Genomic DNA, 59,201 nt, shown 5'->3' with positions numbered 1-59,201 from the left:
TTAAAAGATTCTAAGATTTTAACCTCAATTAACCAATCAACCCACTACCAATATTATAATCAAATATGTGTTTGCATAATACCCCTCGTTAATTGTGATAAGTTTTGGATAGGAGTTCCCTTATTTAAAGTAAAAGTCTAAGGTATCATTTCGCTCCAAATATAAGAAATATGCTCTCCTTAGCAACGATCCTTAGGCCCCATTCACTTTTTAGGAAGTTACTTACTCAGGTAAATGCATTTATTTAATAAGACAATGATCGTTTTAACCATAAAAAACCATTATTCAAAGGGGCAATTTTGTCCAATCCAAGTGTTGGCAACTTTCCCCCTAGGTGGAAAAATTACTTATCCACCTGGGATATGGGTATGACTTAAACGAGTAAATGATACCAAGGAAAAATAAATTTTCCATGAACCCCACATAAATCTGAAAAAAGAACATGCATATATTGGACTTTCCCTCCTCTCAAAATCTAAAAAGTGAACAGGCCCTTAGCAGAAATTTTGATTAACCCTGATGATGGCAATTGGTTGGTAGTAGCCTTATATCATTGTGCCCCAAACTGCCAATATCAAGAGTATACAGTTATAGAGCTCAATTGTAGAAACAATTGATTAGTTGGTTTGGATGTCCATGCCCTCAAACATTTTTTCTTTCATGTACTTCAACTTATATGGTGTTGACTCATAATGAGGCATCTACCTTTACCCATTTTTCTTTTCCTAGAGTGATTTGGAAACAATTATGGAGAATCTAATTACCACCTTGAGTCCTTACCTTTTAGTGGCCATGTTTACAATTTGCAGTTCCTCTATTACATAATCTCACCAATATAGTCAATGTGTAAAAGATATCAACCCAATACAAACAAGATGGAGAAACTAGGGATGTTCATCAAACCAATGAAATTGACCAACCTGACCCAACTCTATCCAAGCTGGTTGGTTTTCTAGTATTTTCATTTGGATTTGGTTCATCCATTATGCTAACCTGAGAGGCCAGGGTCGGTTTTAGTTTGACCATGTGTAGATCAACCAAAACCAATATATCTATATATATCTGTGTGTGTGTGTGTGTGTGCATGCATAGTTGAGGCATAAGTTTCATGGCATTGCAAGGCATAAGCCTCAAAGTTTAAGGAAAAATTTAATTAAAGTTTGTAAATTAATGAAAATAACATATAATATGACAAATTAAAATGATAGAATAGTACAATATTCATAAACTAGAAACTTATAAGCAATAAGTTTCAGTATATGTTATTATTTCGTTTGTATAGGTTATTAACATAAAATTTTCCACCATCACTAAAAACGACCATTGGTACTATAATTCGACAATTTATTCCATCGCTATAGATTCAAAAAGCATCAATATATGTCCAAGATATAGGTAGCGATGGAAACACTGACATTTTTTTTTGTCTCCAGCTAAAGATATAACAATAATTATTTTCAGTTGACATACTTTCTGATTTATACCAACTGGTTATTGCTATCAAAATAGGTTATGTTATACCAATGGTTGAATTTGTTGGTATAGAGTGTGTTTTTTATTCATGATAACTTGAAATTCTTTGCAAAACCTGTTAATCCCTTAGGTATAACATAGACAAAAACTTACATATCAAAATCTAATATTTGATAAATCTGAGCGAAAAGTTGAACAGTTGTTGCATTGCAATTAATTCAAATGTAAACTTTCATAAAAAGAGGATCTATCGTGCCGAGGTCTCCCTTAGTAGTTGAGATGCCAAACTGAGGTGATAGGCTTGCGAGTCTCACGAGCCGAGCTTTATTAATCTCGAGCTCGACTCAATTAGCAAACGAGCCTATATATTAGGCTCAAGTTCGAGTCGAAGCTCGGTTTAGACCGAGCCGAGCTCGAACAGCTCGTGAGCAACTCAGCTCATGGCCACCCTTAACCCATCTATATAGGTGTTGTTTAAAGAGAATCAGATCAAGAGAACCAATAGATTAATATCCTCATTTGGATAACAAATGAAGTAATAAGAAAGAAAAGATTAATAGCAGAAACGAACTAAGATTTTCATATGTTGGAAAGCATATGGTCGTGAGTTGGAACAACAAAAACTTCAATTAAAACAAAGAAAAATATGGTTTGTATGAAGAAGAAGAAGAAGAAGGAGGAGGAGGAGGAGGAGGAAGAGGAAAATACTTTCTACATTGAAGAGTTGAGGGTAGGGGTGATCATGGGTCGGGCCGGGCCGAGCTTTGCACTTATGGTAAGGGCTATAGATTAGGCTCGGGCCTGGCTCAGCCTGGGGTTCCAGGCCTAAAACATAAGCCCTAGCTCAGGCCTATACAGGCCCAGGCAGGGCTGGGCCTAATTCCAAGCCAATGTCACTCATATATAAAACATTACATATCTATATATTAAATGACATAACATGCATATAAACTTATTTTATACATTATATATTATAAAATATTACATATAATATAAATTATACTTGTCATGTTATAATATTTATATATAAAATATATAATATAATGTAAAATAACATTTATACATATGTATATATTATACACAAAATGTGTAAGTCTACATATATGTGGGTCGGGTCGGGCCTGAACCGGGCTTGAAGTATTAAGCCCTAGCCCGGCCCTAAAATTTGCAGGCCTGATGCGGGCCCGGGCCCGGGCCGGATCTAAACACAAAACCCAGGCCCAAGCCCGGAATTTCCAGGCCAAGCTGTAATGATCACCCCTAGTTGAGGGTTTTACCATGCACATTGAGGAATGGAGTTCCTTATTAGTTTCGTAATCATGTGCTTCTTGGCACACGTGTGGCACAACTTAGAGAGGCCCGTGATTTGCATAATTTTGGGCTTGCATGAACATTTTGGGCGGCCCATCTTCTGGGTTTCTTGTCTTCTATTACCAAATGGAAAAAGCTCAAAAATTTGGCTTTCGGGCTTTGACAAGTCCATAAGACCCCACCGAAAAATATGGCAAACGTGACCTTTGGACTGTTAATGGGTTGGGTCTAACTCGATGGGCCCAATGGATTCAAACTGATTGAGCCTTTTCTAGTTCTAGGATCTGTGACGATGGATTGGTTATGGTTTTTAATATATTTTCCCAATTATTTCAACTAAAACCCGACCCAAGCCATATATATATAATTATATATTAAATAAATTAACACATACACACACCACACACACACACACACACACATTATATATATATATATATTGAATGTATAATATTTTCGGTAGGTTCTTATAATCGAGTCCATCAGATCAGAACCTATTGTCCTGAGAACCGATTGATTTGGTTCTAGGTCTAAAACTACAGAGCTATAGGGGTCCAATACAGTTCCAAGACCTTGGTATTTCTTATTGGGTCGGTTCCGGTTCCAACCTATCTCGACCCAAACCCAAAACGTTAACATCCCTACTCTATTGGTTACAACAAGAGAATTAGGATCAAATCACACGTTCACTCTAATTGGAAGGTCCAAGGGTGTGGCAATGTTTTCAAAATTGACCCAAATGCTAAACCAGTTTTGCTTGTAGGTCGAATGGTTAGACCATGACACATTAATAGGAATGGCAATGGGGCAAATTCAAGGCAAGGATCATATACTCCCCATCCTTGACCTTAACTTTGAAACAAATCCTTATCCCTAACCTTGATCCCAAGTAGGGATAAAAGTGACCCTACATCCTCAACCCTTAATGGAGATGGGTTCCCATTAGGAATCCAAATCCCTAAAATTTTAAATTAAATTTTTTGGAAAACATATTTACTTAAAATAAAGCTTTTTAAATGTAAATGATATTTTAAATGTATTTTGACATATAACTTTAATAATATTATGTATATATATATATATATATATATATATATATATATATATATATATAATATAATTGGGGTCAGGCCAGGATGAGGAATTCACTCCCCCCCATCCCCATCATTGTCTCTGTCCTTGCGAAGGCAATCTCCATCCTCGCCAGGGACCCAAATCCCTAAAATTTTTAAATTAAAAGTTCATTTAGAAAATATATTTACTTAAAATAAAGAAATTTAACCCAAAAAATATAAAGGAACTTTGCCCTCCCAACCTACACAGATAGGAGGCTTTTCCCTTAACCAATCACCAAATTGAAAATTAACATCAAACTTTGCCCCTTGTACTTCAAGATTGATCTAAGAAATGCAATGTTTTTCATCATGCCTAATATACAAACAAAAGTAACAAAATTGTGGAAATCGTTCATATTTGATCCGAGCACACAAAGGTGTACAATTAGGATGACTAAGTTGTACTTGTGCTTCAATGGGTGTTGAAGATCAACTTCATCTCTTATGGACACATGACTTGCCCAACACTCCTCACTGATACTCTTAATTCGGAAATCCATAGGTAAATCATGGATTTGGATTATAACTTTATTCTTCATAAAGTCAATTTCTTCCATTGGCATCCCTCCAGACATCCAACGTTTTCAGTAAAAAGATTTGTACTACAACCACCCAAGGTTCAATAACATGTCGAGAGTTTTAAACTTTTAATCAATGGATACTATTTTTTCTTTTAAGTTTTTTCTTATGATATCATACTTTATATTATTAGTAAGTGTGTATGTGCTTTTTACGTGGTAATTTTCATATTTCTATCTATAAAAATTGTTCTTATTTGTCACACTTTATTTTTGTTTAATATGATGAATATACAATATTAGAATTGGGCCCAAAATGTTTTTTACATTTTTTGTATTATTTATACTTTGTATGTTTTATCTTTTTAATTTATGTTATTATTTAATTATGGCAACAAGGGTTAACACATTTACAATGAAAAGTTGAATTGTTGATCTACCACCAAATAGGAAAACAACTCCATTTTTTGTTTAGTTTTAAATTTGTATTTTATTTATATCATCAATAAAAATAATTGTTCTTTGTCAAACTTATTTTTCCTCGATATAATTAATTTGTACAATAAAAAAATGGAGTTAATATCCTAAATATAAGACTTAATGAGAGGTATTTGAATGAGAAGAAATGCAGTACTTCAAATTACATTTTGTGCCCTTATAATTAGAGAGTAGTTAAATTCAAAAATAGAGGTATTTTAATCAATAATAGGATTCAATGACTATTAATGGGAGTTAATACCTTAAATATAAGACTTAATGAGAGGGATATTTGAATAAAGAAAATAGATGTTATTCAAATTACATTTATGTCCTTATAATAAGAAAGTGACCAAATTAAAAAATTGGGGTATATTAGTCAAACAAAAGTTTCACTGTCTCATTCACACTTTTAATAGTAGTATAGATTTAAAATAATTGAAATCACTACAATGCACTGGAAGCATATATTGTAGCATATCGATGAAGTAAAAAATTGATACATATGGTATGCATTGATATATTTCGATATTTTAAAACTTGGACTGAACTAGTGTAGACACTATCACAAGATCAACATCCCTAACTTCAACAACAAAAACTCAGTCCTCTTATCATATCATAGCATTGAACCATGTTTTAAAGGAACATCAAAATTTCCCATTTTACTTGCACGTGTGACTCCCTTTCCGGTGTAATGAGACAAGTGTCACAACTTGTTGGGAGGAGATTAGACTAGTTTTTTCTAGGTAGGGCAGCAAATGGTATTCAATTATCCAAATTCGATCCCATTAAGGATTATTTGAATTCAATCCAACTATAATTGGACCAAATATGGATCCACCAATATCTATTCTAATATATATATACTTAAATTTAATATTGTATCTATTTATATACTAAAGTAATGTAGGCCACATTAGATGGCCTCTTCTTGCTTCCTTACCCCAAGGTTCTTCATATTCATTGGTTTACGTGACCAAACCACAAACTCCTAAAGTGGTTTATAAGGCATCAACAAAAATGGGGTTGAAGCCGTTACATAAGTCATTGGTGATGGACACCCAACCCATGTGAAAGGAGATCCTTGGAATAGGTTGAATGGGTAAAACTGAATTATTAGATGACTTGGGAAAGCACTATCAATTTGTACCCCATTACAGATGCTGAACTAAGATAGCTCACTGCAAAAATGCAGAGGGTGAGTCTAATACTCTTAATCGGTTAAGAATAGTGTGTGTAGTGCATGCTAACTAACCAACCTAAGTGAGTGTGAAGTGTAGTCACTTCTATGAGAGCTCTAAGGGCTAGTGAGTTGAGTTGATAAATGAGAGCTTTAAGTGTAGTTGCCCTAAGTGTAGTCGCTTCTATGAGCGAGAACACTCATGATTCCAATAGGGGAATTATGCCAAAATGTTCCAAAACAAAGGACATCTGAGGATTGGTGAATTGAGTTGGTTGGCAAATTAACTAGTTATGAGAAAGAGGAAAGGTAGAATGAGTCTAACTCTATTCGTACTTTGCAACATAATTTTTCATTCCTAAGTGTTGATTGAAGTCCAAAAGGCATCACCATGAATACTTCTCTCACCGCGATGCTCAAGTTATCTGGTCATTCTTATAATTTTGAATATTGTGGGGGATTATTGGAGGGAGATTCAAAATTTCAAGAATCTCATCTCCCTCTTCTCTTTGCTTTTTGTATTTTTGTCCTTTCTCTCTTCACTCCTCTTGCATGTTGGTGAAGGCCTCTTGTCCCACATTAGGGGTGAGCAAGAAAAACTGGAAAATCAACCCAAACCAAAAAACTAATTGAAATCAAACCAAAAATCGGGTTAATCAAATCGATCGGTTCAGTATCTTTAAAAAATCAAAGGTATCAGTTTGGTTTCGGTTAACCACACCAATAGGGATACATATAATTCTATATATTTTAGGTATACTTATGTATATTATATATATTTTATATTTTCTATATATTATAATTTACTAAAAATGCATTATATATAAATTTATATATATGTTTATAATATATAATATGTTATTTATTATTTAAAATATAATATTATGTATATATATATATATATTCATATATATATTTCTGATTTATAATTTATTATATATTTTTATAATATATATTATAAATATTAAAAACTGAAAAGTTGATGAATCGAACCAATGGTTAACCGAACCTGTGAGCCAGTTAATCAATCGGCTTTAGTTTGGTTTCAACTACTGTTTTCTAGAAACCGGTGATATCTATCTGATTCCAAAAGTAAGCCCATTGTTTGGTAACCAAACCGTGAGCACCCTTATCCCACATTGCTTGGGAAAGAGATGGACTTGAGTATATGTATATTAGTAGGCTTGCTTCCTTTATGGGTAGGGACCTATAGGAAGAAAGGACTATATACCATTACATGCATGTGAGGAGGGCGGGTGCTTTTAACAAAGGTGCGCCGATCCGAGCCAGGCACGGTGCAGGTGCGGGTGTATCGCACGTCACATCTGAGCATCATCTTTGAATGGTTCATAAAGGTCTAGTAAGTGAGTGCACACCTACTAGGCGAACATGACTCAACATTCCTATTCATTTTAATTTCGATTTCTCAACAATTGCTCTTCGACACTATTGCAACTTGGTTTTGGAAAGCAAAAGCGGTAAGTTCCATTTTGCCTTTTGATTATCATTTTTGCAACAATTGAACTTTCATAAATGCTTAAGTTCAGATTCTCCTTTTTTATTGTTCCTCTTCTTCTACCTTCCAAAGCAATCCAGTGGTGGCACAAGGGAAACATTGATTCACAAAATAACAAAATAGCCAAAGTTTGCACCTAAGGTTGTGTTTGGTTGCAGTGCAAATTTTTTTGCACTAGTACAAATGCATGAGTGCAAATTTATTTGTACCTATGGTTGTGTTTGGTTGCAGTGCTCATTTGCACTAGTACAAATGTATTGGAGTGCAAATTCTTGTTTAATTTTATTTTGGATTTTACTTTATTTTGCTTGATGTCTTAATTTACTTCATTTCATCATCTGTACTGCAACCAAGCAAAATAAGCTAGAATTTGAAGCGAAAATATGTCAGAATTGACACTCAAATCATTTGCACTACCATTGTTTTGCATCAGTGCAGATTTATTTGCATTGCAACCAAACACAGCCTAAGGCTCTGTTTGGAAGGGATACAAATACAAACATGTATGGTAGAAATGTTCGACTATGATATCAGAAATATATGATATCTGAAAAAATTTTGACCAATCAACTGGCATCATAAACATGGTAGCCAGTCATGTGTTATTTATCAATATTCACGAATGAGTTTTGATTGGTCAAAACACTTCCTTTACCATGTCTTTCCCATACAAATACAAATATGTAGAGTACAAATCCTTATATTTTGTATGTATTTGTACACTTTCCAAACTGAGCCTAATAAAAATATGTAAAACAAATAAATGAGTGCATTTGAGTCTTTTAATAAAGCCTCAAATAAATAGGATGGATATAAATACTAAGCAATTCTTGTAGTTTTTTTTTGGTAAATTAAGCAATGCTTACATTACATATTGGTTTCTATACTCCTACAAATGCATCACTCATAATTTTTTTTTTTGTCGCCACTATTTGCGTCGAAGTTATAAGAAGATGAAAAAAAATCTTAGCATGGACATTTTTTTCTTTTTTTTAAGCCAATTTCTCTTCTTCTACCGATTCACTTGTTTGAATCTTCATATTTCACATTTGTTTGCAATTATTTTTTTGACAAAAGAAAGCAAAGCCTCTACAATAAATATAATTTTTATATGCATTAACCACACAAAACAGAGGACATGATTGGCTATTATTACTATCAACTTGTAAGTTTGAGGTTTAACATCTTCAAAAAAAATACATTCCAAAATGAGAAAATTTGATTTCAAAAATTCAATGCATAGTCCAAGTGTTCCTGTAACACAAGAAACATAGAAAACATATAAAAAAAGTGATTATATTGTCATTATTAGGACAAAACGGAATCTGCATCCTGAAACATAAAGTTTAAAAGGAAATGCTTAGATTTTGCATAATAGACCATTCCAGCTTTTCTTCTTTCCTTCAATATTAAACATCACCAGGAGATCCAAACAACCTCAAATTTCTTCCCCACGTTAGGACTACCATGTCAAATTGATGACTACGTCATATGGTGTGAATATTTTCATAATAGATCATATGCATTAAGGTGAAAAGGACTTATAGGTAGTCGCCTTTTGGTTAAGAGAACAGAATGCTTAAATCTTGGGCTAGACATTTTATTTAAATGTATCTAAGCTATTTAAGAAATGTAAAAGAGAAATAAAAGAAAGCTACTGAAAGAAAAAATCGAAATAATTAAATAAACTGGTTACTTGGTCTTGGAGCATGCTGAGAGTCTCACACATTCTCCTATAACATACCTGGATACACAAGGATCTTTCCCCATCTCACGGAAGGGAAATATCTCTGACAACCAGTTACAGGTTTCAGTTTTCTTCCCCATAACGCAGAGAAGGTAAAACATAGGTTTAGGTCCAAGATGCCATCATTAACACCTCAAAATTCGAGATCCAATGTGCAATCAATAACCCAATTCCAAGATTGCACTCTTTCGACAGAGCCATATGGCCCATATCCCCATTGTGATAATCCACATAAACACCAGATGAGATGAGGGTATTTAATGCAAAATATTTACAGAGAAGTAGGGACAGGCCCAGTGCAGATTTCAGAATTCCATGATAGATATATAAACAATCAAAATGTTAAAAACCCCCACTTTATACATCAATGCCTGTTGGTGAATTGGCATCAATTTCGAACTGACACCCACCTCAACTGTACTCTGAGCCTAAAACTTCTAACCTTAGGCTGAACATCATTCTCCCAAATATTTACTACAGACAGGAATAAAGTCCCAGATTATATTTGTAAAAAGAACAGTGATATCACATCAATTTGAACATGGTTAGAAGTTACTCATATTTGAAGGCAGGCCACAGTTAGATTCTCAGATTCTAGGTGTGACAATTGGTATTTCCAGAAATTAAATTGCAATCTTAACTTCCCTCATCAGATATTGGGGCTAAACTCAGAAAAGCAGGGGTTAAATGACAAACCCAAATACTCAACAAAACTCAGCTCGACGAAACTCATAGTTGCAATGGCATTGACAACTCCAGCAGTCCATTTAATAAATATAAAGTTGATGTCCAAGACTTGTGTTTGCCAAATGAGTTAAGAAAGCCTCCAATCAAAAAGAGTTGTGTTTTCCTAATGATATAGGAAAGCATCCAATTAAACCACCCACCCTTATGGGGCCAGATTTCTCAATCAAAACAAACCCAGAAATACCTACAATATTAGAGGGCCCTCAATATGAGTAGATTTTGATGACACTCTTTTTAAAGGGGAGCCAGAAACAGGAGGAGACAATCTACTCTCACAAACAAATAATATAGTGGCCCCCCAAACAACTCAAGGCACATAATCCAATGAAAAACCCACACCATAATCAATTCAAAAATATCAACAATATATTGATTATAATCATGGAATAGACTGGCACTCTCCTCCTTACAAAAGGCTCTAATATCCTTAACTATAAAGCCTTGCATGCCAAATAGTGCCAAGAAATGTTTACAGAAAAATGCAAAAGACAAAATGTAAGAAAATATAAGGTGCTCCATTGCCTCCCTCTAGGCATATTCAGGATACAAACATGAGAAAAAATGTTGCGCTTCTCCTCTGGATCTTTTTTTTTTTCTTCATAAGCTTTGCGTCTGGAGCATTTGACAAGTTTTTATCTTTCTATGAACTACTTCCCACCCTAATGCCCTTATCCAAGAGAAGGGGACTAGGAGGAACCATTCCAGAAGGCTTTATTAAATTTGCATTGCATATGTTTTGTTTTAGTCCTTATTTTGAAACATATTGTTTCTAATGTAGTTTCCCATAAACCTAATTTTGCATTTAATCCCTCATTAATTTCATCAATTAATGTTATGCCATCAGCAAACATTAAGCAACATATATTATGATATTTTTATAATATAATATAAAACACATATGCATGTGTGTATGAAAATAGTATATAAATGTATTGTAGGATGGGCCAGGCTAGAAATGATCACTCATACTCCAAACACTCTCGTTTAGTAATCTATAAACAGTGTACCAAAATTACAAATATAGATTAGGACTGTCAGGACAGAATGGATCTAATTGCTCACTTTAGGTCCAAGCAGTGATTGCATGATATTGCACTTGTTGAAAGTAGAATAAACAGCTTATTCTGACAAAAATTTAAAAACAGTTTCTTTGTAATCAACAATTGATCAAATTAAAACCATATTCTGACGAAAAATTAAAAACGTATACACAGTTTCTTTGTAATCAAATCTCTGCTTATTTGGCACTGATATGCATTGCACATGCAATCGTCTGCCATTGTCAAACTAAACAATAAATTCACTATTCATTATCCCCTTCTAGAAAATCCCTGTGGACCAAAGCTTCAAATAGCATCACTACTAACCCCAGATAAATCTACCCAATCGGTTATCAGGATTTAGCTGAAGAACTACGAGAACTACAGTAAAACAAGGAATTAAGTCATCACTATATAAGAACCAATCGGTTCCCTCTTCTTTTTTTTTTTGATAATAGCTACAATGTCTTCTTATCATGGTAGAAAAGGGTTTTTAAATCGAACCAACTTTTAGAATAAAGAGCAGTCTTGTTGAAAGTCACAATGGAAAAAAATGCACAAATAATGTTGATGACCGCTGGTGAAAAGAGTAAACTAGCAGTGGTCTGAAGATCGAATACGCATTTCAGAATAAGTCATCTCCTCATAAGAACAAAAAATCAAAAACAAAAAAAAAAAAAAAAAAAAAAAAACAAGAAAAATCCCTTCGTCACAACACTGTAACTTGAATCTCAGAAACCCCCCTGTACCTGACAAATCTCATTTTACCCCTGTGCATGTCCTAACAAATCTCAAAAAATGAGAAGGCTAAAATAGAGACTGGCGCTAGTGAAGAAGATGAAGTTGAGCTTCTTCTTTGCTCGCTAAAATAGAGATTGTCCTAACAAATCTCGCCTACACAAGGAGAATGGAGCTTCTCCTGGCCGAAAAGAGTGAAAAAGATGAAATGGGGTTAGTAAATGTAGAGACGGGCGCACAATGGTAAAGACATTCTTAATTTCTTATGCATCAAAATATACACGAAAATAGAGAAAATGGCTTGCCAACGCAAGAGGAGTGTAGATCTAGTCTTACCTTTGCTTGATTGTTAGACAGTGAATGCCCTTAACTCCAATCAGAATGATATACATTATGACATTTAATGTAAATGAATAAATTACATATTTGATTCATGTTATTATGATGTATTTCTGTGTAATACACTTAAATTAGACACATTTGATACTCATGTTAGTTTAAAATCTTCACAGCTATTAGATAGATCTGAGGGGATTTATCTTGCCAAGGCTGACACTAATGTGTCGCCAAGTTGGTTGGAGTGACTTGTCTCAGCTACCAGGGTGAGACCTGAGATACATGCAGTGTGGGTTTTCTTGAAACACTGAACCAGACCAAAATTCCAATATTGCCCTTGACCTTGGAGATAGATGGGCAAAACTGGATTGTTACACCTAACCCCTAGACTTGATTATGATACTACACTAGGTGTTGGATTAAGTTGTCTTTGATGTACCAATCAGTAAGATCCTTAGAGGGGGTCAAAACCTAGGTATGTTGGGACAGTCCGAGAATTCATCTGAGTGGGTGATCATAGTGACAGGATCAGTCCCTTTGTCGGACAAAATGAATGGTCGGAGATGCACTATCTCTGATGGAAACCAAAACTATCGGTAGTCGATTTCAACCGTTGAAATTTGTTTTGCAATATATATATATATATTATGGTTTCAAAATATTTGTAAAATGTTTTAATTCCCGGGATCCATGTGAGTAGAGAATGCAGTACTGTTCCTTGCAACCAAGGGAGAGGTCCTCTCTTGTCGGACAGTGTTTAATCATTATGGGTTGAGAGGTTAAGTGTAAGACTATTGAGGGTAATACCTGATGGGCTAATCTTGCATCTGCCCATTGTCATTGGGTTTTTATAAGGTAACTTGACCCAATGACCATTTAGTGTAAATGTTAAGTGCATTAAGAGCCCATGGTGATGGATTCAAGGGTTCACTGTCTCCTATAGTGAATTCGGCCAGACCTTGTAATAGATGCTGGGCTAAACCCATGTGGTTGATATGCAGATCAGTGTTTGGGACTCATGCCATACAAGGATAGTCAATTGGGCAGCAAATTAAGAGGTTAAGTGAACACTTAGACTTAATGGGCCTAAAGCCCAATTCGAACAGGCTTAATAAGATTAATTAAATGAGGGTGGTTATGGGATTTGGATCAGCAGATCGGATAAGGGAATATCCCTATCCACTTAAAGAGTTCATATCCCAATAAAGATTTGGATCAGAAACTCCTAATTTGATTAGGAAGGTTGATCTTTATCTGCAAATATGATAAGGGATTATCCTTATTTCTTTAAAAGAATCCAGATCCAAATAAAAAGATTAGGATTAGGAAACTCCTAATGGAATTAAGATATCCTCTCTTTAAGGCTATAAATAGGAGAGCAAGGCGGACCTCCTAACACATTCACAGTCTGTTGAATTACAGAGAGAGACAACACTGTTTGACTGCACTTGTCTTCTGCTCTTGTTCTTTCCTGCTCTTGCCACCCTACCCAGTTTGATCTCCATCAGTGGGAGTGATCAGGAATGGTTCTTGATATTGCCTTTTGCTAGAAAAGGCAATCTGAAGTTGTGCTCACCAACCCTCCATCATATTCTTGTTGAAGAATTCGGTTCTTGCTGAAAAACCGCCCTATTGATTCTGCTTCACCTCACACCGTGTCATCTTCGGTGGAAGTAGTTTTTGGTCTTCTCTTTGGGCGTGAACACTTTAATTGGGGGTTTACTATTATTTCGTATCAGGTATATCCCTCTACTCCCTTTTGGTTTCAATTTGGTCCGCTTTGGTTTCAAGATTGATTATTGAAAATGCAGTTTTCTAAAATAGGGATTGTGATTCCCACATGGGAGAGAGAGAAATTTTTAAAATTTCGCCCAACCTTCCTATTGAGTTTGTCCATCCATATGATGGACCTCTCATCCCTTCACAAAGTCCGATAACTTTTCCTAGGCGTGTCTCACGTTTTTCCTTTCTCATGGGGTTGCACTATTTTGGTGGGATCTCACTCTTTTTTCATCCCATACCGTATTCCAACAATCAAACATGAGAAAAGGTATCATTCAAGAATATTCCTCTTTTTCCGTCCTTTTATCGCAAGCCAAACGGAGCCTAACGAAATTGGAATTAAAATCTACTAAAAATTGGGTAAATTTCTTAAACTACCCTTATGGTTTAGCTAATTGACTAAGTGTACCCTCATTGTTTGAAAATTGTCTAATGCTACCCCTACTATTTTGACAATTGACTAACTCTACCCTTATTGTTAACATTCGTTAGTAATCCATCAAAACCACATACACGTGAGATCACGTGACTTTTAAACTTCTTTTCAAACCCAATATCACCCTTCGCTTGTCCCCTTCCTCCGACAACCCCTTCTCAGACCTCTAGCATTTTCTCTCTTATCTCTCTATTTTTCTCTCTCTTACCTAGGGTCAGGGGAGCAAATATGGATTTACTCTAGAAAAAAAAATCATCAATATGAGGGATCTCTTCAAATAGAGAAGGGCGGCCATGGAGGTTTTATCCAAATCGTAGAAGCGACAATGATAGGGGAGGAAAAACAGGGAAGGTGAGGTTGAAAAAGGAGAGAGAGAGAGAGAGGGAACTCCAACCAAATGCGTCGACATCATTCAACTGTTGAACTCATTGTTGATTGATCGAATATAAAATCAGGCTCAATGTGAATATAAATAGAGAAATTTCTCTCTCATTCTCGTCGATTGCTCGCATCCACCGTGTTCGCAAAGACCAGGATGGCGCGCAGGCCATGCCCGACCCTCAATTTGCTGAACTGCGAGCAGAGCTCGGTGCTATCAAAGCCGAACTCCGACAAGTCAAGGAAGGCCAAATTGACACCTCGACCGAACAGAGTAACTTTATGGGGAGAATGGATGCCTTCTCCCTTGACATCATCGTCGAGCCATTATCTCCAAACTTCAAAGCTCCCACCTTGGAGATGTACGATGGGAACAAAGACCTAGAGGGATTCAGGGCACTCATGATCCTATATGGATACTCCGATGCCTTGAAATGCCAAACTTTCCAAGAAACCTCAAGAGAGCTGCTCGACGGTGGTTCTCAAGCCTCCCACCTCGGTCCATTAACTCATTGGAGCAGTTCTCCAGCTTGTTCCTCGCCCACTTCATCAATAGCCGATGCCCCCAGAAGAGTGTTGTCTCGCTAATGACAGTCAAGCAGAAGTGAGGAGAAAATTTACAAGCATACATTGACCACTTCAAGAAGGAAGAGCTCGAGGTCCACGACCTCAACCCCATGGTCTCCATGCACGTTGCCATTAGCGGACTCCTCCTTGGCTTGGCCCTCAAGTGCTCAATCGCCAAAAGCCATCCAAAGACAAAACCGGAGTTCCTTGAGAGGGCCTAGAAGTACATTGCAGTCGAAGAGGCTTCGACTGGTGATGTTCAAGAAAGGATCACCGAGCATCGAGACGAAGCCCCAGAAACAAAGAGAAAGAATGGAGACCATGACCGCAATAATGGCAGCAACAACAACAGCAGGAAGCCACCAGCCTCGGCCCTGGATTACAACCAGTACACGCTACTCAACTCCACTCGCATGCAAATTCTGTTACAAATCGGGGAGGAGAAATTCATGAAGTGGCTTGAGAAGTTGAAGAAAAATCTTTGAAGGGGAAACACAAAAAAGTGCAACAAATTCCACTGAGGCACTGGTCACAACACCGAGGAGTGCTATGATCTCAAGAATGAAATAAAGTCCCTCATACGCCAAGGCCACCATAAGCAGTACGTTAGAGGCAAGGCTGGCATCTTGTCCTCTTAGCAGCATCAGCAAATAGGTGACATCATCGACGTCATAGCCGGAGGAATGGCCTTGGGCGGAGCCTCAGCCTCGGCTCGCAAAGCTTACGCCATGCAGCTAAACGTCTAGGGGCCAGCCCCCAAGAGGCAGAAGCAGAAAGAGTCCCTCTCCTTCATGGACGAGGATTTGAAGGGGATAGCATTCCCCCACGATGACGCTTTGGTGGTTTTGGCCATCATTGCAAACTTCATAGTTAAGAGGATCCTCATTGACAACGGCTCCTCGGTCGATGTCCTCTTCTACGAAGCTTTTGAGAAGATGAATATAGCACCGAAGCGTCTTTAGCCAGCAGATGTCTCAATAGTTGGCTTCTCCGGCAATGTTGTCAAGCTAGAGGGCAAGATCACCCTACCAGTCACAATAGGGACGGAGCCCCGGTAGGTGACGATGATGACAGGGTTCCTGGTCGTAAGGATCAGCTCACCCTAAAGCGTAATCATGGGAAGACCAACCCTTCATGCACTCCGAGCAGCCATCTCCTTCTACCACCTCACTCTCAAGTTCCCCACTAAACAAGGCTTCAGAATCATTCGTGGGGACCAACATGCTGCCCTCCAATGTCATGTTGCAGCACTGAAGGGCAAGAATAAAGAAGCTCTACCACTAGAGGGCCTCGACCTCAGGGAGGAACCAGTAAGCCAAGGCCAACCGGCCAAGGACCTCGCCGCAGTCCTCCTAGATGAGGATGAGCCCAAAAAAATTGTCCGCGCCGGGTCCAACCTTCCCCCCGAGAGCCTATCCGAACTGGTAAGCTTCCTTAGATATACTGTCGACGTCTTTGCTTGGTCCTCCGCTAACATGCCTAGAATTGACCCTTTGGACATTACTCATAGGCTGAGTGTAGACTCGAGCTCTAGTCCAGTCTGGTAGAAGAAGAGGAACTTTGCACCGAAATAATGGAAGTCCATAGAAGAGGAAGTTGAGAAGCTACTCGACGTCGGATTCATCTAAGAGGTAAACTACCCTAATTGGTTGTCAAATGGGTTATGGTAAAGAAAGCTAACGGGAAATAGCGGATCTGTGTTGATTTCACAGACCTCAACCGAGCCTGCCCTAAGGATAGGTTTCCTTTGTCGATGATAGACCACCTTGTTGACGCCACTACAAGGTATGAATTACTCAGCTTCATGGATGCCTTCTTCGGATATAACCAAATAAAGATGTACCTAGACGATGAGGAGAAGACCTCATTCATCACTAAGCACGACACATATTGCTATCAAGTAACGCCCTTTGGCTCAAAGATGTTGTGGCCACCTACTAACGACTTGTTAACATGGTGTTCAATGATCAAATAGGGAGGAACGTCAAAGCCTAAGTGGATGACATGCTAGTAAAAAGCCTGAAGGTCGAGACCCATATCTCGGACCTAGATGAGACATTTGACACCTTGCGGAGGTACAATATGAAGCCCAACCCCAGCAACTCTGCCTTAGGCGTCACATCAGGCAAATTTTTGGGCTTCATCATCACTCAAAGAGGCATTGAGGCTAACACTGAGAAGATACAAACCATACTGAATATGGTGCTTGCCCAGACAATGAGGGAAACCCAAAGACTCACCGATAGGATAGCACCCCTCAATCATTTCATGTCAAAGTTAGCCGACCACTGCCTACCCTTCTTCCGTGCCATCAAGAAGTTAAAAAATTTCCAATGGACGGAGGAATTTTAGTATGCCTTCGACGAGCTCAAGGCATACCTTACCTCGCTTCCTCTCCTCACTCGGTCGACTGGGGGCAGACCCTATACCTGTACATCTCAGTCGGGGATGAAACAGTTAGTTTAGTCTTGATCAAGGAAGACAACATATAGAAACCAATTTATTATGCCAGCAAGGTCCTCTGCGACGCCGAAACCAGGTATCCTAAGATAGAGAAGTTGACTTTCACCCTTGTGGTTTCGGCTAAGAAGTTCAGACCATACTTCCAAGCACACTCAATAGTGGTCCTCACGAACCAACCCTTCAAGGTTGTCCTGGCCAAGCCCGAGACCTCGGGGTGCCTGACAAAGTGGGCCATTGAGCTCTCTAAGTTTGATATCCAGTACCATTCGAGACCCACAATCAAGGCACAAGCCTTTGCAGACTTCATAGTGGAATGCACCTTTAGCTGAGCCCTTCGCTAGACCCCGAAGAACGCTGAAAGGAATCACATGGACGATGAGGCTCACCCTCGATGGAAGCTCTTTATTGTCGGCTCCTCTAATGCTAAAGGAAGTGGAGCAGACCTCATTCTTCTCACCCAGATGATGTTGCCCTAGAGTATGCGCTAAGGTTTGGCTTTCTAGCATCAAACAACGAAGCCGAGTACAAGGCCCTCCTCACTAGCCTACAACTTTCTAGGGTCCTCGGCTCCTTACATGTCAAAGCCTTTAGCGACTCTCAGCTGGGGGTGAATCAAGTTAACGATGAGTACGAGGACAAAGAACAAATCATGTCCAAGTACCTCGCTAAAGTCCAAGATTTAGCCCACTTCTTCCAGCGCTTCTCTTTGCAACAAGTTTTGCAAGCCGAGAACACAAGAGTCGATGCCCTCTCCAAGTTGGAAGGCACCTCGAGCGGAGTCCTCAACCGAACTGTGCATGTCAAGAAGTTACTTCTGCCCTCAATTGAAGAACTACAAGTACTCCCAGTAGAGGTCGAGCTGTCATGGATGGATCCTATCACCAACTTCCTATCAATAGGACAACTGCCCGGAGATAAGAACAAGGCAAAACGACTCAAACGTCAGGCAGACCACTATGCCTTGCTGGAGGGAAAAGTATGCCAAAGATCATTCACCTTTTCTTACCTCCGATGCCTCCGTCCAAAGGAGGGCGAGTACATGCTACAAGAAATTCACAAAGGCATCTATGACAATCGCCTCGTCGGGAGGGCCCTAGCCCAAAAAACTTTAAGGCAAGGATACTTCTGGCTGACACTCCAAAAGGACGAAATTGAACTGGTGCAAAAATGTGAACCATGCTAGAGGCACGCCAACTTGTGCCACCAACCAGCCACCACTTTCTTGACCCTCGACAACCCCTAGCCCTTCGCCAAGTGGGGCATGGACCTCCTTGGCCCTTTCCCTCAAGCCACGGGGGGCAGGAAGTACCTTGTTGTCATCGTAGACTACTTCACCAAGTGGGTAGAAGCCGAGCCCCTGGCCACCATCACGACCTGAGCAATCCAAAACTTCTTTTGGAAAAACATTATCTGTCGCTTTGGCCTACCTTGCATGCTGGTCACCGACAACGGGAAACAGTTTGGTGATGCTAAGTTCCGTGAGTGGTGTGCCTCCCTCAGCATAAGACAACAATACACCTCGGTAGGTTACCCTCAAACCAATGGCCTGCCTGGGGTTACCAATAGGACGATACTAGATGGGCTGAAGACCAAGTTAGATCGAGCAAAGGGCCTATGGGCAGGCGAACTAAATAGCATACTCTAGGCTTACCAAACCACACCTAGGACAACCACGGGTGAAACCCTCTTTGCTTGACTTACGACATGGAAGTAGTGATCCTAGTAGAAATTGGCCAGTAGACACTCTGAGTTAAGGCATACAACGAAGCCGAAAACAACGAAGCCCTCAAAGCAAACTTGGATCTGCTGGAAGAACTTTGAGAATAAGCACAAGTGAGGGTAGACGCTTACCATCAGTGAGTGGCCCGTTACTACGACTCCAGGGTAAAAGAAAGGCACTATCAAGAAAGAGATTTCATCCTCAGGAAGGTCATGATCCCTGAACCTGGGGTGGAAAAGTTGGGTCCCAACTGGGAAGGCTCCTACAAGATCAGACAATTTGTCAGCCCCAACACCTTTTGCCTAGAACACCTAGATGGAAGACTTGTCCCTCAGACGTGGAACTTAGAGAATCTCTGGATGTACTACAAGAAATTGTAATGTCTTTTTGGAATAATTGAATGAATGAAGCAAATTCTTCTTTGGCTCAACACTTAGTGTGTGTACCTACTAAGTTCTTACAACTCTTTGTCTTTACGACTGGAAGAAGCGCATGGCCTCCCTAGAGGGCAGAGCCCTCTTGCTGGACCGTCACTAAGACTTAAATGACTAAGTAGCAAACACCCTAGCCAAATGATGCGTCAGAATATACCAAGATGGTCGAGGCCTTATGCGCCTCAATGCCCCACCTCGGCGGTGACGGCTAGACTCTTGGACTTTCACACTTAGCGCTATTTGCAAAGGATGAAAACTTCCTTAGGACATTGCATAAGACCTCATTGAAATAGACTTGGGGAGATGGAGCCAGGCAAGCCTCAGCTCTGCCTTGGCCACTCCACCCGTACGATAGGCCTCATTGGCTTCACCAAGTTTAACACTCGGGGAAATAAGAGCTAGGTGAGCCTCAGCTCTGCCTCGACCCTATCCTTGGCTCAACAGGTCATCTTGCCTTTGCCTAAGTATCAGGCATGTCATCTTATCTCGGCCTCACCTAAGTGAACACTCAGAGGAGATTAATCCAGGCGAGCCACACTTCGATCATACGACTCTACATTGGCCGCCCTCCGCTACACATCTAAGACACGCGTATAATAAGCCAAAGTAAAGGAAGAGGACCAGGCAAGCTCTTGTTTCGCCTTGGACTCCCCCCATTGTACACCACCTTGGCCTCTCTTGAGTAAATACTTAGAGTGTCTCACCCTGTGATCTTTTTACTAGGAGAGGGGCAAGGACCCCTTGGCGGAAAAATAAAGCAACAGAACAAGCAAAGGAAAAAGAATACAACAAAAGACAAATGCTCGAAATGAGGTTCAAAAAATGCCACTTATTCTCATTACATTAAAAAAATGGCTTTACAAGAATTCTTTCACGTTCCCCAAGGCCAAACGCATGTACAATGTCAAAAAAAGAGAGAAAAAGAAAAGCCTTGCCTAGGCCTCGCCACCTATCAGGGGGGAAAGAGCAGAGTTGGTAGCCTCCTCGGGAGAGTCGGGGATCAACTTCAAAGATCCCGCAATGAAGTCGGGAAGCATCGCCGTGAGAGCCATCTTGGTGTCCTCAATCCCATCCAAGTAAGCCCCCTGCGCGAGATCGGCTAGCTCCTTGGCTCGTTTCTTTGCTTCCTTGGCCCTTTTCTCAACGATGACAGCTCTTTGTTTAGCTTCCACAACTTGCTTGACTGCCTCCTCGGCGGCATCTCCCTTGGCCTATTTGAAGTGTCGTTCAACCTCAGTGAGAGGCTTCCAACGCAGGCCCTCTCCATATGCTCTTTGGAGATGCTCTCCTACACCTCCTTTAGTTGCGCCTCAGTCTCCATCCGGAACTTTTGCTTGTCGATAAGGCTCTACCGGAACTTATGGTACATCTCTTCGACGGTGGCAGTAGCTTGCTAGAGCTTCCCCTTCTCCTCCTCCAGCTTGTCCATTTGGGCCAAGGTCAGCTTCAATCGATAACGAAGGCCAACGAATTGGAGGCAGACCTACAGGAAGGTATGATCAGTATCGTGCAAAAAAGCAAGTAATCGTGAGGAGAAAGGAACAAGTGTTACCTCAACCAGCATCTGAAAGCGATCCCGCAAGAGAAGGGCCCCACTCACTAGGGCCTGACCGACCCCCTCCTCATGGATCGAGTCCCCTTCGCGGATGTTCCACTAGGGACGACCTTATTCGCTCCTTATGGGCCCCCTCGGGGCATCCCCTGCCAAGCTTTCGGCGTGGGTCACCTTTTGTGGCGGCAGATCCCCCACGGCCTTCTTGGCCGGCCTCTTTTGCCCTGCCTCGTTCTCTTGGGTGGGTTTCCTCAACCCATTGGTTGGCTTTGGTGCCACCTATTGCTCATGCCTCATCTGGCCCTCCTCAACGGGCCTATTCCCCTTAGTGGGGACCTATGGAGTTGTTCCCTTCGTAGAAGCTACTAGAGTAGTCCCTTTGGCAGGAACCTGTGAAGCTGTCCCCTCAGCGGGGATGTGACGAGAGGACCCCTCCCCCTTCACAGGGGCAGGGACCTTCTCCTTTGGTGTTGGCGCCCCCTCAGAAGGCCTTTGAGGCATTTTCACCCGCTCCTTCTACATCGCACGAGCACATTCTATCACGGTCTTCCGAGCGTCCATTGGCACCTCTGCAAACATAATAAAGTTGTTAGTAACACAGTGCAAAGAAGAGGATGAGGGAACGTGTTAAGGGACTACAGGGCCTCTCCTACCAAGGGGAGTAGGGTTGAGTCCTGCAAAGACTAGTGGGACCTCCTCTTCCCCCAAAGGCTGGGCTCGGACTCTCCCTAGGTTGAGCAACCACTTAAGATCATCGTTCTCCTCACTCCTGAGCAGGGGAATACTCTTCTCCATAGCCTGTCTAACCTCTCCCTACCTTGACTTAAAGGACTAGCCCTCGGGACAGGACAAAAAGAAAAATTTACCCTTCTAATTATGCACGAAAGAGGGGTTATCTACAAGCTTGGTCCTTTGGGTTTGAAGATAGTACATCTCATCTTCGGAAGAGTGCTTCCTCGACACAAACAACGCTCGAAAAAAGCTTTGGCGTCAATTCCACCCCTTGGAACCGAGCCACCACCAACATCGCCACTATGGTCCTAACGGCATTGGGCACCAGCTGGCTAAGGGTGATCCCATACGCTCTCAACAGTTCAGGGATTAACAGATGAAGGGGGAACCAAAGACCGAATTGAAGAAAGTGTTGGTAAATGCAGATCTCCCCCGCCTTTTGAGTCCACGGCCGGTTGCCCACCTCAAGCACCCTCATACCATAGGATGAGGGGATGAAGTACTTCCTCGCCAGAGCCTTGTCCTGATCCCCATCTAGAGAATTTTCAAATCCTAGGCATAGGAGATCGGTCTTGGCTATTGCCTAGGCATCCCTCGTCCCAGAGACAGGGTTTGGGGTCTCCTCCCCCTCGACTTGGGAGAACCCCTTAGACTCTCTCAGCGTCACGGATACGGTGCTCTCGTAGGTAGGGTCATCGCCTCGACGACTGCCTTCGGCGCCCTTTGAGGCTACCCTCTTCTGAAGCACCTCAACCTCTTGTCGAAGGGGAACAAGGATAAAAGAACTTAAAGGAGAAAGGGGAGAAGGGGTTCGGGTGGGCTCCCCTCCAACTCATTTAGAAGATCATAGCACTCAGGTCCAGAATTTGATAAAGACATCGTTCGAGATTACCTAAAGGGAAGTGGAGGAAGAAGAAGTGAAAATGAAGTGTCGAAGATTGGAGAATCTGAGAGCTGAGTTCACTCGAAAGCAAAAGCACTTAGAGGCAAATGACAAGAATGCTGCTGTAAAGGGCCCTATTTAAAGTAGAATGAACGACCCAGATATCTCGAGATCCAACGGTTGATAAGCCACCGCCTCTACAACCCAACTGTAGCGCGCCATGTAATGCTCAGCCTTGGAAGGCAAAATGATGCGCTAGTGATGGCTAGGATCGTCTCAGATCTAACGAACGCAAAACACCTCCGCACCTGTGATCCAACCACACCGCACCCTTGAGCGCTCGTCCTCGGAAGGCAAAATGACTCTTGAGGCGAACTAGCGCATCCGCCCACTGCGACCCACCAGTTTATGTGATCCGATCGTGTGAACGCACACATAGGTTTGATCGGAAAGTAGTTCCGCACACGGGGTGTTCTCCCAACACATGGACCCGTGCAGAATACGTCCCCCGGTCGCTTGACCGAAGCAGCATTGTCGTGGATCGCTTGCAGCTTTGACCCAACTTATGAAGATGAACCAGACAGAGATGCGAAAGAGAACGCCACTACAGGGTACACCTCAATTGCCGGACCCACTGGCGCTCACCATTACTACTCCCATAAGCCAAAGCCAAATTCTTTACCTCGACATCGGGAGTGGGGGGCAAGTGATGTAGGGTGGCCCAACACAACCCATTTTGGGTTGGGAGGCCCAGCCCACAAATGCTAGAACTAGGGACGCGGCTCGCCATAATGGGGCTACCCTGCACCCCTTGTACAGAGCCAATCACGGAGTGCCCACGTGTCCCCACAGAGCTCGCTGACTGCCCTTGTATGACTCCCATTTTAGGCATTCACCTCCACCAGCTCCAGATGCCTCAAGTATAGGGGGTACCCCCGTCCAGGTGAGGAATCCTGATCCTAAAATCCGGTCCAACTACAAAGCTTAAGTGCAGTCACTTTGGGAATTCAACGTTTACGAGTAGCCTCCTTGGAGCCCTTGTCTGTAGACCTGTTCATGGGCCGGGTAGCTCGATGGCCCGACTCGCACCCCGGTCAGGCTTGGTCATGTAATTAGGCCCATGGGCCTAACCTCGGGCCTAACACAATAAGCCCGACTGTGTTTTGGGCCAGGCTCGGGATTTGTCAAAAAAGCTCGGTTGAAGCCCGGCCCGGCCCGACTTAGCATTATATATTTTATAACATACATAATATGTATTTTATATATTCAATAAAATATATAAATAATATAATATTTATTGAAATATATATATATATATATATTTATAATTTAATATATACATTTTTTATTTTTTTCTTTATAATTTCTCTATTTCTCTCTCTATTTTGCCGCTTTAGCAGTAGTAACAACATGGGATAAATTTCGGGCTTGGGCCCAAGTTGTAGGCCCGATGGTCAGGCCGGGCTCAGGCTCGAGCCTTAGAAAAATCTGTTAATACAGAGTGAAAGCCCGACCCGGCCCGACCCATGAACTGGTCTACTCATCTGTACTTAATTCCCCTCTTCATACTGTTGTACTGACTTGACCGTCGGAGTCTCCGCCTCGAGTTCTCACCCGAGGCCTCTGACATCCTCTTGCAGCACCTCAGCTACCAACCGTTAGCTTCTACGAAACTCGGTACACGATCAGCCTAGGCTTGTAGCCCTCGGCCTCAACGCCTCGTCTCCGAATCCTCGAAGCCTTTGGCCCACCTCTAAAGCCCAGCGACAAAATTACTTTGTTGTCCTCGACCAATCCGAGCATCAACAGTTGTGATGGGTGAATCATCACCAGCAACACCCCAGTAGTATGATCACCCACTTCAATCGTCCTCTTCTAGAGCGTCATCAAAAGTTACGCTTTAAATTCTTCATCTCAGACCTCCCCCTCTGCCTATGGTCTCTCTCTCCTTTCTCCGTTCTTAGACCTCCTCCTCTGCCTCCGTCTCTCTCTCTCCCAACCTACGCTCTCCGTTCTCAGACCTCCCTCTTCGCTCTCTGGTCTTTCAGTAAATTATTCTATAATTTCAGTTTTGATTGGAAACATAGTATGAGATTCTTTTCCATTTAAGTTGTTTTATTTTGAAATTTTGAAGAAGCATAAAGGGTAAAATAATCTTTTTGTATTTATGTTAACGGTAAGAGAAGTATTAATCAATTATTATAAAACTGTAAAAGTAGCCTTATTCGATTTTCGGTACACTTAGTCAATTAGCTGGATAAGATAATTTAAGAAATTTATCTTGAAAATAGTGTAATTTACCCAAAACCATTCAACGTGATTCGCCAACATCTTTGGCCAGCTTACAGACAGCGAGGAATAAGATCTTAACCAAACGGTGTACTGAGCCGTCTATTCGCTGACTTTCGGCCGTTAAAATCTAATTTCCTTCCTCAGAATTCGTTTTCTCTATGTTCGCTTGTGGTGACTGGTGAGCTCCCATGGCACTCTGTTTTTCTGCTCTCTCCCTCACAACCTCACCCCAATTTTCCCACGCAACTCTCCGCTCTTCCAAGTTGCACCTCTCTCCGACCTCATTGTTTATTTTCGGCTATTTTACAGAGACAAAAGCCTCTCACTGGGGAAGGCTAAGAACCAGAGCTCTGAGAGAATGGAAAGAATACGAAGATGCAGTGAAAGAAAAGGACCTCGCACGAGCTCTCAGACTCCTAAAGTCACTTGAAAGCTTATCTGTTGAATCTTCTTCTTCTTCCTTGATTTCTTCAGTTTCTTCTCCGGGTAATGGTCTAGACTTGTTTCAGTCCGAGAGGGATTGGGAAGTCTTGGATACCTGCTTGAATGCGGACGATATGAAGCTTGTGGGTAGTGCTTATGCGTTTCTTAGGGACAGAGGATTCTTGCCCAGTTTCGGAAAATGCAGGAACATTGGTATTTTTCTATTAATTTATATTGTCTGTTCCAGTGTTAATTGTTTTGATTCAGGGAACTTGAACAGGGAATTTATCGTTTGCCGTGAAATTTACGACGTCTTTGAAATGGGTTTTCATTTATTTTCTGTTTGTTGCATTTTCGACAAGCTTGACATTTTCTTTGCTCCTCTCCATCGGATTCTATAGGGCATTTTGATGATATAAGTATTTGGTTTATGGTATGTTTAAGTAATTTCAGAAACTTGGATTATTTAATTTAGTTTTATCTTTGAGCAATTGTCTACGCCATGGACGAGATGACTTTAGGTTTACTTTTGAATGAGTTGTAATGAAGGTTGGTTTATTCACAGATTTTTGTTTTTCATTTTCTTTTTCTGTAGGGATCTTCTTATGAATTCTTAGAAGAGTGTATATTTAATATGTCCCTTTTTTTTTGCTTTTCTCTTTTTGTTCTCTATTTCTTTTTTTTTTTTTTTTGTTGTTCTTGATATCGATGTCTTGTACTTCTACCACAGATACAAGCAGTTCTTTAGCACCTTGAAGAAAAGATACAGAAATTTTTTATTCTTCTACAATATTCTAATTGAAAGATATAATGCTAGGACACTTTCTTATTGTTCAAACTGTACTTGAAAACACAAACTCATAATTTTGGGGAAGAACTGCCTATGTATCTACATGCACACGACATAGAAGTAAATTTACTAACTTAAAGGTTTATTTGCCATTCACATAAGCATGAGAATCACTTTTTATACTTACTTTTGACTACACGTTTCTGCAGTTTTAGAGGGACCAAGAGATGTTACTCCAACAGTTTTGAAGTCTTCCACTGGTTTGGAAGGTGAAAATTCCTTTATTCAATTTCTTCAAAAGTTAATGATTTTTTTTTTTGGGTGTTTGTCATACCTTTCATCAACTAGAACACAATTTCTACTTGGTGTTCCTTGCATTAATACAGTGGCCCTCAAGGTCAAGTTACTTATGTTTCATCATCATCCATGCCTTATTCCAACTATATGGGGTCGACTACATGAATCCTGTTTCACCAATCCATTCTATTCAATGCCATTTCCACTGTTAAATTATTAGTGCTAAAATCATTTCTTATTACTTCTACCATGCTCATTTCTTACTCATATATGACAACTTTTAATGCTTTTTATGGTTGCATACCCACTCAAGTGTGCCTTATTATCTTTTGCAGTGTCTAAGCTTTCTCCAAAGAAGTGGGGTCTTTCTGGAAGCTCTAGTTTTGTTCTTGTTGCTTTTCTTGGTGGAGTATCCTATTTACTCTCTCAAGGAATAGATATTAGACCTAACCTTGCAGCTATATTAGGGCTAGCCATGCTAGACTCTATTTTCCTTGGGGGTTGCTGTTTGGCTCAAATTTCAAGCTATTGGCCTCCATATAGGCGCCGAATTCTAGTACATGAAGCAGGACATCTTCTTACAGGTAATCTCTATTTCCTTTTCTTGATTAATAACCAAAATTATTGCTGCAAATGAAGGGAATGGTGAGAACAAAAACAGTATGCTAATGTCTGATAAAACATGAAGATAAAATAGCGGGACAATGAAAGGACAAAAAAAAAGAAAAAAAATGAAGAGATTACAATGCAACAAGTAACAATATAATATGCAGATATATGTAAGGCTCAATAAATTGGTCTTGCTAGAAACTTTGGTCATTTAGAAACAGGAAATGTGTCTTTTTTTGTAGTAAATAAAAAATTCATTAAAAATAAAAAAGAAGATACAAAGGAAGGTGATAAGACATCACCTGAGAGAAAGGAACCCCCCCCCCCCCCACCCACACCCACACACACACCAAAAAAAAAAAAAATCAGCTTCCACCTTCCTCACAAATTACAACAACAATTCAAGGAACATTCACCACAAACTCAAGAGGACATAAGCCGCCTAAGACAACAAGAACAAAAACGACACCCAAGAGGCCTATCCCAATTGAAAAAATAGACTCCCCCCACCATCCTACAACCTTGCTTCAAACAATCACTCCTCTACATCCTCCAAAGGTTCATCATAAGTGCTGCTATCTTCAACAGATTCTATATCCGATTGTTTTTTGGATTCCAAAACCAAGAAAGCTCTTCTGGTGAACTCTTCTCCACCTTAGAAGAACAAACCCAACATTTTTGGATTCCGATGCCAGGAAATGTGTCATAAATGTTGTGTTAACATTTTCTTTTGATAACTAAGGTAGGAGGCTATATTAAACAAGATGGAGCAATCCGATTACATGTTTCTCCTGTACATGTAGTCATTGAAGATCTTTGCAGACTCTAACCTTGTTGCATGTAACCAGTAACCACATAATACTTTTCTGAGTTGAAAAAGTCGGTGAATGAACCTGTGGTCTTTCAATAATGGCAAAATGAAGAATGACACTCAGAAGGTTCAACATCCCCAACCATTTTAGTACAACTTAATATTCACTTCTAGTCACTGGATTGCTAAATAGCTTGATATTTCTTAGGGAATTTCTGGAACCATTTCCCTAGCAATATATATCCCTTTCTTTTTTTCTTTAGTGTCTAATCTTCCTTCTTTGTGCTTAAACACTCCTTCCCAATTCTTATTTGCAAGTTGTGCTATACTTGGGAAATATCTAAAGTCTCTCCTGACTTTAGTGACAATGTCTGAAACTTTTCCCAACTTCTGAATTGCTCCAGTCAGGTTATTCCATCCACATTGCTGTGAAGAAAAATCAAGATATGAACTAATAACTTCAAATGTTGGTGGCTAATGATCAGTAGGTTTGAAGAAAGGGCATAACCAAAAGTACAATAGGCCAGTTAACTGGCATATGTCAGGGGATGATATTTCCAGTCAATTAGTTGCTGGTCCACCCTCTATAATAACAACTCAATATAAGAAGAGAAATGCTGTTGAGGACGAACTGGCAGAGCTCCTGCTTTGCTACTTCTTTGACATTATTTTCAAAAGCAAATTTATGGTTTAAATGATTAAAAAATTTAAATCTGCTCCAGAGAAATCTATTAGTTTACTTGGTTGATTTGGTTAGTATTAATTTGGCTATTTCTATGAAGCCAACGGATGTTGGGTTGGTCAAAGAACCTGGGTCATATGTATGTAGCCCTTTGAACAGAGACGAGGCTTATGGGCTTTAAAACAATCACGTGACTGACAAGGGAGGGTGTTGATGGACGGCTCTTCTGGTCCATCACCATCCTCTTTGTTTAGTTTTCGGTGGGAGGAAGTGGGGATGACTGTTAATAGGCACCTGTCTGACGATTCTCAGGGAACTGAGGAGGTTATAAGCGAGTTACAAGATTTTCTTTTTGGCAGCAGGCTGCAAGAGGACAATGGGGAATTAAAATTGATCTATTACGGTCGTTGCAGATGGAGTAGAACATACAATGGAGAGGTTGGAAGAAAAGGAAAAGGCAAAAAGGTGGAAAGGGACATTAGGAAGGGCATAAATGAAGAGGAGGATAAATCAGGAAAGCAGCAGGAAAAGGATGGGTTGGATAAAGGAACAAGGGTATACCAAAGAAAAATGACTTATAGAATGAAACCTATTGATGAAGGCTTGGAAGCTGAAAATGAAGAGGAGGAATGCGCAGTTATGTTGGATGAAACACATGAAATTGATAGAAAAGCTGATTTGTAAATGGTCATTAACATAAAGGTGGATGTGAGCAAAATACTGGGCTTATTTTTCTTGGGGCATGAGGAGTTTACAAGGAAGGCCTTTAAGGAAGTGGAAGAAACTTTTGGTAATTTGTTGAAGGTTCTGACGACAGTTTGAATCATATCGATAAATCTACAGTTGTAGAATGCAGTTCTAGAACTTGAAAGGATTAATTATAATCTTGGGGAGAAGAAGAATTTTGAGGTCATTCCCAACACAATTAAAATATTTAGACACCAAAAAATAAATCGAATTATGTTGTTCTCAAAGTATTTTGCTAGATTGAGGGGAGACTTATTTGAGGTTGGACCGTTGGAGTCAACAAGAGGGTGAAGAAGACAAAAAGAGTCGTGCGTGAAGAAAAAAAAGGGGGTTAGTTTTTCAAATGATGAAGGACTAGAGTGAATGGGTTTTGTTTTCTGTATATAAGAAGGGAAGTGAATGGGTTAGTTTTTCAATTGATGAAGGACTGAAGTGAACAGGTTTTATTTTCTGTATATGAGAAGGGCAAGTGAATGGGTTTTACTTTATGTATTAGAGGGATCGACTAGATATTTTCTAAGGAAAGTTGATATGGGGGGGGGGGTTGAAGGAATGAGAGATCCATCATATGGATGGCTGAACCCTGCAAGAAGGTTGGGCGAAATTTCAAAAATTTCCTCTCCCCTCATTTGGGAATCACATTCCCTGTTTTAGAAAATCTGCATTTTCAAGGATCAATCTTGAACCCTAAATCGAACCAGATTTGAAACCAGAAGCAGGAGAGAGTTATACCTGATACGGAGAAACAATATCTCCCAATGAAGGTGTTCATGCCCAAAGAAAGACTCCAAAGACCGCTCCTACTAAAGATGACACAGTGAATGTTGGAGCAGAATCAACAGTGTTTGTCCAACGAGCTGAACCCTTCGCAAGAATTCACTGGAGGCTGTGAGCACAACTTCAAACCAGCCTTTCTCCAAAGGCCGATATCAATATCCAATCTTGATCGTTCCTGCTTGAAAGAGGAGATCGAACTGGTAGTGTGGCGGCGGTGGCAGCAGGAAGGAGGCAGCAGATGTTCTGAGTGTGAGGATGTGTGATCATCTAAAGAGGTTGCCGCCCCCTCCTCCTTTTATAACCTTAAAGGGATAAACTCTTAATCCCATTAGGAGTTGCTGATCCAAATCATATTTGGATCTGAATTCCTTTAAGTGATAAGGATAGACCCTTATCTCATCCGCAGATTAGATCAGCCCTCTCCTAATCTTTTTAGGAGGTTTCCATATCTGAATCTGTATTCAAATCTGGACTCTGATCTGAATTCCTTTAAATGATAAAGATAGACCCTTATCTCATCCGCAGATTAGATCAGCCCTCTCCTAATCTTTTTAGGAGGTTTCCATATCTGAATCTGTATTTAGATCTGGACTCTCTGAGTGGATAGGGTTAAGACCCTATCCTATCTGCTAATCTAATATCAGATCCGCCCCTTTATTCAATTGATCATATCAGCCCAGTTCGAAATGGGCTTTTAGGCCCATGAATACAGGTTCTGTTCTGGCACACGGCCAGAAAAAATAAAAAAAGGAGAAGGGAGAGGGTACTTCAGTTTGATCTCAATCTAGATCTGAATCTTCAATGAATCTGGATTTGGATCTGGCGAATGGAGAAGACAGGGAAGCTGTGCTCGATTTCTTCTTTCGGATCTAACAGTCCTGCTCTGATACCATGTTATCAGTGTAGTGGTGGAAGAGAAGAGGAGAAGAGAGAGGAGAGAGAGAAGAGAGAGAGCAGAAGAGAGGAGAAAAGATTGAGAGTCAAAAGCATGCTTGCGGCGCTAGCTATTTTGTTATATATATTAGGGCGACAACAACCAAAAATTAAAGGGTAAAAGTACAATAGTACCCCTGCAGTAACTATACTTAGGAAAATATAAGCTTTCAATAGTATTATAATTCAATTCCTAAAATACCCTAAAATTCCTATATCTTGTGTGTAAATTGTCCATAAAATAGATAATTTTTAAGTAGTTACCTTGGAACGGGAAAATTCAGGGATTCCTCGTTCTTGATGGGGAGTTGATGCCTCGCCCTACCACTAGGGACGGGGCGGGGAGGGGGTGCCCCGCCCCATTGCCATTCCTACTTGTGGCTGCTTGTGAGAGTCATGTTGTGTCTAGTTTGTGGTAGGTGGTTTTGTTAGTTTTTAGGGCTGATTTGGTTGTTTGTTGGTGTTGGGTGATGTCTTATCATCTTTTTGTAGTCTTTTTTCTTTAGTTTAATAATTTTCTTCTTTATTTATCTTTAAAAAATAATTAGGTGTTTCTATGAATCTTCAAAGATGTTAACTAAATATTTGGGTTTAGAGCTGATATAAGTTTGTTTACATATTGTTAATGATGATCAATAACATAGTAGGTTGATTTCTAGGGATAATACAAGGAGACAAGGATGGGTGATGGGAGGGGATGGAGTGGTAGTTTGCCATCTCCAATTTGCAAACGACAATTTTATTTTGTTCTGGGGAAAGCACAAATGGGATTGGAAATTTGAAGCTAGTGGTAAGCCTCTTTGAAAGAATGTCTAACTTAAAAATAAATTGGAACAAGAGTGTGGTGGAGGGTGTAAATGTTGATGAAGAGGAGTTAGGATCATTTGCAGAGATTTTGGGATGTAAAAGAGGAGAGTGGCCTTCAAAATATTTAGGTGGCAACCCTAGGTTTGTTAGCTTTTGGAATCCAATTGTGGAAAGAATTGAGAAAAGATTAGCTAGGTGGAAAGGTAATTACATTTCTTTAGGGGGAAGAATTACTTTGATTAAATCAATTTTGGCAAACCTCTCTATTTATTTCATGCCTATCTTTAAGATGCCTCAGCAGGGTAGAAAAATTGATGAGAGACTTCTTGTGGGAATTGGGAGGCATAAAAAAGGATCATTTGGTAAGATGGAGAAGGTGGTAAAACGGAAGGAAGAGGGTGGGCTGGGGCTAGGAGACATTAGTAAGAAAATCCTTTCTCTTAAGTAAGTGGCTGTGGTGCATCCCCTTGGAAAATGATAGATTGTGGAATAAAGTGGTTTCAAGTATTCATGGGCTTTCTAGGAATGAATAGGATGTCGATATTCTACAAAGGGCTAACCAAGCTGCATTATGGAAAGCAGTGCGTGGTATTCTTCCTCAATTTCTTGAGCATATCAGGTATGATCCGTCTTCTAGTAATAGGAATGAATGGGATGTCGATATTCTACAAAGGGCTAACCAAGCTGCATTATGGAAAGCAGTGCGTGGTATTCTTCCTCAATTTCTTGAGCATATCAGGTATGATCCGTCTTCTAGTAATAGGATTAGATTTTGGGAAGATGTGTGGACTAAGGATATCCCTTTGAAAGATGTGTTCCCTTCTCTATATTCTCTCAAGCTTTAAAGAAAAACTTGTGTCAGATTTCTTTGGGTCTTCTCCTCTAGGGAGGGTTAGAATTTGGGGTTTGTGAGAAACCTTAGAGAGTCTAAAATCCTATAAGTGTCTAACCTATTGAATATCATGGATAACCTGGTTTTTGATGAGTTAGTTGATGATAGATGGGTGTGGGATCTCAGTTCCTCTAGGTCATTTACTTGTAAATCTTTCTTCTCTACCCTTGTGGCCACAACCCCTTTCCATTTCTTCCCTGTTAAAGAAGTTTGGTGTGCCCTTATCCCCCCAATTGGGAAGTTTATCATGGGAGCATCAATACGAGTGATTTGCTGCAAAAGACAAGATCAAATTGGTGCTTATCTCTTAATTGGTGCATTTTGTGTAAGTTGAATGGTGAGAGTGCTATATATGCTTTCTTCTCAGGTTCAATTGAGCAAGGTGATGTGGCATCTGCAGAATTCTTGGCAGCTCTATGGAGTTGAGAAAGCCAAAGCATTGGGTATTGAAAGATTAATTATTGAAGGCAACTCCAAAACAATTGTAGAATGGCTAAAGAAGGGAGAGGGAGTATCTTGGCATCTAAGGAATGTCCTTAGGCGTTTCAAATGGCTCTTTAGGGGCTTGCTTATTTAGGTTAATTGGGTTAGAAGATTTGCCAATAGCTTGGCAGATGGTCTAGCTAAGCAAGGGGTTCAGAGACAGAGTATGCTTTGGGCTCAGCTGTAATATGTTGGGGGGGGGGTGTTAGACACTTTGTGTCTTCTGTATTTTCCACGATGTCTTGTTTATCAACTTTCTTTTAAAATTAATAAATTCCTTTTATGAGTTACTGATCAAAACAAAATGGTGACAGTGCTTTCCATCTCTTAATCTTCTGTCCTTTTTCTTGTATCTGGGAATGGTTTTGCTCTCTTTTTGGTTGTAGGTGGATCCCTCTTGTTAGTTTGGAAAAACTCTTTAGCTCATCTGTTCTACAAAGCACAAAGAGAGGAGGTAGAATCTTGTGGAAATGTGCAAAGGAAATGATTGTGTGGATAATATGGGAGGAAAGGAACTTAAGAATCTTTGATGAAAGTGAAAAAAACAAGGAAGCAATCTTGGAGACTGTTACAGTTAGAGTCAATGTTTTAAAAAATGACATGTAACTGGAACCATTCTGGTGTCTTCTGTATTTTCCACAATGTCTTGTTTATCAACTTTCTTTTAAAATTAATAAATTCCTTTTGAGTTACTGATCAAACAAAATGGTGAGAGTGCTTTCCATCTCTTAATCTCCTATCCTTTTGCTTGTATTTGGGAATGGTTTTGCTCTCTTTTTGGTTGTAGGTGGATCCCTCTTGTTAGTTTGGAAAGACTCTTAAGCCCATATTTTCAACAAAACACAAAGAGAGGAGGTAGAATCTTGTGGAAGTGTGCAAGGGCAATGATTATGTGGATAATATGGGAGGAAAGGAACTTACGAATCTTTGATGAAAGTGAAAGAATCAAGGAAGCAATCTTGGAGACTGTTACAGTTAGAGTCAATGTTCTAAAAAACGACATGTAACCGGAACCATTATAGTCACCGGTTTCCAGGCCGACAGTTCGACCATCTGGTCCAAACAGGCAGCCCATTCTGACAAAAAAATTAAAAAATTAATTAAAATAAGAGCAGCCAAAAACTGTTGAACGGGTTGATGGGTCGACTACCCAGGTCAACGGGTTCTTGACCAATTCAACGGTTTTTGGTCAGGGACCATGTTTGGGGTAAAATAAAACTGGTTGCCTGGACAGTTCCCGGGCCGAACAGTCCAACCTCCAGGACAATGGTGGTTTGAAAACCATGGTTAGAGTAGCACACTAGGTGAAGACTTTGGAACTTTTCTCAGACTTCTCACTGGATGACTTTTTTTAAAATAGGGATCAATTCCCCATTTTTCCTCTAAGAAACAGTTGAAAAACAATCCTAGAAGTAGGGACTGTGCTAGAAAACAAAGAAAAACTAACAAGAGAAGATTAGAGAATATTAGGGAAGAAGAGAGAGCTGCGGCAAGAAAGGTTAGAGGATGAGGAGTTCGAACTTAACCTCCCTCTAACACTCTAATACTCTTTTATTAAGTTAATCTTTTAGTGATTACAAGAGAGGTCCTTAGTTGGACAAGAAATTACAAAAAGGAACATAGAAGAGTATGGGCTCAGAATAAGGCCCATTACAGAGAAGAACATAAAGATAATATACAGTAACAGCCTATGGGCCATTCGACCCATCTTCTCTACACTCCCCCTCAAGCTGAGCATAGATGTCAATCATGCCCAGCTTGCCAGTGTCATGATGAAGCCTTGCCTTGGAAATGCCCTTGGTGAAAAAGTCTGCCAATTGTCCTTCAGAAGTAACGAATGGAAGACACACTTCTCTGGAGGAGACTCTTTCTCGAATAAAGTGTCTATCAACTTCAATATGTTTGGTTCGATCATGTTGTACCGGGTTGTGAGCAATGTTGATGGCAGTCTGGTTATCACAGTACAACATCATGGGTTTGTCATGATCAATCCCAAGTTCTTCCATTAAGGACCTTAGCCACAACAATTCCGAGACTCCATATGCCATGGCTCTATACTCTGCTTCTGCGGAGGATCTGGCCACAACAGATTGTTTCTTACTCCTCCAAGAGACAACATTACTAGCCACTAGACTGCAATATCCTGAAGTAGATCTTCTGTCATCAATATTTCTAGCCCAATCAACATCAGTATAGGCTTCAAGTTTCAGGTGATCATGCTTGGTAAATAGGATTCCTTTCCCTGGAGAGCCTTTCAGATAGCACAAAATCCGTTCTACTACTGCCATATGAGTATCTCTAGGAGCATGCATGAATTGGCTAATGCAACTAACAGCATACGCAATATCTGGTCTAGTCATGCACAGGTACAGAAGCTTCCCAAGAAGTTTCTGAAAAACCCCTTTGTCTTCCAACAAAGTTCCATCTGTAGCTGAAAGTTTGTGACTCATATCAATGGGAGTTGCAGCTGGTCTTGCACCCAGTTTTCCAGTTTCAGACAACAAATCAAGAACATATTTCCTTTGGGAAATAAGAATCCCATCCTTGGATCTGACAACTTCTATGCCAAGGAAGTATCTCAACTCCCCCAGTTCCTTAATCTCAAATTCTGTACGGAGGAAAGATTTAAGAGCCAGAATGCCTGAGGCATCATCACCAGTCACTATAATGTCATCAACATACACAATGAGATACACTGCTAGAGTTCTACTTTTCTTCACAAACAGATTATGATCTGACTGTGTTTGAACATAGCCGAATTTAACAAGTGCAGCTCTAAATCTCTCAAACCAGGCTCTAGGAGATTGTTTAAGACCACAAAGAGATTTCTTCAATTTACATACCTTTTCTTGCATATCTTTCCCATACATCCCTGGAGGAAGACACATGTAGACCTCCTCATGTAAGTCACCATTCAAAAATGCATTCTTTACATCTAACTGATAGAGAGGCCAATCAAAGTGAACTGCCAGAGATAAAAGAACCCTCACAGATGTCATCTTGGCAACAGAGGCAAAAGTCTCCAGGTAGTCAATCCCATATGTCTCTGTGTAGCCTTTTGCAACAAGTCTGGCCTTGTACCTCTCAATAGTTCCATCAGCCTTGTATTTAATGGTAAAAACCCACTTGCACCCAACTGGATCCTTCCCTTCAGGCAAATCCACCACCTCCCAAGTACCATTTGCATGTAGAGCATCCATTTCGGTCTCCATGGCATCTCTCTATTCTGGAATCCCAAGAGCTTCTGAGACAGACCTATGAATGGGGTTAGAAGCAACATAAGAGAGATAGGCAAAGTATGAAGGAGAAAGCAGGTCATAAGAAAGGTGTTTGGAAATGCAATGTGCAGTACACTTCCGCTTCCCTTTCCTAACAGCAATGGGGACATCAAGGTCTGGGAATGATGATCCAAAGGAGCTGAAGCAGTACCTGTTATCTCATCTGTGATTGGGAATGTATGAGCTTCATCTGTTGTAAATGAAACTACTTGCTCATTCCTGGATCTCTGCCTTTGATACACTTTGGGATTATGGATAGGACGAGGGGGTAAGGAAATAGGGGCACTAGGACAAGATGTATGAAGTGATTGATCCGACTTTGACTCATTTGGTGAGGATACATGTTTGTCAAGAGACTCAACTGGGATAGGAAGAGGAAGAGCAAAAACTTGTGACAGACTCTCCCCCTGTGGACAATGCCCATCCTGAGAGGAACCATAAAAACGAGAAAGTTCATTAAAGGTAACATCCATAGAGACATGTTAGGTGCCAGTCTTTGGATCAAAACAACAATAACCCTTTTGTGTGGGGGAGTAACCAAGGAAGATGCATTTGTGGGCTTTCGGTTCAAACTTATGTCTTTGCACACTTGGAATGTGAACATAGTAGGTACAACCAAACACACGAAGAGGAATTGGGAAGAGATCCTTGTCTGGATGAAGAAGACTGAAGGGGGATTTAAACCCTAAAACCCTTGATGGCATACGGTTTATGAGATAGGTAGCAGTAAGTACAACATCACCCCAAGATCTGAAAGGATGAGAGATCCATCCCATGGACGCCCAAAGATTGCGGAATAAGGGGCGAATTTCAAAATTTTTTCTCTCCCTTCAACTGAGAATCACATTCCCGATTTAAAAAATCATATTTTCAAGGATCAATCTTGAACCTTAAACTGAACCAGATCTAAACCAAAAGGAATGGGAGAGAATAATACCTGATACGGAGAAGTAATATCTCCCAACGAAGGTGTTCACGCCCAAGGAAGGATCCAAAGACTGCTCCCACTAAAGATGGCGCAGTGCAGGATGGAGCAGAATCAACAGTGTTCTTCCCCAAGAACTTTGTCATTCGCAAGAAATAGTAGGATGGAACGTGAGCACAACTTCCTTTTCAATCATTTCTCAAAAAACTGATGTCAAGATCCAATCTTGACTTCTCCCACAGCTGGAGATCGAATTGGCAAACAGGGCGGCAAGAGCAGGGAGGCGGCAAGAGAGTATTCGCAGGGTGCAAAATTCTCTCTTCTTGATTTCAGCACTAAAGAGGATCTGATGTGTTTCTTGTTGGTCTCTCTTCAAGGCTGCCGCCCCCTCCTTTTTGTTAACTTAAAAGATCAGCTCCTAATCCCATTAGGAGGTGCTTATCCAAATCATATTTGGACCAGCCTTCTCTTCTAGTGATAAGGATAAACCCTTATCTTATCTGCAGATTAGATTAGTTTTATCCTAATCCCATTAGGAGGTTTCTAGATCTGAATCACATTCAGATTTGGACTCTCTGAGTGGATAGGATTAAGACCCTATCCTATCTGCTAATCCATCTCAGAATTCGCCCCTTTAACTAAATAAATAGCCCAGTTCGAAATGGGCTTTAGGCCCAGTTGGGCTTCCTTGTATGACGTGGGACCCAAGCATTGATCTACACATCAGCCACATGGGTTCGGCCCAGCCTTTGTTACAAGGCCTGGTCGAATACACTGTTAAAGACAGTGAGTGCACCCCCTGAAACCCATCAAATGGGCTCTATGGGCCCAACACTTACCCTAAGTGGTCCCTGGGCCAAGCCACCTTGTAACACCCAGGGACTGTGGGCAGATGCAAGATTAGCCCATCAGGTATTATCCTCAATGGTCTTACACTTAACCTCTCAGCCCTTAATGATCATACACTGCCTGATAAGAGAGGACCTCTCCCTCGGCTGCAAGGAACAGTGTTGCACTCTCCACTTATATGGATCCCGGGAATTAAAACCTTTTGCAAACATTTTAGAAACCATAATGTATATACTTTTATATCTCATATAAAATATACTTTGCAAAACAAATTTCAACGGTTGAAATCGGCTGCCGACAGTCTTGGTTTCCAACGGTGAGAGTGCATCCCCGATCATTACCTTTGTCCGACAAAGGGGCTGATCCTGTCACTATGATCACCCACTCAGATGAATTCTCGGATTGTCCCAACATACCTAGGTTTTGACCCCGCTAAGGATCTCACTGATTGGTACATCAAAGACACCTCGATCCGACACCTAGTGCAGTATCATAATTGAGTCTAGGGGTCGGGTGTAACTTTCCAGTTTTGCCCATCAATCTCCAAGGTCCAGGGCAATACTGGAAATCTGGTCCAGTTCAAAGATTCAATTAATCCCACACTATATGTGCCTGGGGTCTCACCCCGGTAGCTGAGACAAGCCACCTCAACCGACTTGATGGCACCACAGTGTCAGCCTTGTCAGGATAGGTCTCCCTAGACCGACCCACTGGCTGTGAACATTCTAAACTAACACAAGTCTCAATAAGTGTCCAGTTTAAGGGTATTATACAGAAACATACCAAGGGAACATGAATCAAATATGCACTTTTATTCATTTACAATAAACTCATAAAGTACATCAATTTTGATTGAAGCTAAGGGCATACAAAACTGTCTAACAAGATCTTATGGGAACATGTGAGGCAAACAAAAGGCTCCTTGCAACTTCAACAATATGTCTATTTTTTATCTCAGCAACTCCATTTTGTTCAGGGGTTCTAACACAGGAGCTTTGATGAATAACCCCCATGTCAGAGAGATACAAGGATAAACTCTTCTCAAAATACTCTTTTGCATTGTCAGATATGAAAATCTTAATTCTGGTATCAATTTGAGTTAAAACAAGCTCATGAAATTGCCTCACAAGTCTTGGGACTTCATCCCGAGATTTCATCAATAAACAAGATAAAATATCTGTAACCCCCCATAGAGGATAAATGGTATGGCCCCCACACATCAGAGTGCACAATATGAAAAGGAAAAGACGATCTTTTATTGCTCACAGGGTAATTTTTTCTACAATGCTTTGACAACTGACAGGACTCACAATTGAGACTGGACACACAGACTCCCTTAAATAGTTTTGGAAACAAATGGCTTAAATTGAAAAAGGTAAATGACCCAACCGACAGTGACTCAACATAATTTGACTAACAGACTCCGAAAAAGTAGAACCAAAAGCAACATTCTTGGGATGATCAAAGCATTGGTCAGGGGTGTCGAGCAAGTATATTCCATTCGCTTCATGGCCACTCCCAATCACCTTCTGAGACTTCAAGTCCTGAAACACACAGTGAGAAGGGAAAAATGTTACACAACAATTCAATGACTTGGTCAGGCTACTTACAGATAATAAGTTGGTATTTAATTTAGGCACATGAAGAGTGGAAGAGTAAGGAGTCTGTAGCCTTGACAGTTCCCTTGCCGAAAATAGAGGCAAGAGAACCATCAACTAAAGTGATTTTGTCACGGCTAGGAAGTAAATCATATGAAACAAACAAAGTGGAAAGGTTGGTCATGTGATCAGAAGCACCTGAGTCTATGATCCAAGGGGTTTTGTGTTTACCTGAGGTGGATGCATGGTTAGCGGAAGCCCTTATACCTGAGTGAGCAAATGCAATGGTGGATGGACTTCCAGAAGGGATGGATGATGAAGATACACTTTCAAGCTAACTGATCATTTTTCTAAACTTCTCATATTCAGTTTTCATGGCTGCCAACTGTGCACTGGTAGATTCAACCTCTGTATCTGTGCTTGTGGTTGCATGTGCACTTCCTGTTTTTCTACTATCATTCTTCTTCTGGAATCTGATAGGTACAAGATTGGGATGCAATTTCCAACACTTCTCCTTTGTGTGTTTCGGCTTCTTACAATATTCACACACCACCTCCTTCCTTCCTGTGCCACTGTGAGCTTTTGTAACCCCTTTGGGTTTAATTCCCATATTTGCAAAATGATCATTGATATCGACTCCTTGAACCTACACTTGCCTCCTACTTTCTTCACTGCTGACCAAAGTATATGCTTGTGACAATGAAACATCTTCCTTGGACAAGATGTTTTGCTTTGTAATGTCATATTCAAAATTCAGCCCTGTCAAGAACTCAAAGACCCTATTCCTTTCAACCAATTTCCTGTATGTTTCAGCATCCTTAGGGGTATCCCATGTCACAGCCTCTATCAAATCAATCTCTTGCCATATAGATTTTAGGGCTGAGAAGTATGCTGCAAGTGACTTCTCCCCCTGTCTTAGATTCTTCACATCACTTCTCAGTTTGTAAACTCTGGCAACATTCAACTTCTGGGAGTAAGTTTCTGCAACACTATCCCAGATTTCTTTAGCCGAGTTCATCCACAAATAATGTTGACTAATCTGTGGCTGCATTGATTTCACAAGCCACCCAATCACTGTGTAGTTTTCTTGCACCCATCTCTCATAAGATGGATCATCCTCTGGAGGAGCTTTTTTGCTCCCAGAAATAAAACCCCATTTTCCTTTGCTACAAATATGGATTTTCACTGATTGTGACCAAGCCAAGTAGTTGGTCCCATCAAGCTTGACTGTAGTTACAGCCAGCATAGAATCGGTTGGGGTTCCCAAAATCTGTCCATATTCAGCAGCATTCTTGTTTTCAAGGCTTGAGAAATCCATCATGCAAAGTTCGGTGGTAGTTCTTTCTTTACTGTTTCAGCCTTCAAAGGACTCCCAGCAAACCTCCAACGACAAGGTATTTCAGGTTCCAACAGCCGTTGTCCCAAAGAGAAAGAAAAAAGGGACACAGTCCTTAAGAGACCTTTTGTCGAACACTTAGTGTGCGGTACTTAATAGCCTACTGTTAACTAGAAGAAACCACTTCAAAGTGTTCAGTATAGGTCCAAGAAGAGGCTGGGATGAAGATGAGACTAGTATCACTTAGTTTTAAATCAGTTTCAGCAGCTTCCCAGTCCAATAATCAACCGAATAGCACTTCCAAATCAACCCGGAAATTTCTGAGTAGAATCAGTCCAGCAACAGTGGGCCGAATGGAGGTGGGCTTTAAATGCTTTAACAGTCCTCCCAAACAACAAAAAATAACCCAGCAAAGGACTGAGAAAAGAATTACAGTAAGAGAGTCTCTGGTTTGAACTATAAACCAGGCCGAACACTTGTTCTCTAAGATAACTTCGAAATCCTTTTTCTCTGATTTCAAATCAGGCCAAACAACTTGTTCTCTGATTCTTCCTGGTCACCGAACCCTTCTCCAAGTGTATAGAAACTTGGGCACCCTCCAATGACCTCCAAGAACCAGGCGGATGACTGTAAACTTTCAGCCCTAGAACCTCCTCATGTAGTTGGCTGAACTAGAACCACATGAGGGACACGCCAAGTAATGGCCTGCTCTGATACCAAGTTGAAAAACAGTCCTAGAAGTAGGGACTGTGCTACAAAACAAAGAAAAACTAACAAGAGAAGATTAGAGAAGATTAGAGAAGAAGAGAGAGTTGCGGCAAGAAGGGTTAGAGGATGAGGAGTTCGAACTTAACCTCCCTCTAACACTCTAATACTCTTTTATTAAGTTAATTTTTTAGTAATTACAAGAGAGGTCCTTAGTTGGACAAGAAATTACAAAAATGAACATAGAAGAGTATGGGCCCAGAATAAGGCCCATTACAGAGAAGAACATAAAGATAATATACAGTAACTGCTTATGGGCCATTCGGCCCATCTTCTCTACAGAAACAAAAGGTCCTAGAGGTTTGTTCTCCCCAAAGTGGGGGATGGGTGAAACTTAACTTTGATGGAAGTAGTTTTGGCAATTTGGGTCCCTCCGGAATTGGAGGAGTGATTAGAGATGGGAGTGGGAACATTTGTGGCTTGTTATCGGGGCCTATTGGTCAGGGTGATTCAGTAAAAGCTGAATTCACGGTGGATATTGTTGGGGTGCAAAAAACTAAGGAAATGAGAATCACAAGGCTGTTTGTCGAAGGGGACTCAAAAGTAGTCATTGGTTGGTTAAAAAAATGAGAAGGGATATTATGGCAATTTAGAAATGAATTCAAGCTGTCCATGTTGCTGTCAAGATAATGCAAATTCATTTCAGATGGGTTAGGAGGTCCACTAAAGGTTTGGCAGATGGGTTAGCTAAACAAGGAGTAAATAGACATCATTTGTTTTGGGCTCAATGTTAATAGGTGGTGGACTCTTGTTCTAGTGGGTGTTATTTCAAATGACTTCTTGTTGTACTCTCCTCTTTTTATGTTTTAATAAAATTCATTGAGTTTCTGATAAAAAAAAAGGATCAATAACATAGTAAGATCAATAGAGCTGGTGTATTCATGAATAGATTCCATGAATGGTGATAGGATTTTTGGCTTAGAAACTCTTGTTGCAAGAGTATATCAAATTTCATGAACAATAGCAAGAGAGGGATGGATGGAGTGAGGGAGGGAGACTTTGTGGGGCCTTTTGAATACCTGAAGCCCTAGTTACTGTGTATAGGATCTCAGATAGCAAAATTTCCACTAAAAAGCAACAAAAAATATAACTAATCTTTGATCCAACCCTAAAATAGAATGAACTGCAAACAAAAGTAGGCCAACATCATTTTTGTCTTTTACAAATTATTGCTAGGTCACATTTTTCTATTATTGTCATGAGATCTGATGGAGACTTAACAGAAGGGAGGTATGATTCATAAAACATTGTTGGTGTTATAATTCGGGCTGCCTTTGAGTTCCGTTAGTCTGATAACAGCCAAGAAGAAAGAGGAAGAAAGAGGGAAGAAAGAGAGAGAGAGAGGAGGAGAAAAAGAGAGAAGAAAAGTCTGGTTCGAATTAGGGAAAAAGTCACTCTCCCATTTGGCCAGACATGTTTTTATATTATTAATATAATGGAAAAGACACATGTGCCCTTATTTAAGTGAGGGACACTAGTTCTAATATAATATTACAGATCGGCAACCTCAACGTAAGTATAAAGACAGAAATACCCCTACACTAACAGGTGGCTTTACAACTGTTTCGTCGATTTTCCTTTTAGTCTAAGTGGTACTCACCTATCACATAAGACTTGGATGCGCCTGTCCATTTTGTTCCTACTTTAATTTTATGGCTGGCCTCCTCCTTGATCTCTCTCTTGTTATGAATTTTTGAACCAAGATATCAAAAATTCATGTTGAATTCTCTTGGTATCCAATCCTATGTGTACCCTGATATACAATCCTATTATTATTATATTTACATAGCATATATTTTGTTTTTTCGTCTTTATTTTAAAATCACTTGTTTCGAAGGTATTTGCCCATAAACTTAATTTTGTAATTTACCCTTTGTTAGTTCCATCAATTAAAATAATGCCATTAGTAAGCAATAAGCACCATGAGATCTCCTACTGAACATGTTTAATTAATTCTTCTATGATCAATACAAATAAATAAGGACTGAATGCTGAACCTTTGTCAAAACACTTCGTAACTATAAAATCTGATGTCTCTCTTATAGGTGTTACTAACATTGGTTATTGAACCTTAATGCTAGGTCCACATTACCTATTTGGAAATCTTTTCTTTTCCAAAATGCACCAAATTATCTTTTTAGGGACTTTATCACATGCTTTGTCTAGATCAATGAACACTGGATGAAGATCTCTCTTTTTCTCTCTGCATTTTTCTATCAATCTTCTCAAAAGAAAGATAGCTTGCATGGTTGATCTTCTTAGGATAAACCCAAATTGGTTCTCCAACATACGTGTTTGATGTCATAGCCTTTGCTAAATTATTCTCTCTCAGAGTTTCAGTGTGGTAGAGTTTAATCCCATGATAATTATTACAACTTTCTATTATTGCCCCATAGTGCTCTTTCTTCATTCATTAGGCATCTTTTTTTTTTCTTTCATTATCTTATTAAATAGTTAGCCATAATAATCCTACTTCTCCCATACATTTCCATACTTCTATTGGAAACCATAAGATCCTAATGCCTTCCCCTTCTTCATCTTTTTTGGTGCCCCCTTCACCTCAGTAGTTCTAATTTATGAGGGTACATGTTATTTTTAAAATTATTAAAGTTTCTAATCTCTCCATTAGCACCATCCACATGTTCTTTATTTTTTAAATTTTGAAATAGTTTTTCCATTCTTGATTTTCTCATCTTTTATCAAGAATCTTTGATCTTCCTCTTTAGTGCACCTATTATGGTTTAAATCTCTGCCTTTTTTCTCTCAACTTTGCTAGTTTAGAAATTCTATTTTCTCCCTCTTTAGTGCTTAATTTATGATAGAGTTCATATTGCCTTAAATATAACTTCACTTACTTTCTTCTTAACTTTCTTTCTTATACTTCAATATTTTTCCAAGTTTTCTATATTTTTGGTCTTTTGTTAGTCTTTATTACATATTCCTATTACTTAGATTATCTTTTGATCCTCACCTAAATGAAATAATCCATTTATTTATTCATGCATTCTAGTTTATGTCTAATATAAGCTAATTTATAAATATTTTTGACAGAACATTTTTCATTATATATAACCTTGTTGGTGCTAAATGGCTTGCAACTGAGAGTGTTTAGAAAGATATTAACAGCTTTTTTTAGTATTGACAGTTTTGTTTAATTTTTATTGTAGTGATAATTTTTATTTATATATTATTTTTCGTTAAATAAAAATAAAACTTAGTTTTTAGATTGGTGGGTTCTACTACTACTGCTTGTTATGGGTGTATGGGTGTTATGGGTAAACATATGAGTAGACATGCTACTCTCTGGTATAGTAGATTGAGATGTGGAGTAGAACATCATGATTTATTTAGTAGTTAAGAGAAACAAAATGATATGTTTGGGTTTAGAACACCAGGAAAGACTCTTGAGTGTGGACTGTATGATTTTATTAGTCAGTAACTAAATAATTAAGTTTCCTTGAATTTTGGAAACTATCCCATAATTTTTCTCTTCTCATTTTCATTTTAATAGGCTGATTAGATAAGGTGTGTGCCTCACCAACTTGAGGTGAAGGGTGGTGAGGCACAAGCCTCATGATTTTTGAGGCCCAAAACAATACAAGGTAGTTGAAACTCGAGGATAGGCATTTTGGCTCCACCTTGCCTTGATGTATTCCTAAAGCTGGAGTTCTCCGGTGCCTCCAAAGGTAAGGACTTTTTGTTGGGAAGTGGTTCTCCAAAAAATTAAGACCTTAGAAGTGCTTTAAAGAAAAAGGACCAAGTTGGTGCTTGTCTCCACATGTGTGTAGCCTTTGCTTGAGGAATGGTGAGACTTTGTTACTCTTTTATGGGATTGGTTCTCCTCTCTCTTTGATTGCAGGTTGAACTCTCCCTCAAGTGTAGAGGATCTCTTTGACCCTAGCTTCTTCCGACAATCAAAGGGAAGGGTGATGTGGAGAACAAGGGTAGCTATCTTGTGGGAAGTTTGGGAAGAGAGAAACAACAAGATTTTCCAAGGAAAAGAAAAATCAGCTCCTGAACTCATTGACCCTTGTTCTCCACATCACCATCAAGGCTTATACATTGGCTGAAAACTCTAGATTTGTTCAAGGACTTCTCTACAGATGACTTGACTAGAGGATGGAGTATAATAGTAGGATCTTCGGTATTTTGTTCTACCTTACATCAGCTTGGTTCCCTCCTTTACAGCGTACTGTGAAATTAAACTTTGACGGCAGCTCTGTGGGGAACCCTGGACCATCTGGAATTGGGGGTGTGTTTAGAGATGGGGAATGAAGAATCCTAGCTATGTACTCCGGTCCAATAGGTGTGGGGGACTCGCTTAGAGCAGAAGTGCTGGCCCTCCTTCAGGGGCTTAGATTGGCTAAGCAATTGGGTATGCAACAACTAGAAGTGGAGGGATAGGGCTGTCAATGGGTCGGTTCTACCCAATAGAACCGAACCAATTATGTCGGTTCTGGTTCAAAACTCTATCCCATTGGGTCAATTCTGGTTCTTTATTGTGTCCCGACTATTATTGGTTTGGGATCAGTTTTGGCTGTCCCGAACCGATTAAATATTCGATAATAAGACAAGTACCTGCTATTATCTTCATAGCTTTCATGGCATTCTTGAAATTTGTATTATAGTAATATCTATAATTGTAACAGTTTAGTTTTTACAAAAAACTACATATTTTAACAGTTTTTAAATGTTCTTTGTTTACAGGTCATTGAATAAAATGTTCTTTGTTTACAAAAAACTACAGATTTTAACAGTTTTTAAATTTAATTCGTTCTTATTGGGCCAGACCCAATTGTCCTGATAACTGGTGGGATCAGTACTGGCTCTAATTTTATGGAACTGTTAGGTTCTGGTTCAGTTCTGGGCCTATTGATTTAACAATCAGTTCAGAACAGTTCTACCTTGTCCTGAACCAGACCCGGACCATTGACAGCCTTATGGAGGGAGACTCAAAGTTAGTAGTGGGGTTGGTGCAAACAAATAGTTTGGGAATTTGGTCCCTAAGACAAGCTGTAAGAGAATTATGGAACCTTACAAGGGAGCTGGGTGTAGTTGTTAATAGGACTAGGAGGTCAGCAAATGCTTTAGATGACTTGCTAGCAAAGCAAGGGGTAAATAGAGAGTCTTTGTTTTGGGCTGTGTTGTAACTTGATTTTTGTTCAGGGGTCACCTTTTCCTTCTGTAGGTGGCAGTTTGTAATTCTGATTTTCTAATTAATGAAAGTTACCATTTCCTATAAAAAAAATCTCTGATCCAATTAGGAAAAGAATCTATCTCCATTTCTTTTTGTGATTATTAATAGTGAAATTTTATTGAGAGAGATGATATATATACAATACAAAACTACTATCAAGATACTTGGAGAAGTAGAATAGAAAACAAGTCAACCACCATTTGCTGACAGCACTATATAGTCCAAGTTTAGAAAAATTACAAATTTACCTTGGCCCCGGCATTCCGGATTATATTTCTCTCTTGTTGACCCTATTCTTGCTAGACTATTAGCCTTTGTGTGGGATTTCTTTCTTTCACTCTTACATATACTATTGGGCTTGTCTATTTATGCACATTTTTGCTGTTCCTGTTTTTGGCCTCCTACAATTCTTTGTTTCTATTTTATCAGTACAACTGATGATATTTCACGTAGAAAGATTCTTTAGAAAGATTTTTCTTTCTTTTTTTTTTTCATAAAATGATCTCTTTTATGTCTTAACTGAATATGCAGCATACCTTCTGGGTTGCCCAATTCGTGGGGTGATTTTAGATCCAATTGTTGCAATGCAAATGAGCATCCAAGGGCAGGTACAGCTAATTGTCCTTGCACTTTATATTGAAATACCCAGAAACTTTCCTGATGTGAACTCTTAGGCTATTGGAAATATTCATGAAGTTTGAAGTTTGCTGATGTTACATTTGAGTCAATTGCTTCATCATACTTAGACATCATTTGTGAAATTTGTGATGGATATTTCCACATTTTGTACTATTATTTTTTATAGGTACATTTAATATAGAATTATAGTTGAAGTCATGGACATACTTTCATGCTTTTGAGTATAATTTGGTTTGGCAGAACATGTTGATCTATTCATCTAGTTTTGTAATGTTGGATTGAGATAGACGATGCATACATGTTCCTGATATAGGAGCATGTCTGGTCCTAAGAGGCACACGAAAACTGTGGTTAGGGGGTTATAAGATCAAAGGAAACTAAAAGATTTGGGTCTGGAAGTGAGAGGAATTGGGTATAGAAACCCCTAATATTTGATTTTGGAATGGAATGGAGAAATGAGTTATTTAACCATTTAATCAATAAAATTCCTTGTTATGTTCAAGAAAAAAAGGAAAAGAGAAATGAATGAGATCAATTTGAGTCAAGCAATAGGGTTGCTTGTATCAAGTTTGGAGAGGAAGCAAATAGAAATATCCTACATGAACTAAGAAGCCGAAAATTGGGTCTCAATTGTCACCAAATCCTACAGAAAGGACTAAACAGTTGCCTGTTTGGGTAAATGCCTAATTTGACCGACTGCTTGATGGAAACACCAATTAAACATCATCAGTGAGGGCAGAAAAGAGAGTGAAACTTCAATCATAAATCAATTATTTCTATTTTTGGTAACTGGCTGATGAGGAGGTTATTTCAAGCCCCAAGAGGTTTGGTTCTAGGCCATATAGCATTCTTTGTCATTGATCAAGAGGTAACTTAATGGGTATAGGTTAGATCAGATTCTTCTTTTTATTGTATTTTCAGGGAGGGGGTTGGTGTTGGGTTGGTCCCGCTGCTTCCCCTCATTACAATAGCCCTTTGATTGGTATATGTAGAGAACACTGATGTGGGCCCCACAGCTATGGTCCCACTGTGTTCGTAGGGTAGAATGTGTTCTAGTCATCCTAGGGTTAGCTGGTGGTCAATCTGTTATTTCAGTTATTATTTATTTCAGTTATACTGTGTTCTATTTGTTATGTAAATACTAAGGGCAGATCTGTCCTTTCCATGTAATTAGCATAACCTATAAATACTAGATAGAAGTGGCGGCGGCAGAACATTAAGATTTTGTCCCTCCTTTCAACCCTTGTGTTCTACTGCTCTCTCTTTTCTATACTTTTTCTTCTATTTTCGAACCTGAAATCTATTAGGGTTCAAGGCTGATAGTAGTCTTGAACGTCTACTTGGTATCAGAGCTAGGGTTTCTCATGTGAGTCTAGTCCAGCCGACCACATGAGAACCATCTAGGGCTGGAAGCTGAAAAAGTAGAGTTTATTGACTGATTCTTGGAGATCGCCAGAGGGTTTAGCAGCTGTTGAAAACTTGCCACGGTTGCAGAGTGTTGGTGATCAGGAAGAATCAGAGAAGGCTAGGGTTCGGGTAACCTTGGAAGGCAGTGAACAACATTCTCTTCTAAGTTATTTTATTTTCTGAGAGAAGTACTATCAGAGAAGATAGGTTGGACCTATCTAGAAAGGGTGACCGGATCACTCTAGGGTTTTCTTCTTTCTATTCTCTAGGGTTTTGTCTTAACCCTGCGGCAAACCCTAATGCTAGGCGGAGCCTTGTGATCTACCTGTGAAGCTCTTCTTAAGTTTTCTCCTCAGCATTGATCAGTTTTAGGGTTTCATATTAACCCTACTACAAGTCTTATCTGTACGGTACTGCCTGGAATGTGCGGCTGACATTTTTTTTAAGGACTAATTAAAACCCTAATTCTGCTTCAGCATATCAGATTATTCTCCAAGCTATTTTTAGATTTTTTTGGGGTTTCGAACTCTTTTAAGGGGTGAAAACTGTACGGACTGTTGTTGTTGTGTTTGCTAATTGGTTTCAGATCAGACTTATACCTGTTTCATGCACATATACCGTGAATACATATTGGTTCTATACTGATTTTTTATTGTGATTGATAGTCCAAGTGATGTTCTTTGACTATAGTAACCCTAATTTTTGAGACTACTGGTTCTTGACCGAAATGAAGTTTAAAAATTAGGCAGAAGGCAGGTTTTGCGAACAACAGTTATGGTGGTGTTTCTGAGACAGATTTTCAGATTACAACCGTAAGATTTGATGGATCAAGCTATTTGGAATGGGCCCAATCAGCCATGATGGCTATTGGGGAAGGGGTAAATTAGGGTATCTCTTGGGAGATGCGAAAGAACCCTCCAAGGGAGACCCCATGTATACCAAGTGGGTCCAAGAAAACTACTTGGTTATGACATGGCTGTGTAATTCTATACAGCCTCATATCAGCCGAAATGACTTGTGGGCAAAGACAACCAAGGAGATATGGGATGTTATGAAAGAAACGTATTCCCAACCCCTTAATGTTACTAGAGCATATGAATTGAAATGTGAAGTAAATACTCTTAAACAATGAGAGAAACCGGTTTCGGTCTACTTCTCTACCTTGAAGTCCCTGTGGCATGAGATTGATCACTTAGAGACTCTTGAGTGGGAGAGTCCCAAAGATGTACAGACCTATAGAAAGCAAGTCGAGACAAACAGGGTGTTTGAGTTTCTGCCAGGCCTGAATTCAGAGTATGATATTGTGCGGCAACAAATTTTGACCAGAGAGTGTGTGACCCTCTCCCAGGCATACTCCTTGGTGCATAGTGAAGAGACCAGGAGGAAAGTCATGATGCAACCTCAGCCTCTTATACCGGCCCTTGTAGCTGTTAAACCCAAATCAGGGGGTGATTCTGAAAGGGACAAGAAGAAGGAAGATAAAAGGGATATGGTATGTGAGTATTGTAAGAAACCCAAACACACAAAAGAAACATTTTGGAAGCTGCATCCTCATTTAGTCCCGACAAAGTTGAGAAGCAAGAAGGGTAATGCTCATGTGGCCATGAATACTGATTCAACGTCCTCGTCTGGCACAAGAGGCACACCCTTAGAGACCTTAGTTGTAGTTCGGGCTGCTCTAATACAGTTGGAAAAGGAAGTTGGGAACTCAACTCAGCCACCGCAGTCACCATTAGCCCCTGCCACATCTGCTTTCGCACATTCAGGTACTCGATCCTCAGGCTACCATGCCTCATCTCCAGGTACTACTGAACCCTGTTGGGTAATAGATTCAGGTGCATCCGACCATATGACTAGCTTGCCTTCATTGTTTACCACTTATCATTTATCTTCTGGTAGGGATAAAGTATCTATTGTTGATGGCTCTCTTGTCCCCATTTCTGGCAAGGGTGACATCAAGCTATCGGATACTATCTCCTTGTCTTCTGTCTTACATGTTCCTAAGCTTGATACTAACCTTCTTTCAGTCAGTAGTATTACCAAACATATGAACTGCTCAGTAACTTTCTTCCCTGACCGATGTGTTTTTTAGGACCTGGAGATGAAGATAGTGATTGGGACTAGCCGTGAGACGAATGGGATCTATCTGCTCATGGAGAGTTCTTGTTGGGAAGAGTCAGTGGATAAGAAGTCACTTGTTTCTCAGAGTGAGTCCGGTTATGCCAACATAACCAATTGGGTCATTTGTCTTGTCGGTCCTTAAAGAGTCTGTTTCCTACTTTGTTTGAGTCTATTGAGTTGTCCCAGTTGAAATGTGAAAGTTGTGAGTTTGCTATACATTGTAGAAAATCTTATTCATTGAGTAATAAAAGGAGTAATAGTTCTTTTGATATTGTGCATACTGATGTTTGGAGGCCATATCACATCCCTTCTATGGGTGGGTACAAATATTTTTTGTTATTTGTTGATGACCATACCCAGTTTTTTTGGGTTTATCTTATGCGTTCACGAGATGAGGTTCCCGCCCTAACCCAAAACTTTCACCAAACGATCCTAACCCAGTTTGATGCCAAGATCAAAGTTCTTAGATCTGATAATGCAAAGGAATACTTTGCTAAGCCATTGGCATCTTACCTTCTTAATCATGGGGTTATCCACCAGAGCACTTGCCCTCATACACCTTAGCAGAATGGAGTTGCAGAAAGGAAGAATAGGCACATCTTGGAGGTGGCTAGAAGTATTATGTTTACCTTCAATGTCCCTATTCGCTTCTAGGGTGATGTTATCCTCACGGCGATATATCTTATTAATCGGGTTCCTTCCCGGGTTTTTGATATGAAATCTCATTTTTCCCTTTTATACCCAAATGAGGAGTTATTTGTTGTTCCCCTTAAAACATTTGGTTGTAACTGTTTTGTTCAGCTTCTCGAACCCCATCATTCTCAAGTTCGAACCAAAGGCCTCCAAATGCATTTTTCTTGGTTATGCACAAACTCAAAAGGGTTATTGCTGCTATGATCCTGTCTCAGGGAAGAAGTTTGGGGTTGTTCCCTTACCTATTCCATTGGGTGATGAGGGCTACAATAGTGAGGGTGGTTAGAGGGATCAGGAGTTGAGGGTCTATCACAGGCGATGCAGGCAGGTTGATCCCGGTCATCAACAGTCCAGACCAGCTCCAATCTCTTTTGCGGCTCCAAGTCCAGGTATTACAGTCCCAAGGCCCATAGAGACTTCACCTCCTGCAAATGACCTTGACCTTCCCATTGCTGTCCGTAAGGGGAAACAACATTGTACCACATCTACAGCCCACTGTATTTCCCAATTTTTATCCTATGATCGCCTATCTCCCACCTACAGGTCCTATCTTACTTGTGTTGCCAATGTCCCTATTCCAAGAACAGTGCAAGTTGAAATGGATGCCTTGTTTAAAAATAACACCTGGGAGCTAGTTGATCTGCCCAAAGGAAAGAAACCAGTTGGATGCAGATGGGTATTTACTGTGAAGCACAATGTGGATGGATCCATTGAGAGGTATAAAGCTCGACTAGTTGCAAAAGGGTTCACCCAGACTTATGGTATAGATTACTTGGAGACCTTTGCCCTGGTAGCCAAGATGACCACCATTCGAGTTCTATTATCTCTTGTAGCAAGCCACACTTGGCCTTTGTACCAAATGGACGTTAAAAATGCTTTTCTGAATGGAGACATACAGGAAGAGGTTTACATGCGGTTGCCTCCTGGATTCTATGATACAGAGACATGTAAGAAGGTCTGTCGGCTCAATAAGGCATTGTATGGTTTGAAATAGTCACCTAGAGCTTGGTTCGATAGATTCAGACTAGCCCTTGGGAAGTTCAGTTATGTACAGGCCCAGTCAGATCATACCCTATTCATCAAGAGGGTGGAGTCCTCTCTGACACTACTTGCAGTATATGTTGATGATATTGTGGTGACAGGAAATGATAGCCATGAGATTGAGTCCCTCAAACAGCTCCTTCATCAAGAGTTTGAGGTGAAAGATCTTGGTGCACTTCAATATTTTTTGGGTATTGAGGTTGCTAGATCTAAACAGGGGATCTTTGTCTCTCAGAAGAAATATGTTCTAGATCTGTTGGCGGAAACCGGAAAGTTAGGTGTCAAGCCTGCGGATACACCCATTGAACAAAGCCACATGATTAGTGCAAAGAGTGGGGAGCCTCTTGAAGACAAGGTTATGTTCCAACGATTAGTGGGAAAGCTCCTATTATCTCTGCCTCACTCGGCCAGATATCAGTTATGCAGTTAGTGTTGTCAGCCAGTACATGCATTCTCTTAGAACCACACATCTTCTTGCAGTAGAAAGAATATTAGCATACTTGAAGAGATGCCCGTGTAGAGGTATACTGTTCGAGAACAATAACCACATGAAGGTGGAGGTTTATACGGATGCCAATTGGGCTGGGAGTGCTGATGACAGAAGGTCTACCTCTGGATATTGTGCCCTTGTGGGAGGTAACCTTGTCTCTTGGAGGAGTAAAAAATAGTGTTGTCTCCCGATCTAGTGCTGAAGCTGAATACAGGTCAATGGCTAACGGAGTGGCTGAAATTCTATGGCTGAGATCACTACTTGAGGAGTTGGGTATTGAGTATGAGAAGCCCCTGATGCTGTATTGTGATAATCAAGCGGCTATTAATGTAGCACACAATCCAGTGCAGCATGACAGAACCAAACATATTGAAGTTGATCGACATTTTGTACGAGAGAGGGTCTCATCACAAGAAGTGTGTCTCCCGTACATCACATCCAACTTGCAGCTAGCAGATATCCTCACCAAAGCCGTACCAAGGAAGAAGCTAGAGGCGGATCTATCCAAGTTGGGAATGATAAACATTTATTCCCAACTTGAGGGGGAGTGTAGAGAACTATGATGTGGTCCCCACAGCTATGGTCCCACTATGTTCGTAGGGTAGAATGTGTTCTCGTCATCCTAGGGTTAGCTGGTGGTCAATCTGTTATTTCAGTTATTTATTTCTGTTTTATTGTTCTATTTGTTATGTAAATACTAAGGGCAGATCTGTCCTTTCCATGTAATTAGCATAACCTATAAATACTAAATAGAAGTGGCGGCGGCAGAACATTAAGATTCTGTCCCTCCTTTCAACCCTTGTGTTCTACTGCTCTCTCTTCTCTTTCTCCTCTCTTCTCTATACTTTTTCTTCTATTTTCGAACCTGAAATCTTTTAGGGTTCAAGGCTGATAACAGTCTTGAACGTCTACTGTATAAGAATGGTCATTTCTGCCTTTGGGTTTGGAGACTATGTTAAAAATTTCCATATTCTTTCTGCCGAATCATAAAGTTGAAAGAAGATTTTCAAGGATAGTAGGGTATTTTCTATTAAGAAGATTGAAGTGTCTAAGTGCAGAATTATCTTATAGGAGGTGGGGGCAAATCCTTGTAAGAAGGATCTGGTTTCTAATAATTTCTCTGCTACGGATTCAAGTTAATGTATTGACCATAAGCTGGATTGGCCATACTGGAGGTCATTAAATTAGCAATGTATAGGGTCTCAAATGTGGGGACTCCAGAAAAGGAATGAAGAGACTCCAAAAGTGAGAGATGGTGTGGTGGACGATGACAGCAAAACTGCTTAAAGATCCATTATGACATAAGTAGGACCCTGCAAAGTCATTCCTGTCTGGTTGCACCAATGATTGTAAGTCAGTAGGTTGACATGATTCTAATTCTTGGATAATCTATTTCTCATCTAAACAGTTGGATCCTTTAAATCATAATTGGCAAGGCCTCTAGGCAATTCTAGGTGACAGTAAAGTGCCTAGTTGCCCAGTACAAAGAAAAAATATAAAATTCTACATTAGTTCCCTAATTTTACATGCTACTCAGTATGCATATAGATCTAAAAAATAGCAATGCTCTTTACAATAACATTAATTTTCCCTCTTCAAACATAACAAATTATCTTTTCTAAAAGACAATAGCATTTCAAATCAATTAATTTTAATATTTCAAACACAAAACTATGACATAATAAGTATTTTAAAGAGAAATTGCATGGCAAAAAATTATTAGCAACTAAATAAAGCTAAAATTTTATATTAAAAAATTTTAAGGAATGCTGTAAAGGGAAAAAGAACTGAGCGAGGGGGCTTTCTTTTTCTCTTCTTAAAACCCTTAGCCTCAAAAGCTCAAATTCTTCATTTGATAAATGAAAATATAAGGCTATATGGGACCAGTTGTTGAAAGGATTAGGATAAAATTATCTTCTTGGAAGGTAAATTGCCTATTGAAGGGTGGTGAACTAACCCTTTTAAAGAGAAGCTTATCCAATCGTCCAGCCTATTACTTGCCTCTATTTCCTACCCTGGAAAATATGGCAATTAGTCAAAATTATGTACTTCTAAAGGAAAAAGCAGCCCGGGGTTGATTTAGGTGCATCTGGTTAATAAAGCCTTACTCACCAAGTGGCACTAGTGGTCCTGTTCTGAACCCAAAAGTTGGCGGAGGGAGGTAAGCGAAGCCAAATATGGTCTTCAACCAAATGAGATGGATGTTTGTAACTGTTCAAAAATTCTTGTGGTTGTGCTATGTGGTGCCATGTGGAAAGGAATTGAGAAGCACTGAGTCTTGATCAAGAAGGGTTCATGCTTGAAGGTAGTTGATGGATTGAGAATTTGGTTTTGGCTGTACAGGTACTGGTGTTTTAACATTGGTTGTTGCATCCTCATACATATCCTTGCTTAGGTCCACATACTATTTGGAACTTTTTTTGCCCCAAAACCCTCCATGTTATCTCTTAAGCGATTCTATAATCATATGCTTTCTCTTAGATCAATGAACACTATATGAAGATCTCTCTTCTTCTCTCTTAACTTTTCAATCAACCATCTCAAAAGAAAGATGGTTTCCATGGTTTACCTCTCTAGCACAAACCTAAATTGGTTCTTTGATATACTTGTTTAATGTTGCAACCTTTGCTCAATTATTCTCTCCCAAAGTTCCATAGTGTGGCTCATAAGTTTAATCCAATAGTAGTCATTACAATTTTGTATTTCGCCTTTGCTTTTGTATTACTTTTATGTGATGTGTAATTACCCATCTCCATTGTCTCTCTTCCTCCTATTAGGCATAAGAGTTCTATTTTGCTTTTCTCATTAGATAAAGCCATTGCAGCATATGTTACTTTGCTAGTGCATTTGTACAGGCAGGAACTCAGTTTTGGGATGAGAAGTTGGAAAATGAACTTGCGGAAGGCCGACTTAGCACTGCTGCTTTTGACAGGTATGATGTGAAACAAGTAAATTTCCCATCATATTGTGAAGTGATTATTAATTCCTAGGTACAAAAAATGCTCAGGTACTGCATGGTCCTTTTTGCTGGAATTGCATCTGAGGCTCTTGTCTATGGAGAGGCTGAGGGTGGGGAAAATGATGAAAACCTGTTTAGAAGCATCAGTGTTCTTCTGCAACCTCCATTGTCTATTGCAGAGGTCTATATCTGATTCTTTTTACATATTTTATCTATATATTTTATTATTTTTTAATATTGGGACTGAACTTTGTTCTTATCTTGAATTTAAGTAGATGTCAAACCAAGCAAGGTGGTCAGTTCTACAGTCTTACAATCTTCTGAAGTGGCATAAGCATGCACATCGAGCTGCTGTTAAAGCTCTAGAAAGTGGTGGCAGTCTTGGTGTTGTCATTAGGAGTATTGAAGAAGCTATGGCTTCTGTGAGATAAACTGGGAGTGGAACGCATGCATCAAGGTTTTATCACCTAACACATGTAAGGTAGTATCATTATGGGTTCTCTTTTTGGTTAGAATGAGCTTAAATACATGTTAATTTTCACTTTGTTCTTTTTTTATAAAGAAATTTCAATATTTTTTTTCTTTGATATGGACAGGATGGATAGGGGTCAGATTGCATACACTTCATACCTCTTTGCCAATACAGCGGGAGACTGATCTATTTTGGAAACATTCTTCGTGCTTCACTCATGTAAATACATTCTATCTTGTGAGTCCTATAGGAACTGAATCCACAGATGGAAGTCGACAAAATGCTATAGATAAGAAACAAGTAGAACTTACATTTGAGAGTTCCTTGGAACCCAAGCATGGAAGAACCTGCGCACCTTGGGTTGAGATGTTGTGTTGTTGCCAGGGATGGATAGGGTGTTTTGTACGTTGCAATTCTGAGAGGAATTATAATTGACTGTGTTGAAATAAAAATGTACATTATGTGCAATTGTATTCATACTTTATACTAATAGAAGTCTACCACTCCAGTGGTGAAACCTGGGTGCATTTTGATCATTCTCCCATGGGTATGTTATTGGATTTTTGGCCTTTTGCTTGCAACAATTAATGCTCTTCCTCAAGTAAAATCTGTTATTCTAGAGAGAATGATTGAGAGCATTCCTTAACTTAGAATCCATGTTCTTAAGGGTTTGGTAAAAAGTGTAACATTTGGCTGCCAGCTTGATACAACCTTTATCAGGGCTTGAGAATTGGCAGTGTATGACAAACTTAACATTGGCATTGGCATCAAAATTTGAAGTATCGGTATCACAAAGGGTATTAGAAAGACAATTTTAAGAGATGTAGTAGGAAGATTAGAAAAAAAATGTTGAAGTGCTGTCCCTCAGAAAGCCAGATTTTTCTACTCTTCAAATTGTTGTAGTTGTTCTTTGAAACTGTCACGTTTAAGGCACCTGCCCTTTCACTAGTACGTTATTAATAAGTAAATATGTGTAGCCTCAAGTCTGAATTGGGATGGATAAATGTAAGATTTAATTAGTAGTTATGTATGGTAGGAATCTTATTCTAGTAGTGGATCAACAAAGTAATCAAGGGGTTGTAATCGCTTATAACTGTAGATGCTATGTGGGCTTTGAGAGGGTGTGAATTATGAAGAAGGTTCTGCTCCTCCTGTCCTCCATTCTTGAAGTGGATTTTCTCTTCTTTTGTCTTATGTTTCTTTTCTTTTCTCTTTAGTTAACATAATATGCTTAATATTAGTTTCACCCATAAGTTGGAGGGGGACATCGATTATTGCAAAATAAAAAGTACCTTGGGGGATTGTATGCAAACAAAAAAGAAGCTCCTTTTAAAATTGTAGGTACAGTCATTTTTAACAGTGGATGATAAATCACACCTCTTTGTCTCTGTCAAAATTTTGAATATTTGATGAAGTCTTTTAAATCCACCATGAAAAGGTATCCTATCATGATGTAATCAAGAGGGGTGTTGGATGGATCATTGGTGATGGTAAGAGGTAAAATTTTAGACAAATACCTAGGCTGGATGTGCTCCTCTTGCTAAAGAAAGATGTGAAGCAGGATCAAATTAAGAACAATGACATGTTAACCTTATTGACAATGAGAGAAATGTTTGGAAAGAGCAGATGATTCAGTCTTTGGTGGCTATATCAGCCTAGTGGAAAATTAGACTTATTATTCTCCTATTCTGTTCCCACTGAGAACAGAATAGTATGTATACTCACACCCAATGGTAAATT

The 59,201-nt window shown here is 39.8% G+C and overlaps 1 protein-coding gene across 4 annotated transcripts; it reads left to right on the top strand.

Moving 5' to 3' along the window:
* The first annotated feature begins 25,382 nt into the window (after window positions 1–25,382).
* Window positions 25,383–57,997, top strand: LOC148846487 (ATP-dependent zinc metalloprotease). 4 transcript variants are annotated; one of them, XM_088956223.1, is made up of 9 exons: window positions 25,383–25,618; window positions 25,750–26,076; window positions 26,863–26,922; window positions 27,286–27,534; window positions 48,171–48,247; window positions 56,886–56,962; window positions 57,038–57,170; window positions 57,265–57,465; window positions 57,586–57,997. In XM_088956223.1, the coding sequence occupies exons 2-8, from the start codon at window positions 25,998–26,000 to the stop codon at window positions 57,418–57,420; spliced, it is 831 nt and encodes a 276-aa protein (XP_088812349.1). In that variant the 5' UTR covers window positions 25,383–25,618; window positions 25,750–25,997; the 3' UTR covers window positions 57,421–57,465; window positions 57,586–57,997. The 4 variants fall into 4 exon arrangements, 2 of the variants coding, with proteins under 2 accessions (XP_088812349.1, XP_088812348.1); XR_016102598.1 differs by having other exon boundaries at window positions 25,480–25,618; window positions 57,265–57,470; XM_088956222.1 differs by having other exon boundaries at window positions 25,567–26,076.
* The last annotated feature ends 1,204 nt before the right edge of the window (window positions 57,998–59,201 follow it).

This window comes from Nelumbo lutea, chromosome 7 (assembly GCF_056320005.1).
Source record: "Nelumbo lutea isolate HS-2025 chromosome 7, American lotus-T2T, whole genome shotgun sequence".
Lineage (NCBI taxonomy): Eukaryota > Viridiplantae > Streptophyta > Magnoliopsida > Proteales > Nelumbonaceae > Nelumbo > Nelumbo lutea.
The sequence above is the reverse complement of the archived record's forward strand: the minus strand, read 5'-3'. Positions and strand labels throughout refer to the sequence as shown.

What these genes read in the sequence shown, in the direction of transcription:
- LOC148846487 (XM_088956222.1), top strand. Translation starts at nt 25,629, where the DNA reads ATGGCACTCTGTTTTTCTGCTCTCTCCCTCACAACCTCACCCCAATTT. An exon ending in AAATGAGCATCCAAGGGCAG is followed by an intron (nt 48,248 to 56,885) that starts GTACAGCTAATT and finishes GCATTTGTACAG; the next exon opens with GCAGGAACTCAGTTTTGGGA. An exon ending in CTCCATTGTCTATTGCAGAG is followed by an intron (nt 57,171 to 57,264) that starts GTCTATATCTGA and finishes GAATTTAAGTAG; the next exon opens with ATGTCAAACCAAGCAAGGTG.